General features: G+C 42.0%; 1 protein-coding gene across 1 annotated transcript; it reads right to left on the bottom strand.

Moving 5' to 3' along the window:
• Window positions 1-28,897: 28,897 nt before the first annotated feature.
• CXIP1 (CAX interacting protein 1) lies at window positions 28,898-65,329 on the bottom strand. The gene is made up of 3 exons (XM_087694084.1): window positions 65,025-65,329; window positions 29,332-29,601; window positions 28,898-29,209 (listed from the first exon to the last, which is right to left on the bottom strand). The coding sequence occupies exons 1-3, from the start codon at window positions 65,242-65,244 to the stop codon at window positions 29,154-29,156; spliced, it is 546 nt and encodes a 181-aa protein (XP_087550210.1). The 5' UTR covers window positions 65,245-65,329; the 3' UTR covers window positions 28,898-29,153.
• Between the last annotated feature and the right edge of the window lie 6,760 nt (window positions 65,330-72,089).

Raw genomic sequence — 72,089 nt, 5'->3', positions numbered from 1 at the left:
CTTACCTATTGCTAATATATGCCATGTCTTTAACAAGCACCGGAATATGCATTGCAATCAGCATCATAGGATTTTGATAAAGTAATATCTTGACATAATTGCATATGTTCGTTGTACTTGATGCATGCGACTTGCATATACTCTCATGAAGTGACAAGTAGATGTAGGACGATGCAGGTCTTCGTGCGAACGTGCTCAATGTCCAAGTCACCGCAAGACCACCAACCTTACAAAGAACCGCGACAAAGCCATGCTGTCGAAAGCGAAAATCACCCTTGTGAGTGCCCATGTCGCATGGCCCAAAGCATGATCTTAACCACTTCCTCTTTCTGGGTTACACTCTAAGCCATGCACTCACGACAGCTGTTATCCCAATTGTACCAACATCGCACGTTCCAAAGAGGGTTGCAATATCTCAAGTGTATCTCCCCATCTCAACGACTGCTTCTCTAACAACGAGGCTAGGGCACAATCATCACTATAATATCCATTTCCTGAGCCTTTGAAGCTTGACATTTCCCAACCCATTGAAAGGCTGATAGCCTCAATATATTGCAATGGTTGTACTCAGGCAAGTCCAAAAAAAAAAAGAAAAAGAACAAGAAAAAGAAACGAAAAAGAAAACAAAAAAGGAAAAAATAAAATAAAAGAACAAAAAGATACGAAGCACCCACGATCACAGCACAGTACTTAGGGGTCCTCAAATTAGGTACATCCAGTGACCTTGGTCGGCTGGCTCCGTCCCTAGTCCCCTAGCCCTTTAGCATCACCCACAATTGTTTAGGGCATATCAAGGGCAGGACATACCTAGGGAGCTTGTCTCACCTATGGTTAGACCTGTCACCCTGACCCATTCGCACGATTCCCTCTTGTACTCTGCGTTAATATCATTGCAATCAATTATGGTAAGCACTGTACAAATGGCTATGAAAAGTACACTGTCCTCATCAAACAAGTCCAATAGCTCCCAGCTATCGAAAGTGCAATGTCACTGTTTTCAATTATGCTACATCGTGCAGTCACAATGCAAAGGATGTCTCATACACCTTCACGTGTACTTCTTCTCAACATGGACAACTTTGCTTCATCTACACATTGTTACGAGAAACCAGCCTGAAGTCTTCTAACTACGTAATATCTAAGTTTGCACAAGCAGTCACATAATATCTGCACCAAAATATATACACAGTTTGGGTCCTCAAGTGCAGGACAATACTCTCAGCTTGCTTAGAGTTCAACCTATCTCCCAAACTAATTGAACTATGTCTTGTGCACGATAGAGAAGACTAGCACTACCCATAGGGAGAGACCACCTATGAGAGGTTTTCAATTGTAGGTATTGAAGACTCCAACGAAAGTGTCGTTCGCTCTTCATCGACACCCAACTCTGAATTCTTATCATTTATCATCTTGCAAGCCCGCCAAGAATCGTCATGTGCAAAATCCCCAACAAACCAACACTTGTGCTGGCCATCAGTGCAATCCCCAACAAAGAATAGCCCTACCACCAACTCCAACAACCCTACCACCAGCCACCTAGGCCACCAACGTGCCACCACCAACACTCCTCCACGGCAACCACCGATGTCCCTTCCACCCACGTCTTCAATGCATGCCAAGGCCTGCTACCTACGATGGTGAGTGCCATGGGACTGGCACTCGTCTAGGAGGGGGGTAATGTTAACCATCAGATGAACAAGGTGGAAAATCTGGAAAAGCTAAAGCAAAAGACAAAGGCCAAGGCAAAGTGATACGAAAGACGAAGGTGTGACATAAAAAATGTGAAAACACAAAAAGTGCAAAAAAGTTCTAAATAAAGGAAAAATGCACACAAGAAAAAGCGCAAGTCAATACTTTTGTAAAAGAGCGCAAGTGCATCATGATTTAATTTAAAGAGCACCGGGCTCTCACCCGTGCAATTTGTAAAGGTAGATGGGTGATAGGAAAGAAGCTAGAAAGATAGGAGGACAATGGGAAAAAGGGCCTAGGCCATGGTCAGCCATGTAAAAAAGGCTCTCACCCGTGCAATTTGTAAAGAAAAGGGCCTAGGCCATGGTCAGCCATGTAAAAAAGGGGATAAGGGGATGACCACCCAAAAGGGATTTAGGGTTTTGTATATAAAGTTAAAAAGTGAATGAGAAGTTCATTCTTGTGTGTGGCCAAAAGTGGCTCTCTTCTTCTTCTTCTTCTTCTTGCTTGCTTGAGCTTGTGCTTGAGAGAGGGAGTGTGAGAGTGTGAGGGAGTGAGTGTGTGGTGAGGGACCGGGGAGGAGAAGCTCTCCATCTTCCCCTCTCCTCTTCTCTTCTCTTCTCTTCTCTTCTCTTCTCTTCTCTTCTCTTCTCTTCTCTTGCTCACGGCTATGGAGCTTGGAGCGTGGAGCTTGAGGATGGAGCTTGCTTGAAGCTTACACTTGGATCGTGGAGCTACCGAAGTGCGTGAGAGAGGAGGCAATTCATTTTGGCATCAAGGTAAGCTCACTACACCTGTAGATATGGATGGTGCGTCGGCTATGTGAGAGGTAGCCATTAGTGCTCGGCTTGAAACGCTTGAAAAAATAAGCAGTCAGTGGGTCTTGGCGGTTGAGCGAAAGCTCCTACACTTTGGATGTGAAGCCTTTTACCATGTACCCAAGGAAAAATGCAATAAGTTGAATCCTAAAAGGTGAAATGCATTTTCCTTGGCTATGGAGATGGAGGTGAGATGGGATATCGTCTTTGGAATTTGCAGGTGCGCGGAAAGTGATCCATATCCATGATGTTGTGTTCCATGATGACAAACTGCATATGTAGCCTAAGAAAGTTGTTGAGATACACAAGGTTATGTTTCAGGAGGAGCCCCCTACTCGTGCATAGCTAGCTAGATAGTCTACACTACAACAATCAATCTTCATGGCTAGGATGTTAGATAGGATGTTGAACAAGCAGCACAGCCTATATTGAGGCATTCTACTAGGGATGGATGGCCTCTTGACATTATGAGTCCTCCATAAATTATGTCTTGGTTACAGATGCAGGAGAGTCTCTTACCTATGATGAGGCTATGCGCAAGGATGAAAGTCACTCTTGGGAGAGGGCTATGCAATCTGAGATTGACTTGTTGCATAAGAATCGTATGTGGGATTGGGTTTCCTTTGCTTAGTGGCAAGAGGGCTTTGCCTTGCAAGTGGGTATACAAGTTTAAAAGTGACAACCCACGCCGGCATACAAGGCGTTAGATTGGTAGCAAAGGGTTTTAAGTCGGAGCATAGTGTTGACTTTGATGAGGTCTTCTCTCCTATGGTTAAGATGGCCACCCTACACTTAGTCTTGGTTTTGATTGCACATCTTGACTTAGACTTGTATCAACTGGATGTCAAGACAGCTTTCTTACATGGGGACTTGCATGATGAGATATACATAGAGCAGCCTAAGGGCTTTGTAGAGCTTGGCAGGAAACACCTAGTGTGCAGATTGAGGAAGAGTCTTTATGGCTTGAAGCAGGCACCTAGGAAATGGTATCACCAATTTTATGTATTCATGCAGTCACAAGGCTACAACCGTACTATGGATCTGTGCTTGTACATGAAGAAAGCCTATAATGGTTCATTATTGATTTTGGTACTCTATGTGGATAACATGATTTTAGTAGGGAAAGCTCACGATGAGCTATATGCTCTTAAGGCTCAGCTCAAGAAGAGCTTTGAGATGAAAGATTTGGGACATGCCTCTCATTACTTGGTATGCGCATTATGCATGACAGGTCTCAAGGACTACTCTATTTTTCAATCACAGAAAGAGTATATCAATGAAGTCCTTGAGTGCTTCAATATGCAAGATGTGAAGCCTATTGGTTGTCCATTGCCTTCTCATGTGAAGGTATCACAAGCCGATTATCCATAGATAGATGAGCAGATGACCAAGATTCCCTATGCATCCGTAGTGGGCAGTCTTATGTATGCCATGATAGCCACCCATTTAGACATTGCATTTGCAGTTTTGGAGTTGCGGCATGTTATGCGGCTACACTTGGCAAGAGGAATCGGGATGCCATGAAGAGTATCATGAGGTACCTAAAGGGCACCAATGATATGTGCATATGTAATGGTAGCTAGGATACAAGAGTCATGGGATACACTAACTCTCTGACTATGTAGGACATATAGATAGTAGGAAATCCATGGTGTTATTTCATGGATATCTTTAGGGTGCAAAAATGCATGGCCCTTTCTAATACAAAGGCCAAGTATGTTGGAGCCCCATTTAGGCTTGCAACGAGGCCATTTGGTTGGGTCTTTTGATTGTTGAATTTGGTATTGTAGATGTTATCCCTACATGCATTCAGATTCTATGAGTGCTATCTAGTTAGCCAAGAATCCGGTCTTCCATGCAAAGACAAAACATTGAGGTGAGGTATCACTTCATGCGTGAGGTCATGTTGACCTTGTCAAGATCTCAACTAACCAGAATCCTGCAAACTTGTTCATGAAAATCTCCTCTATAGAACAATTTGCCTTCCTTAGGAGGTTGATGGGCGTTGGATGAGATGACATCTTTCCTCATCCTATTGTAACTATGTACATTTTGTACTATCTTTTCTTTTTTCTTTTCACCCTTCTCACTGAAGAAAATTCACCTTTAAATGGGAGGTTGTTGGGAGTAAAGGTGCCTCTGCCTAGCTGTTGTATTATTACGCTGACAGTACCTGCACCTACACATTGTGTTGAGATTTGCAATCACATCCATACTACCTCTTTGTAAAAGTAGATGGACTAAGGACATGCAGGCTACAGGAATCCCATAGGCACAAAGGGAAAGAGTGTCATCTACCCAACTCTATTTAACATTGCACTTGCTTGTCATTTTCATATGAGATGAATATAATATCATTGTCATGTTACTCCTCAGTACAGTATACATGATGATTGTCATTTGCTCTTGAGTCAAGGTTCTTGGTCTCTATCATGTCAATAACTTCATGTTTATGATCCACTATAGCTGCCATGCTCTAGATCCCGTGTTTCTTACATGGTATCAGAGTGCAACTGAGCAAGGCTTAGCATGTCTCAGGTCCTCTCTCTGCTCTCTCAACTCTCCTCCATCATTTCCTAGCTCAAGGCTAACTCATGACTTCATATTCAGCTCCATTCCCTGTTCAAAGAGGAGAGAGAGATAGGAAAAACACCATATCCATGAGCCTTCAGGCTCCCAAGCTCATTTCTTCATATTCCGCTCACTTAACTGAAAAGCACACACACTACAAGATAAAGTGACCTAGTGTAAATGTAGACTAGACTGACTAACTCTAGTCAGGTCACTAACTGACTACTAACCCGACTTATTTAATGTAGTCACATGTAGACAGCTGTACACACTAGTTGTCATAGATGTCGGTCATAGATGAAGACACATTGACGGTGAGCTTGATTTCTAACACTCCCCCTCAAGCTCAAAAACAAAACTCAAATCATCTGCATCACTCCAAGTAGCTGTCTAAAGTGAATGAACTTATCTTTACCAAGTGATTTGGTAAAGATGTCTGCTACCTGGTCTTCAGTCTTCACATGCTCCAAGTCAATCTGATCTGCTAAAACCATTTCCCTGATGAAATGATAGTGAACCTCAATGTGTTTTGATCTTGCATGATAAACAGGATTTCTTGCTAACATAACACTGCTCAAATTGTCACAATACAGCTTGACTTTGCTGTCCAAGTGTACTCCCAAGTCATTCAGCAACTTCTGTAACCACTTAGCTTCATAGGCCGCTAAGGCCGCACCACGATACTCTGCTTTCGTACTAGACAATGCAACTGTAGGCTATTTCTTACTCTGCCAACTGATCATGCTACTACCCAATCCAAATGCATAGCCACTGGTTGACCTCCAGTCATATGTGCAACCAGCCTAGTTAGCATCAGTGTACCCCATCAAGTCAAGGGGTTTCCCATATGCATAAAATAGCCCATGATCCGTGGTACTCTTTACATATCTCAAAATTCTTCTGACTGCATCCAAGTGTGGTTTGCGAGGCTTCTACATGAACTAACTGATCAGCCCCATACCATAACTCAAGTCAGGTCTAGTGATTGTGAGATAGATCAAGTTGCCTACCATCTGTCTGTACATAGTAACATTCTCAATCTCTGTCCCAACATCAATCTGCAGCTTGACATTCTGCTCCAAAGGCGTATCCATAGGCTTGCAATCAGCCATACCATATTTTTGTAACATGTCATGAGCATACTGCTTCTGTAGTAGCCATATGCCTTGAGGTGTAGAGACAACCTCAATCCCCAAAAAGTGTTTCAACTCTCCAAGGTCCTTGACCTTAAATTCAGTCTGTAAACATGTCTTTATTTCAGCCATCCCATTTTCATCATCTCCTATAATGATTAAGTCATCAACATAGACAACTAGGAAAACATAGCCATTATCTGTCTTTTTCACAAACAGACTATGATCAGCATCTCCCAATCGGAAACCATGTTGCTGTAAATAACTGTTGATGCAAGCATTCCATGCTCTGGGTGCCTGTTTCAGCCCATATAATGCCTTTTTCAGCCGACATACATGTGCTAGAAATTCTGGATGTACATAGCCTTCAGGTTGTTCCATATAAACCTCTTCCTGTAATTCTCCATTGAGAAATGCATTCTTTACATCCATCTGCCATAGTTTCCAACCTCTATCTGCTGCCAAAGCAATCACAGTTCTAACTGTAGCCATCTTTGCTACAGGGCTGAAAGTCTCCTCATAATCAAGACCATACTGCTGCGCATACCCTTTTGCAACCAGCCTGGCCTTATATCTTTCCAATGATCCATCTGATTTACATTTTACCTTATACACCCACTTGCATCCAATAGGTGTTTTGCCCTCAGGCAACTGTACCAAATCCCATGTACCATTTTCAGCCAAAGCTGAATATTCCTCATCCATAGTAGCACGCCAATTCTCATCTGCAACTGCCTCATCAAACTTGGTTCTCTAAAACCTGTTACTTTCGTCATATAAGCATAATGACGGGGTGAATATCCAGTGTAAGTATACCTGTCAACAAGTCGTCTGACCCTCTCTGATCTCCTGAGCTGTGGCTCACTGTGAGCTTGCCTCTCATGAGGCGGCACATAACAGCTCTGCCTAGCACCTGGCGTCATAACAGACGGAATCCCCAATTCACTATCTAAGCTGTCACTACTAGATGAATCATAACCTGCAATGAGTGGACCTGTTACATCTTCAAAAACCTTTTCTTTTCCCTTATCTGTTCTCCCCCTCACTGACATATCCGTGTCAGTGGATGCAATAGTGCGACTCCGTAATCATCCTGTCCAAGGACTCACTGTAGATGATACATCACCTGTCTGACCAGTCATGGAAGTACTCTCTGTAGGATTATTTTCAGCATGACTCATACTGGGTGAGCCATCAGTAGGCATTGCAACAGGATTCCCATACCAAGATGCTAACTCATCAAATACTACATCTCTTCTTATGAGTGTCTCATGCATAGAAGGTACATAACACTTATAAGCTTTCCGTTCCTATGCATATCCAATAAACACACTTTTCACTGCCTTAGGATCCAATTTCTTCCTCTTCTCATCCGGTATATGCACATATGCAATGCTGCCAAATACCTTCAAGTGTGAAATATTAGGTTTATGACCATACAGCCGTTCATACGGAGTGACATCATGAATCCCTGCTGTAGGGGTTTGATTCAGCACATATACAGCAGTCACCACTGCTTCATCCCAATAACCATTTGGCAGACATTTTTCATTCAGCATAGCTCTAACTGACTCCATCAAAACCCTGTTTTTCCTCTCTGCAACACCATTTTGCTGTGGTGTATAACTGCATGTGAGCTGTCTTCTGATCCCATGTTTAGCAAGATACCTGTCAAAGTAGTTTGAGATATATTCACCTCCTCCATCTGATCTCAAACATGATATGTAATAGCCCAATTCATTTTCAACATGTTTCTTGAAGTCTTTGAAAGCATCAAACACATCATCCTTATGTTTCAAGATATAAAGCCAAGTGTACCTACTGAAATCATCAATAAATGAGACATAATATCGTGCACCGCCAAAAGAAGCATTATGTGAAGGACCCCAAACATCAGAGTGTACCGACTGTAAAGGCCTAGTGCTATTTTTTACATGTCTCATGAAAGGAAACTGTGCCTACTTCCCAAACTGACATGCAGGGCATACATGACCAAAATCATTATACTTGAATTTAGGTAATCCAAGTACTACTTCTTTCTGCTGCATAGATTTCAGCTTTTGTACATTGACATGTCCAATCCGCTTGTGCCAAATCTCTATATCCCGAATGGCACTCTCATCATGTGCAAACATGGCTGCCTCGAGTCCCGGATTGGTCGCATCCAATGTAAACATCCTGCCATCCCTTCTGCCCTTGGCAATCAACTTGCAGCCATTTTCATACTCCTCAATGAAACACCCATCTTTGTTGAACCTCACTTGCAAATTCTGTTCTGCCATTTGACCCACAGACAACAGATTCTTTGTTATGGTTGGTACATGTAATACATCATGGAGGCCTTTCTTCTTGCTATCAGGCAGCATCATAAGAGAAACAATCCCTTTATGCTTTATGTCATGTTGGGTGTCATCCCCAGTACATACATGACCATGTGTACCTGCAACCATCTCATCAAACCACTCTCCATGTGAGGTCATGTGGTTTGACGTGTTGAGATATCGAGCTCCACTCGTGATATGCTAGGGTGACCGTTGTGCATTTATGTCACTGACTTGTCAGTTTTGCAGATGCGGTTGGTACACCGCCCATGAATAATAGCTAGATGACAGCTATCCTTATCTACTCTAGTTCGTGGCTCAGTTAGTATGCCACCTTAGTTAGTTGTCTTTGGTTTGAGACCTATATATAGGGTTCTTCTATTTCTTTGTATGAGACTTCTTTTTGGCTTACACAACTAAGAAGAGGAAAATTGTTTTCAGCCTCCACCTTTGTGTGTATTCCCCCATTGTGCAAGCAAGAAAGCTACAAGTGAGACTCCTTCCTTCTCTCCCACAATCTTGACATGGTATCAGAGCCTTGTTCGTGGTAAGGATCTCAAGAAAGCAAGCCAAGCTCACAGTGTTCTGGTAAGAGGAGCAGTGCTGCTTTCATTTTCTGTTTTGGGAGCAAGTCTCTCCAGGCAGCACAGCCGGAAAGTGCAGGAGTGCATTGTCTCAGGTTGAGATGCCCTTCGCGGTGAAGCAAGAGGGCAGTATATGCTGCGGGATAGGGCTTTAGCCCTTGGCGACCCTGTTTTTTTTATTTGAGGCCATTTAGGGGCCTGTTTTGGAGGCGAAAGTTTTCTGCACGCACTCAGGAAAAGGCCCAGTTTTATGCTGTGCAGCCACTGTTCTACAGGTCGATGAAAAGTTACTGTAGAAATTGCATCGTATGCTTGTGCGCAGAGACATTGGGAGTTACAGAATCATCCTTGTTGCCTGTTGATGCAAAATCGTCACTAGAAAGTGACTGTGTGGTTAAATACCACTTTCGTCAGTTTTACAGATTTGCCCTTGTGAGGCTGAAGATGTGTTCTCTGCAGTGACAGAATTTTTTGCAGTATTCTGTAATGGCGTCTGATTCTCTTTCACAGATTGTAACTGAAAAGCTTGACAAGAACAACTTCCAAGCATGGAAGTTTAGAATGACAAATTTTCTTATGGAAAAAGGATATTGGAAATTTGTTGCAGGAAATGAAGAAGAACCAGTTCTTCCTGATGTTCCCAATCAATAGCAAATGCAGGCATTCAAAGCATGGCATGAGAGACCCAGGAAAGTTATGTACTGGCTGTCTATCAGTATTTCGGACTCTATGATTGTGCATATTCGGGATGCAAGTATGCCAAAGGAGACATGGGATACTTTGTCAAAAATGTATAGCACAAATACACAAGCCAGGAAAATGCAGCTCAAGCAAGAGTTGCATAATGTGCAAAGAGAAAGTATGAGCATCAATGACTACCACATGAAAGTGAAGAAGATTACAGATGCACTTGCTTCCATTGGGTCGCCAGTGGAAGATGATGATTTAGTTTCTATGACCTTGAATGGTCTAGGAAAGGATTATGCACAGTTTCGGACATCCATTTCAGTTCATGAAAGATTTTCTGATTTTGAGGAGTTGATTGCTCTTCTAATTTCTGAGGAGCAGAGAAATGGTGGTGCATCTTCTTTAGGAGGAACTTCAAAGGAAGCTGTCTTCTATTCAAATGCTGGAAGAGGTAGAGGCAGAGGTAGAGGAGGCCGATTTGGAGGCCGTTGTAGAAATCAGAATATACAGCAAACTCAAGAAAACCAATCCTATGGAGGAGGACTTGGTAACTCTAGAGGCAGGGGGAGCCAAAGAGGTCGTGGTGGATGGCAAAGAGGCCAAAATGCAAACAGTAATGTTGAATGCTCCTACTGTGGTAAAATGGGTCATATGGCTAAAGACTGCTATAAAAAGCAGAATGACATCATGAATGGAAAACTGCAACAAGGGAATTATGCATCTTCTAGTAGACAGGGTGATGACAGAAATGAGCATTTGTTTATGGTGTAGCACATGAATAATTCTGTGACAAGTGTAGAAGAAAGCAACGATGTATGGTATGTTGACTCAGGTGCATCAAACCACATGACAGGTCATGCAGAATGGATGGAGGATGCAAGGAAAATGAAAAAACCAGGATTTGTGGAGACTGGTAGTGATGATACTGCTCATTCTATTGTGCAGATTGGAAAATTTCCTTTGTCTATGCAAGATGGGAAAAAGAAATACCTGTCTGATGTATTTCATGTCCCGAATATCACCAAGAATCTGGTTTCTCCTGGTCAAATGGTTGAGCAGGGCTTGCAGGTCAGATTTAATCCTCATGGATGCTTTGTTGAGGATATGAAAAATAAAGGTCGCTTGATAGCAAAAGGAAAGAAGAAGGGCAGAATGTTTACGTTGGATGCAGACATGTCTGAATTGAGTACAGCAATGTTTGCACATGGGACCGGTGTAGTTGCAGATATTGATATCTGGCATAAACGCATTGGTCATGTTAATGTACAGCGACTTAAATCAATGCAGGTCCAAAATATTGTTGCAGGATTGCCTAAATTCAAGGTTGCAGAAATGCATAAGGTATGTGAAGCCTGCCAATTTGGAAAACAGGCAAGGAAACCATTTCCTAGACATGTTCAAGAGAGTGAGAAGCCATTGGAATTAATCCACTCTAATGTGTGGACTACTAAAGCTGCATCTCTTGGAGGCTGTCATAATTTTGTCACTTTTATTTATGACTATAGCAGAAAAGTTTGGGTGTATTTTATGAAAAAGAAAAGTGAAGTTTTTGGGCATTTCAAAACTCTTAAAGCTATGGTGGAAAAAGAAACAGGCCTGCAAATAAAATGCCTAAGGTCAGATGGAGGGGGAGAGTACCTCTCAAATGAGTTTGCAAGGTTCTTACAGGAGCATGGCATAAAGCAGCAATATTCATGTAGTCATACCCCACAACAAAATGGAATTGCAAAAAGGAAAAACGGGCATATTGGAGAGGTATCTCATGCCATGCTCAATGAAAAAGACCTGCCAGATTTTTATTGGGATGAGGCAGTTGCTACAGCAGTCTACATAATGAACAAGACTCCCACTGCAGCAATACATGGGGTGACTCCAGAGGAGAGGTATACTGGTAGGAAACCAGATATTTCTCATTTGAAAATTTTTTGTTGCATTGTCTATGTTCATGTGCCAGATGAGTTGAGATCCAAGTTGGATCCAAAAGCTAAGAAGTGCATCTTTATTGGTTACTCTTTGCAGCAGAAAGGATATAGATGCTATAACCCTTCTACTCGTAAGTTTACAGTGAGCAGAGATGTTTTTGATGAGATGAGTGGCTGGTATAAACCAGTAAATGTGATTGATAATGTAGATGCACAAAATGGTAATGCTGCACATAATTCACAGCAGCAATCACAAGATATCAGTGGACCTGGAGCGTCCTCTAGCAGTGGTTCATATTCTTCGCCATGGACAGGCAGATTGAGATCAGGAGAATCTTCTCAAAGCAATGCAGATAGTGGTATGCAGGTATCACGAAAAGGAAAAGAGAAGATAGATCATCCCATATTTGATGTGAATGCAGGTCACTCGTATGTGGATGGTGAATCCAGTGGCTCAGAACAGAGCATTGATGATGAGTTGGGTATTCCTTCTATTGTTACACCTGGAGTAAAGAAGACCAGGAATGTTTTGAGAGCACCTAGGAGTAAACCTACTTTGCGCAGGTCTACCAGAGCTAGGTATCCTGTGGATAGGTTGAAATACGATGGATTTACAGCCATTCACTATGCATATATGGTCAAAGTGATACAGGAACCAGAACCCACTTCTTTTGAGCAAGCCATGGGAAAAGAAAAATGGGAGAAAGCCATGGATGAAGAAATGGATGCCTTGGAAGCAAATGCTACATGGGAGTTGGTATCTTTGCCTAAAGGTAAAAATGCAATTGGTTGTAAGTGGGTTTATAAGGTGAAGCACAATGCAGATGGTTATGTGAACAGATACAAGGCAAGATTAGTAGTCAAGGGGTATGCACAAACATATGGCATTGACTATGAAGAAACATTCAATCCGGTTGCAAGGATGGCAACCGTAAGAGCAATCATTGCTGTGGCTGCATCAAAGGAATGGTCTTTACATCAGATGGATGTAAAGAATACCTTCTTGCATGGTGATTTACAAGAAGAGGTCTATATGGAGCAGCCACCAGGCTATGTGCATGCTGTTCATCCTGAGTTTGTTTGCAGGTTGAAGAAAGCCTTGTATGGCTTGAAGCAAGCACCTAGAGCATGGTCTGACAAGATAGCACAGTATCTTGTCACTATTGGCTTTCAGATTTCCAAGGCAGATTTCTCACTTTATGTGAGAAAAACAGAGAAATGTATTATGCTACTTGTCATTTATGTTGATGATTTGATTATGACAGGTGACAGTGATGAAGATATCCTTCATGTGAAAATGCTATTGAAGCAGAAGTTTGAGATGAAGGATTTGGGAGAGCTACGTTATTTCTTGGGCATTGAGGTGATTAGATCACCAAGTGGGATACAGCTCTTGTAGAGGCAGTATGGATTGGACATGCTGTCCAAATATGGGATGGCATGCTATAAGCCTATTTCAGTTCCTTTGGAGCAGAATGTGAAGCTGAGCGCAGATGCAGGTGAGCTTCTAGAAGACCCTACTATGTACAGATGCATAGTAGGAAGTTTGATTTATATGACTATTACCAGGCCAGATTTGAGCTATGATGTTGGATTGGTAAGTTAGTTTATGCAGGCTCCAAGGAAATCGCATTTGGATGCGGCTAGACGCATACTCAGATATGTGAAGTCCACATTGCAGTATGGACTATTTTATGAGACTGGGGTTCGGATACAGTTGCATGGATACACTGATGCTGATTGGGCTGGTAGTATTTCTGATAGACGATCTACCAGTGGGTATGTGTTCTCTTTTGGGAGTGCTGCAGTCACTTGAAGCAGCAAGAAACAGCCTACAGTTGCCTTGTCGAGCACAGAGGCTGAGTACAGGGGTGCAGCAATGGCTGCATGTGAGGTAGCTTGGTTGCATAAGCTACTTTATGATATGCATCAGCCTACAGATGGGCCAGTTGTCATTTATTGTGACAACATGAGTAGTATACACTTGCAAATAACCCAGTCTACCATGCTAGAACAAAGCACATTGAGGTGCATTATCATTATGTGCGGGAGAGGGTTTTACTAGGTCTTATTGATCTAGTTTATGTCAGTACAGAGGATCAGGTAGCTGACATATTCACGAAGGCATTGGGCGTAGAGAAGCTGCGCAAGTTCAAAGACCTGCTTGGTGTGCAGGAATTGGGATTGAGCTCGAGGGGGAGTTTTGAGATATCGAGCTCCACTCATGATATGCCAGGGTGACTGTTGTGCATTTATGTCACCGACTTATCAGTTGCAGATGCGGTTGGTACACCGCCCATGAATAATAGCTAGATGACAGTTATCCTTATCTACTCTAGTTCATGGCTCAGTTAGTATGCCACCTTAGTTAGTTGTCTTTGGTTTGAGACTCATATATAGGGTTCTTCTATTTCTTTGTATGAGACTTCTTTTTGGCTTACACAACTAAGAAGAGGAAAATTGTTTTCAACCTCCACCTTTGTGTGTATTCCCCCATTGTGCAAGCAAGAAAGCTACAAGTGAGACTCCTTCCTTCTCTCCCACAATCTTGACATGACGCTCTAGAGTCAATGTACTATCTGCATCTCTATCATGTCTCGATGCATTTTTAGATACATGCTGCATGGCAAAGAGTCTAGCAACTAGCTCATCATGAGCACCACTAGAAGATGCATAGTGCCCATGTTGTCTGCCCTTTGCCTTCATATCTCCCTGCTTCTTGTAACAATCCTTTGCAATATGCCCATACCGGCCACAATAATGGCAGTCCTTGTCCCTGTTGGACTGATCAGACGACTGCCATGAACCAGAACCACCACCTCTACCTCGGGGTGATCTCCCCCTGCCTCTAAACCCACCAGATCCAAGCTGGCCTTGTGTATTTGCACCATGCCAATTACTCTGCTGCTGCTGCTGTCCATAAGTATTACGAGTGTCACCACGACCTCGAAATAAACCACGACCTCTAGATCCTCTGCCACGCTGGCTAGAGTACAACATAGTGTCTCTACTCTGAGATGCACTAGAACATGTATTCAAACCAAGTTTGACTTCCTCATGCAGCAACAAAGCAACGAGCTCTTCCCAGCTAGGGAGCTCTTCTTTGACAGAAATGGAAGTGTCAAAAGCTTTGTACTCTTTGCCTAAGCCATTCAAAGCAACAGCAATCATATCATCTTCTGATACACTTGAGCCAATAGTAGCAAGTTGATTAGCTATGGTCTTAATCTCCGTGGTATACGTCTGGATGCTCTTGCCATTCCTAGACATGTTGTTGAACAGCTGTTTCAACTGGATCTTTCTTGCATGTGTCATGGTTCCATAATTTTTCATCAGTATGTCCCAAGCATCCTTCGGAGTCTCACATCCAGTGATTTGAATTACCATAGCATCAGATATACATAAGGAAAACCAATGCATCACCTTGCATGCTCTTTCATTCCATAGCCTGTAGGCTCTTTTCTGTTCATTTGTTGGATTGTGTGCAGGCAACTCAGGAGCAACTTCATCTCCTGTACATAAATCCCAATAACCTCTGCCAACCAAGAAGTTTTTCATTCTGAATTTCCATAATGTAAAGTTCTTATTATCCAACTTCTCTCCAACTATCTGAGTGATATTGTCAGTCCCATGTGCATTAGCCATGATGCAATAGACTGTCTATCAAGTGCCTGACTCCCTGCAATCCAATAAGTATGACTGACTAAGTTCAGTCCATAACATTTTATGACAGTTTTCTACACTAAATTGCAGAAAAAACCAGGGTATTTCAGCCCATTGACACCCCAAGAAAACCCACAAACAAGTGGTCTCAACTGTAGATATAACTGTCAATACATAAGCTATGTGTTTGCTTCAGCTTAAGCTTCTGTAACCTCACTGCCAGGATACATACATACAATCTGAAAACTGTAAACTGTGAGTAACCAATAGCAATTTCAAGTCCACAACTGAGTGGTAATCATGTCATACATGTTCCAAAATCTCCCAGGTAGCTGCTAGTACATTTGGCAGTCAAGACATGAGCATAAGGGCACAGAACAGTGCATAACCAGCACATACAAGTGTCAACAAATTCAATTGCAGGTTGCAGTCAACCAGAATTCAGCATACCAAGCTCCAAGCAGCTCCAAAAGTCTTTCGACCATGTCATACATTTACTTTGTAGTGGCAAGTTCAATACATGAGCATTTGAGTAGGCATAGACAACCTGTCTTCATTGACCAATGACATAACCTTCATGAGCTGTTTGTAATTAACCAGGACAGTATAACTGCATTTACTTCAACTTCAGAATTCAGTTTTCAATGATGCTCATTGCTTGCTTCAATCCTCCATACATTCAGCATGTATAGGTCAGTTCATATAGATGATGGAACCCCCAAGATGACCTGTATTGCTTCAGTAATGCACAGTACTTGTCATTGACTGTGTATGACAGTTTTCAGCCTGTCAATGATTTTCAGATCTAAGTATTCTGAGCAAAAGATCTCAGCTCCAAGACATTTGATTCAATGTATACATGCTTTGACACATTCTTGTGCTCCAAAGATGCCTTCTGAGTGTAGTACAAGGTTCATGTGTGTCAGTAATGACTGAATGCATGCTGTCCATTCATGTTTACAGTAGTTCAGAACTGATTACAGGTCTGTGTCTGTTACTCCAGCTCATAACAAAGCTCCCACACAAGCATTTACTTCTTGCACACTGCAAATACCTTCAATAGTGAGCATGCATGCTCTATGAACCTTGTCCAGGTGCCCCACTGAAGACTGGCAGGTTGCTGTCCACCCAGATCAGCAAGCGCAGATCACGCAGAATTCCAGGCCTTGTTTTCAACTGGTCCTCCTCATCATGAGGCTCAATGACCACTTGCAGATGCTCAAAGATGCCCACCAAGGCTCCCAGGAAGGCCTCAACCACAATGATAAAGCATGGAGTCCAAGATGAGCAAATGCATACCTTGATAGAGTAATGGCAGCCTGTTCTTGTTTTCAAAAAACCTTGTTCTTCAGCTTCTTCAAGTCTTCTTGACTCCCTCCTGCTCCAGAGAGCTCAACCTGGCAATGCTCTGATACCATGTTCAAAGAGGAGAGAGAGATAGGGAAAACACCATATCCATGAGCCTTCAGGCTCCCAAGCTCATTTCTTCATATTCCACTCACTTAACTGAAAAGCACACACACTACAAGATAAAGTGACCTAGTGTAAATGTAGACTAGACTGACTAACTCTAGTCAGGTCATTGACTGACTACTAACCCAACTTATTTAATGTAGTCACATGTAGACAGATGTACACACTAGCTGTCATAGATGTCGGTCATAGATGAAGACACACTGACGGTGAGCTTGATTTCTAACATTCCCACCTTCAGCTCCACTCGAACTTCTTATTTTCCATAGCCAAACAGCACATAGCTCTAATTGAGCTCTTAGATCATGCAATAGAGGCATTATCTCTACGTACTTCCTTCTAAGGAATTGTCCCTGACTTCAAGGCGCTTCACCCTGTCATAGAAATTATCCACATTAGACAACCCATAGCCTGGCATTGCCATTTTCTCAGCTCGCTGCCTCATTCTGTGCCTGTCAACGTCCGGACACTAGCATGCTCTCTGTACACTGTGCAATCTGAAAGGCATCATGGGGCTTTAGTAGCCTATCTACCAAGCTTCATTTCTATTTTTTTAAAAATTGAAAATGATCAACTATCCAACTCACATAGAGTGAAAACCTAGGCTGCTCTCAGAAAGCCTAATCCTTCCTCCATATCCAAATATTCCTCAAGCTCAAAATCACCTCATTTTCTCTCTCCTGCCATTCAAGCCAAGGCATTATCATTTGAATCCAATTACTCTCTGAAGATTCAAGAAAGTACACTCATCAAATCATTGAGGAGGGGAGATCATGGTGACTTCTTGCAATATTGAAGCATAGTATCATAGTGTCTCTTGACACTTGTTTAGTGGCTCTTGTCACTTATATTAGCTTTGTCTCACATCAAGTCTGAGATTTTTGGGATACTCCAACATCAACTCAAGGAGGGGAATACAACCTTGAAGATCAATTCTTGAAGACTCATTAAAGATTGGAAGATCTCTCAAGCATTTGGCTCCACAAGTATCTCTTAATACTAGTCACTTAGTGCTTTTTGGGCCCTTGTGCTTGTTAGCACATTCAAGATCAATTCTTTTGCTGCTAAAATTTGAGAAATTTGGAGCTGATTTGCTACTATTCCTGCAAATCCAACATGGGCAAGGACTCTCCGACACTTTGCTTTAAGGAGGTTGGGTTTCACACTTGGCACACTCGCATTAAGCTTATCTTAATGAAGAAGGGTCTCTGGGCCATCACAAGTGGCAAAGAAAAAAAGCCTCGTGATGCGGACCTAGCAGTCACTTGGCAAAAGAATGATGATAGGGCTCAGGCCATTATCAAACTAGAGCTAGATGACAACTATATCCACCATGTGGATAACTGTGATACTTCACATGATACATGGAAGAGACTTGATACTTTGTTTGGTGCACAGTCTAAGTCATCAAAGTATGGTCTCTTGATTGAATTTTTCAAGCTTGACATGAAGTCCAATGCATCACTTGCCACACATCTAAATTACATGGAAGGATTTCTAACCTAGCTTACAGGAATCAACATTAAAATGGAAGAAGATGTTTGCATTGGTGTTCTACTTAAAAGTTTGCCTCCTGAATATAATAATGTATCAACAACCTTAATCAATATGCCAAACCCTAAGCTTGTTGATATCCAAATATCACTGTTAGAGGAGGAAAAGAAGCTAAAAACTAAGGAAGAACCAAGCACCTCTAGAGATGAACAAGCATTATATGTTGGCAACAGGTACAAAGGCAAGAAGGACCAGTTTTTCTATTATTTTTGCAAAAGAAACGGACACACCGAGAAGTTTTGGCATGCCAGAAAGAGGTCCCAGAAGGCCTATCTTGCTACAGTGAAAGAAAAAGACGACCATGGAGCAAAAAAAGAAGAAGAAGAAGACCACCAGGAGAAGGAAACCTCATCAGTCTTTCTATTCTGATAGACTTTTTTAGCCTTGTATTGCCTAGCCCTAATGCTTCTAACATAAGCTTGTAAACTCCTCATGTAGCCTTGTACTACGACCTTTGTACACTTTGTGAGGCCCCTATTACAGCCTCTAGATGTCCACCATGTTTGTGGTACTCACACTTAACCTTTTTTGCGACAACCTCTGGTGCTTTGCCATGTTTATGGTGTGCCTACACTTTAGAGGTGTTGCTTTTACTAAAGCATCTACACACTTTGTACTTCTGGTTGTGATTGAGGAGGGGTGTTGAGATTTGCAATCATATCCATACTATCTCTTTATAAAAGCAAATGGGCTGAGGACATGCAAGCTACAGGAATCCCATAGGCATAAAGGGAAAGAATGTCATCTACCCAACTCTATTTAACATTGTACTTGCTTGTCATTTTCATATGAGATGAATACAATGTCATTGACATATTGCTCCTCAATATAGTATACATGATGATTGTCATTTTCTCTTGAGTCAAGGTTCTTGGTCTCTATCATGTGCCAATATCTTCATGTGTCTAGTCAAGGTCTATGAGCCACCATACCTGCCATGCTCTAGATCCCGTGTTTCTTACACACTATAGGTGCGGCAGGCACCCATCACACTGTCACTTCATTCTTTATTCTTTCAGTGACATTTGAATAAAGGGAAGGCTAGCCACACATTGTGACTGTTGGAGTTCCCACATTGTGTGTGTCTCTCTCTCTCTTACTCTTGCTCCTTCCACCATATCTCTTGCTTCCGCTTGTGCTTCCGCTTCAAGGCTCACCTCCCTTGAGTAGAATCAAAAGGACCATTGAGACCTTAGGAGCTAATAGGCATACCCCATTCAAACAAGGAGCAACCTCTAACTCTTAATCTCCCAAAGACATAAACCCTAATTTATTTGGCATAAATACAATCCTAATCATTGTAATAAAGCATAGATTGCATAGATTAACCCAAATAAGAAATTGAATAGTAAATTGAAGCATACATAATCCAAACTTACATTACCAATAGTATTATTCAATAATAGAGATAGTAACAACAGATAACCATATCCAAACTACAAGAATTATTGCAACACTCCTTATTCATTATTGTCTTCATGAAAAACTATCATCTAGGAGACATAATGGTTGTTTCATGGCTCATGACACTTTAAGAAATTTCACACGTTTTTACATTGACCTACTAAGGTAATCCAAGCCCTAACACCTAGCATAGTCCATTGCCTAGCAATGCAACCTAAGTTGACTAATCCCTAGATTCTAAATGCTACTTCATCTTAATTGTTTGGCCTCTAATAGCTCTCTCTCTCTCTCTCTCTCTCTCTCTCTCTCTCTCTCTCTCTCTCTCTCTCTCTCTCTCTCTCTCTCTCTCTCTCTCTCTCTCTCTCTCTCTCTCTCTCTCTCTCTCTCTCTCTCTCTCTCTCTCTCTCTCTCTCTCTCTCTCTCTCTCTCTCTCTCTCTCTCTCTCTCTCTCTCTCTCTCTCTCTCTCTCTCTCTCTCTCTCTCTCTCTCTCATATGGTTAGTAGCTCTTCCTTTTGTGACTCTCAAAAGTTCTTAGGCCTTCTTCCACAACCATAATCTATGCAAGGGATTGTTTACGAGATCAAATCATGCCAATTCTAGCTCTTTTAGACAAATAATATTTGGAAAATCATTATGATCTTTCAACCAACCTCTTACAATTTTAAGCCTTACCAGGTTTGTAAGACCTTTCACGTTATGAGTAACTGACTAAGGTTGACATAATCATTTCTTAATACTTTCATTGGGCTTTCTTTGCTACCTTTAGGTTTACTGGACCCAATGGGGGTCTTCAATATTGTCCCCAACATTGGAATATATCCCCTTTTGACGTTGATTAATGCATTTGATGGTAGAGGAGTCTTTTAGAAGAGACTCGTCCTCAACAAATGATTCTTTAAAATCCTCAAGATTAACATCCAAACTTGGTTTGTAAGCAACTTGCTCAACCCACTTCTTGCTCTAAGGGAGTTCTCTCTACCATATCATACTCCTCATTCCAGGATAGGTCATTTGTGGTCACTAGTGACTTAGTATTTGAAGATGATTATTGATCAATAGGTTCTTTCATCAAATTTAAGAGGGGTAAACATAGTTTGATTTTTCCCTTTATTATTACCAAATTCCTTGTTATTCTTGTTCTTGTACTTCTTCCTATTGTTTTTGATAATCAAAGATTCTTCAATCTTTCGATTAGGATGATCTTTGATGTAGTGCCCACACTAAAAGCGTTTAAAATACACATTGAGATGTTTTCATAGACAATATTGTGGTTTAAATGGTGCCCTTATGCGCATGATGAGAATGGAGACTTGCAAGTCCTTGCTAGCATCAATCGCAAACCAAAATTTGAGGTTGCCATTGGGTTGAGATAGGGCCTTTGACCTAAGACTCTTCTAAGTAGGATAGCACTAATCTTAAAAAAAGAGTACAAATTTGAAAGGAGATTGGGAAAACTTATCCGTGCTAGCACTTTAGTGGGCTTTGAGCCATGACAATTAAATGACTCCATCCATTTGAAGAGGGTGAGAGACAATTACATGTCATCAAGTGGCCATGACTTGATACATTAACAACCATATACTTATATGCATATAGGAAAAATATATACTTTTTTAGTAAAGATTAAATATGGTTTTTACACAACAACACATGATATATTATGTAGTCCCGATTACATTTTGTCTAATTTTCAACCTAATTAACTAGGGACCTTGATACATTGCATAATCCAATTAATGCCCTAGTTTTGTGGGTTTATGTCTAGAGATTGTAGCTATCAAAAGAAATTATTGTGATAGGTGTACCATGGATTTGACAAATGGCCTAGGAGGGGTAGCCTTGCCAAAATTTACATTTTCCTCCAAGGAGGGATCCTTCTCCGTGCTAATATAGAATCTTTCATACATATTTGCTTAGGAGGCAAAGATCTATTTATTTGTGGAATTAGTAGGGTTGGCTATGAGAGAATATGGCCATTCGGTGAAAGATAAGTTGCTAAAAGAAAGGCCAAACTAACATGGATGTTTCCATCCCTGAGTATAACACTAATCCAACCATTGTTATAGTCATGCTTGTAGCTCCTCCCAAAGAGGAAGACTTGACATATAGAGGGCTCAACACAAGTGTACCTCCAAAGTCTCTAGAAGGAAAGAAATCAATGTAGTTGGCACACTAACCTTATGTGGGAGGAAGAGTAAAAGGGAATGGTGCACAACTAGTGTAACTCTCTTTTTCTCTTATTACAATATTCAAATAGCACTATCAAAACATATATTCAAGTAGAACCTTTGTGGGAACATATTTGAGTGCTCTTTGAAGCCTTGGGATATACTCAAAATTACGGCCCTAACTATCAGAAGTTGTTGTATCTTGCACCAAATGTAAACACAAATAAAGGAGGTTATAGGCACAAAAGAACACGAATAAGTTTTGCAACATTTTTCTCCATTGCAATGAGTATGTTTTCAGTGCTACTCAATCTCAAATCATGTGTGTCCTTCCCCCATCAAGCTTGCATCTAGGTTCTCTTTATCATGCTTTTAGCAATTTAGATATAGATCCTACTCTTGCATCTTCTTCTCTAGGTTCTATTCCCTCTCTCTATAGCAATTTACATCTAGGATAGTTTCAAGTCTACGATCCTTTTCTTTATATCAAGCTAGCTTACATACTTTCTTTGTAGGTGTTAGGCATTCATTAGGTTTCCCTACCTATGCGAAGGTGAGTACCACTTTGCCCCATGATGCTCCCTATCTTATGCAATGCTAGCTAATTTATAAGTAGTTGCCAATATGTTGTCAATTTAGAAACCAAATTTATTAAACCTTAAATGTTGTGATAAAGACTCCGAATGAATCTAAATAAATATGCTAACAAAAGTAACATGTGTAAGAGTATGAGAACATATCAAGAAAAATGACATTTCCAAATCCTAGCTGCTACACTCAATATGCAAAAATATATGTGCAAATCAGTGTGTGTGTGTGTGTGTGTGTGTGTGTGTGTGTGTGTGTGTGTGTGTGTGTGTGTGTGTGTGTGTGTGTGTGTGTGTGTGTGTGTGTGTGTGTGTGTGTGTGTGTGTGTGTGTGTGTGTGTGTGTGTGTGTGTGTGTGTGTGTGTGTGTGTGTGTGTGTGTGTGTGTGTGTGTGTGTGTGTGTGTGTGTGTGTGTGTGTGTGTGTGTGTGTGTGTGTGTGTGTGTGTGTGTGTGTGTGTGTGTGTGTGTGTGTGTGTGTGTGTGTGTGTGTGTGTGTGTGTGTGTGTGTGTGTGTGTGTGTGTGTGTGTGTGTGTGTGTGTGTGTGTGTGTAGAAATCACATAACTATAAGACTCTTTCAAAACTATTGAAACATTGAAGTACATTAGGTCAAGGGTTGAAACTAATGATTACACAAATAAGAGTTATATGCTTGAATAATCATGACAATATATTATTAAAGTATAAAGAATTTGAAACAAAACTAGAGTATGACATAAGAGAATATGAACAAGAGAAATTTGCGAGAGGTAAAAGGTTAAACTTGTTACCCTGCTCGATGTGTGTGCGCACGCACGTGCACAGGCATGTGCATGTATGTCCTCTCACCTCTCATTGACACACCAAATTTTATCCCAAAGATTCTACACAAATTCAACATGACATGAGGTTGGCTACAATAAATGTTTCTTATAGAGACTTCAAGATCATCTATTATACCCCAAGAATAACCTGTCCATATGAATGTATGCACTAGCCATGCTTAGAATAAGTAGCATGCATTATGGTATATGATCAATGTAGACAATTTATAATATTTCAAAATTCTAGATAAACACCACAAAATGTTAGGAGTGTGATTCTTAGATAATATTAATTGAAAAGGATACATTAAGGGTTCAGTCATGACCCTTTGAGTTCTAGAAATGTTTTTAAATATTCCTAATGTGATTTGAAGTCATATATGCATTGGCATAGAAAAAGTTTAGACCAAGGTTAATTTGAGTTTAATTTAATGATCAAAACTCCTCAAACAATCAAGAAGCACCATGAAATCAAGATGAATTTTGGCATAGCCCTTAAAACATAAAATATTCACTGAACTCAAATATCTACACACACTCCAGGTCCCCCCCCCCCCCCCCCCCCACAACACACACACATAGAGTTTTATTAACATGCTTTAAGATTCCTATAAGGGGGTATAGGACCAACACTACACATAACCAAATATCCAAACACAATGCACTTTAGGACCCAAAAAAAGTACATTACAATCAACAAAACCAAGCTCTAGCAAAAGAGACGCTTTTCTTAGGGAGTCCTTGATACTCCCCTATGAGAATCTTTTCTATACAATATATCACCCATTTATCTCCTTCTTGTTGCCTTCATATTGGCAATCTCTTTTCGTATGCCCTTAACCTCACGTGGTGTGAACTCATCATAACCCACAATTTGGTGCCCTTGAGTTTGTTGTCTTGTCTCAAAAAAATTAGTTGTACTATTAAGCCCACCAAATAAATGGTGGCTTGATGTATCCCTCATTTACGGATCTAGAGCACCACAAGCCATACTTCTTAAAGACATCCCTAATCTTGGCGTTGAGGCAAGAAGTTTTGAAGTTATTCCTCTCATGGCAAACGGTATTTGCAAGCTCCTCTTTAGTTTCTTTGTGTTATTCTAGGAAGGCCTTTAACTTGTCAATTTGTTTTTGGAGCTCATGTTTCGTTGTGAATTATCCCATCTAGGGTGAGCAATGAGTATTTCCCAATTCTCTCTTTGACCACCTTAGATACATTCTTGACAACATCTACTTCTTTTACAGCTCCTACAAGTGCATTTGTTCAAGTTGTGCCATTATCGACGTGGCGGTTGAGAGAGAGAGAGAGAGAGAGAGAGAGAGAGAGAGAGAGAGAGAGAGAGAGAGAGAGAGAGAGAGAGAGAGAGAGAGAGAGAGAGAGAGAGAGAGTGTGTGTGTGTGTGTGTGTGTGTGTGTGTGTGTGTGTGTGTGTGTGCGTGTGTGCGTGCGTGTGTGCGTGTGTGCGTGCGTGTGCGTGTGCATGTGCGTGTGTGTGTGTGTGTGTGTGTGTTATACAAGAAAGTAGAAGCAATACCATACAAGAACCATACATAAGCAAGTTATGAAAGGCACAACATTTGAACACGAATCTATCATACAATATATTGCTTAAAAGCTATTGAAAATTACACGATATGCAAGTTTTCCATAATGGGAGATCAAGATAATATGAGGACTTATCTTGGAAACAATTTAAAGAAATTGATACATGTGAAGATATGAAGAGGTTGTTCCTGGTACCTGCAAAACCAACCCAATAGATTATTAGTGAGCACTATTTAAAACAAACCAGTTATGTAGGTGTCACTAGAGTAGAATAGTTTCCATCCCTGTCACCATAGCTAAACAAATACCATATACTTTTGTTCATGTTGTGCCTGAGAGAGATCCATGGAAAGCTCAACTTTTTTTTCCAAATTTGCAACAAGTGAGAGTGAGGTGTTTAATGGGAATACATAGTGCATGTGCCAAACAAAGGGTGTGAATAACATCCACCAAGAACTGGTTAGTCCAACATCATGAATCAAGGAAAGATAAGAGCTCTACTATTTAGCTTAATAGGACAATTATGAGGAGGAGCATTCACAAAATAGAGTTGGAGAGGTTGGATGGCCACTATAGGCGGTTATTCTAGCATGGTAAGTGAGCTTAATCGTAGCAATTCTACTATTTTATCTTGGGAAGGAAATTATCAAGGAGGTGTTGGGATTATACATCACCCTATGGCATGAGTTATGGGTTACATGTCCCTCAATAAGACCACAAATTCTAACACATTAAATTAGGCATTAGTACACCTAACTTTTGATCATATGCAAGGTTTGGATTAGTAAAAAGATAGTCTGGTAAATGCCGTAAGGCATGGTGTGCAAGCACAATAATATGCCCTAGAGTACTTAATAATTGCATACGTGTAGAAGGGAGCTCAAGACCACATGTCATAGAAGAAGGCCATTAATTGACAAGGATGTTGTGCATAAAGCAAGCCATGCTAATATATAAGGGAGAAGGCCTTCATTTGACTGCAATAGCCACCTTGGCAAAGATAAAGGATTGAGAAAATTAGTTCCAAGAAGGCTCCTAATTTTGGAGGTACACTTATATTATGAAAAGGTACAATCATGGGCATCTAATTTGGAGGTGTAGTCATAATATGCATAGGTTCAAATTGTAGGAAGTATCCTCACTTGAAGGTCCTATTTATATCCTCGACTAGTTGAGCATGCTCTTTTAGGGGGAATCTGTAGTGTTATTGGATGACCATAAGGGTCATGCAACTGACCATTGTACAATGGTACTACTATAACATGAGAAATTTAGTTTAGATGCTTCACATTAGTCACTGGCAGTGTCATTGGCGGCATACCTTGTGCATTTTTAACCGGATGCAAGTAGACTCATTTGTAGACAAAGTTGTCTAAATCTAAGATTGAATCCTTATCCTAGATGCAAGTAGACATGTTTGCAAATGCATAGTAGAACCCCTTTCATGGGATAAGCCCACCAAACCTACCCATACCATTAATGTGTGTGCACGTGGTGTGATTTGAGTGTGTACACATGCATCATTTGGCATAAACTCTAGGTAGCATCAATTCCACAACCCAATCCTTCAATTATGGAGCATTTTAATGCTCTCTCCGATCTTCCAAAACACATATGAGTGAAGGAGGTGTCACCTTAATTGTATCTAAATATATGGTTTATTTTGGAGACTAATTGTCCTACTTACGAAAGTGTTGTTTATTAGCACAACATTAGAAATTCAAACAACCCCTAAATTTTGGATTATATTCTACATTTTCAACAAGAGTTCTAACATGGTGCGACAATGTTCCACGTTGTTTCCTTTTGGAAATAAATTTGGGATTACATTTACATGTTAGTTTTGGCTTTTTGGTTCACTACTCATTCTATTCATACTTTACACATATTTCTCCATCATTTCAATCCCAACCCAATATGCTTCACAAAATAGGAGGTACCCTTGCCTCACAAAATAGGAGGAAGGTTACTACATATTGGGGACTTGTTATTCTATAATTCTATAATGGGTAAAAGATCATTGAGAACGTAGTAATAAATGGTCCCAATGGTCTTTAAACCCTATTATAGAATAACATGTGGGCAAGTGGGCATGCATGTACACATGCATGTTTTTAAAATATACACAAAAAAAGTCAAATTTTGAAAAATCAAATTCAACAACCAAAGTAATAAATGAAAATAGTAAATTAAAGGATATTTATAGACATCATAATTAAGGTTACCTTTTGCAAGACTAACTTGGTTACTTAATGTTGCAACTTGCATTTTGAACATCATTATATTGGATTGTCATGAATAGTGTTTTGCTAAGCCACTGAACTAACTAGTTCAATACTTTCAAGAAATGAGAAAAAATCCAATAGCCTAACAAAGCTTTCTTCTAGAAAATTAACCATTTCCAAAATTTTGTCAAAGTCATTAAACAATAAAAAGGTGTAATGATTTGTCCAAGTTTAGCCCTAGTAAAACTTAATTCTCATAATCATTCAAAACTTAAAAGTGAAATTAATATGAATAATTGCCCCTTAATGTTACAAGAGCCATGAATTTGATAACCATTGCATGAGCTATACCACACCACATGTAATTTCACCAATCTCAATTTATTTAGCTACAAAACCTAAAAGTATCAACATTTATTTTAAAAATGTTCAAAGGATAAACAAGGTGTATTCTCGAAGGCCAATGTGAAAGACATCGCTACAAATTCTCAAAAACATTCAATACTAATAATTTATGGGATCCATTGCTATAAATAAGGGTTGTTTCTATTGTGAAACATGACTAGTACTTATAATTGTTCAATCACAAAAAATTTGCCATGACATAGTTTGTTGGATGAAATATCATCATTCATTTTAAAGTGGTGGTACTCACCTTATGCAAGTACAAGAATACTATGACCATGTTATAAACTAATTTCTTGCACATCCTAATCCCATATAAGGTGAATTTCACCAACCATAAGCCACATAATAGGAAGTCTATGGCTCTTCCAAGCTCACTTCAAATTTTTCCATTAGAGCCTTCTTGGTCTAGCTCCTGTGGGTTTTGTCAACTAGGCATATTGTATCCCAAATGTCACTCCTAGATTATTAGACATATTTTGGAAATGTTATCTATTTAATGCCCCCTTCTCTATTTTCTTTGTTAAATCACCTACCCACACACATGCACAACGCACGGTGCCCCTTAGAGAGAGAGAGAGAGAGAGAGAGAGAGAGAGAGAGAGTGTGTGTGTGTGTGTGTGTGTGTGTGTGTGTGTGTGTGTGCTGGTGCCGGTGTGCATTGCTGTGTGGTGGTGGCGTGGGTGGTTTCACCTCCCGGCCAGATATTAGGCATGAAACAAGGAGGTGATCCAATTTTCGTACAATTCTTTAATACAATTAGCCATTTAAATTGTCACTAGTTCTTACCATCAATTCATGAATTAAGCTTGGTACTCAACAGCAGCTTGAAACGGCAAGGAGTCTTAATGGCAGCTTGACTTTGGTGTTAGCATGTCCTTTTGAAGCCATCACTCCAAATTATATCTTGATTCAATCAATGGGATTCTTACCATGTTATACATCAGTCATTCAATTAGCAAGATACTTTGAAGTTAGTGTGTGCAATATTCACAGCAAGAACTTACAGGCAAAATAATTTGCAGTCTGAGTATGGATTACATACGGGTGAAGAAAGGGGATTTACTTAATGGGCCAAAGCCTGCCTTTTAAGACTCATGGACCATTTAGCCATCACGAGAGGGTGTGCATGCCATGCCCATGAGCTCAACTCAATGCTAAGCATCCAATAGAGTGCAGTACCCTTGAGCTTGTCAAAAGGAATGAGAATTTTATTTCCCACTTTTGACAGAGCCTCATTGGCATCTTAACTCAGAGTAGTAAAATCAAACCTTAGCATATGTTACAAACGTATGATAGTTCAGAAATATATCAGCAACAAATTAGATTAGTAGCGCCTTTAATATGAGAGGTAGACTCTGAAATGTTGTATTAACAGCCAAAAAATATGATGCTTCTCATTTAACATACATCACATGAATGCCACAAAAGATTGACATTTTCTACTAAATCCCTTAACCTTTATTAAACAAAGCTGAAATTGTAGACTGGAAAGCGAGATGGCACATAAATAGTTTGTGAGCTGTTACACTCAAATATATCTTAATTTACAATTTCTTCATCACTGCTGCTAAGAAGAATCACAAACAGCTGCTTTTTGCCTACGAGCACATGGCCTTCTCAATGGTTTCTTGCAATTCACCACTCTTGTATGCCTCTGCCAACAAAAGCATATGACAGATGACGAGACGGCCATGACATAATCAAAATAAGAACTGATGTAAAACCACAATTTAAAAGGTCAAGAATTCCTGGCAAACAAAGAACTCACATACACACCTAGGGTGATATCACAACCTCCAAAGAACTCGCCATCAATATACAGCTGGGGAAAGGTAGGCCAATTAGAGTATATTTTCATTCCAGACCGCAGCCCTTCATTCTCCAGGATATTGACCGTTTCATATGTTACGTTCAAAGAGTTCAATATTTGTACTACTGTATTCGAAAAACCACACTGAGGAAACAACTTGGTACCCTTCATGAAAAGCACCACTTTGTTGGATTTCACATAGGAGTCCAATGCTTCTTTGAGCTCAGGCGTCAGTTCTGAATTAAAACATAATAACAAGAGTTACTAAACTTGCCAGCACAAGGACACAATGCAACAACGAAAGAAGTAATTGTTACCAGAAGCTCAGAAATGAGACCCTTCTCAAGTACATTCTGTCTCACCCCAAAGGAAAGAGGGAAAACAAAGGGCAGCCTGAACTGACTTGTGACTCTTACTTTCCCCCTTCAACCTTAATTCAGACCTTTGAGAGCTATAAACAACCTATACACCTGTAAAAGTCAAAAGAGACGAATTCCATCTCGATATTTCAGCAGACATTATAATCTTCCATCCATACATGATCTCTAGACTACTGCGTGTATTGTAAATTCTAAGGTCCAAAGCTTTGACTCACAAAAGTAGCTTAGAGGCCTTGGGAGGCTTACAGCCAAGGCAAGCAATTGAAAGTCAGACTAGTAACCACATCCATGTCACCGTACCTAGCCTCCTATATCCCATATGTTGGTTTGCATAATAAAACAGGGTGCATTCATGCCAGATTGTGGAACTCTGACCATCAAGCCCTCACTAACTCGTAATTCTACCATTTTGCACAACTGACCATGCACCTATTTCGTCTAAAGAAGGTCCCTAGGCATCACATTATTGACTATCAAGCAAGAGCATGTGTGGGCTGCAAGTTGTTCGCTCATGTGAGCAAGAGCCCATGTGGGCTGGCACCTATGTCCACATTTAGCAAACACTTAATAGCTTAACAATAGATTCAATAAGAAATATCCACATACAACTAGGGCTAGAGTGCTCCTACACCCACATGACCCCAATTGGCCCCAAAGCTTGGCACCCCTTTCTGTATTTCTTTAGATTACTCATGTATGCTCAAAATTGATCACAAATGGATGTATTTCAGCGATTTCTCATGAGACAACTAATCCATGGGTGCACAATGACCTTGTCACCTTGAAGGTTGGCCTCCAACCAATTGTAGAGTATTCAAAAATATGAATGATCACTTTAACCTACCAAACCCTAAAAATTACAACTAGCATTTGAATCCGATTTCGCAGAGCATTTGCCTAGACAACTGTCCTACATAGTTCCCGTGCAATCCCATGTTGCTTCTCTCACAAACAAAGAGATTACTCGCAATGATACTGTGAAAACGTCGCTTTCTTCACAACCGAGTTTCCTAGAAAGTGCCCTAGACTCGAGATGTAATAACCTATTTTTCTAATATTCGGTTCAAAAACAACGGCATACCTTGATTTATATGGAGTTGCAAGACTGCCCAATGAAATCCCCATGCCAAGAGGAGAAGATTGGCTACTGTCCATGCGCTATCCATGCTATCAACTCATATTCCATGGTTGAAACCTGCAATTTCTATAGCAAAGAATAGAAGAATGGTGGTCTCCAAATTTGGATTGCTCAAAGTAAAAGAGGAGTCGTCCAAAATAGCCAAGATAAGATTTCCAAATGAGTAACCAATTGCTCCTTAATTAGATCTCGTTTTTTATTAAGAGCAAATTATATAAGCCAGCTACTCACTGGATGAAACTTTAGCTCAAGGCTTGCTTAATAACTTGCATAACCTAAGTAAGTTGCTTGCTGGGTGAAACTTTCAATGTAACTCAATACTAAAGTGCAAACTCTCAATTTAATAGAAATTTCACATTGCACCATGTTACTTTTGCCTTGCTCTCGTATATCATAGCATGTGCACTTATCCACTATATGCCCAATGTCAAATGTTTCACTAGCTATATATTGATCACCATGCCAAGAGCTAGGGATACTTGAATTAAAGTTCATTTTAAGTAAAAATCTTTGTGAAATTTAATTAGATTATTAAGTTCATTTTTCATTCTGGTGACAGTTGGAAGATGAGTCAAGACTGAATTATACAACATAGCATATACACTTGTCCACTGCACGGCCAGTGTCAAATCATTCACAGCCTATGCAATAGTCACCATGCCAAGAGCTAAGGATACCAAAATTAAAATTTATTCTAATTAAAAATCTTTGTAATGTTTAATTAAACCATTAAGTTCATTCATTCTAATGACAATTGAAAGTGACTCGGAACTTGGTCTTTCACCCCCTGTGTTTCTATTGCTTTGTTAGAAGACACAAGCTGGGAACAAAGCTCTTGGTTGCTACTCAAGCCATGGCAACTCCTAACACGAACCATAATGAGGCAACCACTATGGATCTTGAACGAGACCAAAACTACAACATCTCCAACCTAGGCCACTAAACTCTACTCATCCTCATCACATATGATTGTCTTTGCAAAGAAGACACGAACGAGACCAAAACTACAACATCTCCAACCTAGGTCACTAAACTCTACTCATCCTCATCACATATGATTGTCTTTGCAAAGAAGACACGTACCATACCAAAGCTCTCCATTGCAACTCTTGAGTTATGGCGACTTCTAACATGAACCATGACGAGGCCATAACCATGGATCTTAAACCCGAAGCTTTTTGAGACATTACTACTGTAACAGGCATGTTCACTGAAAAGGGCGGTAGTGTACAACCAAAATATATAAATGCTTTCACCCAATTAACAGTTGTCCGCTTTACCTGAACTTAAAGACATAGAATCAAAAAGAAATACAGGAAGCTAGAATGCTCTTGTTGCCACACAGACACCCTGTTGGCCCCTAAGTTAGGCGCCCTTTGCGATATTTCTTTATTTTTAAAAAGAGGGAAAATACAATGGGCTGTCTTTCACCAATTCTGGGTGAAATTTGGCAGCATAACAGTACAATTACTGGCCCAAAACAAGCCGACCAGGAGGGGAAACTCTGCCCAAGTCTGAAACTTCTGGTTGGAGTGCAGAATTGACCATTTCAGCCTGCTGAAATTACTAGTTCAGACCTGCAACTCTGCTGTAATCACTGGTTCAGACCTGCAATTCCGCTGTAATTACTGGTTCAGACCTGCAATTCTGCTGTAATTACTGGTTCAGACCTGTTCTGAAACCTGGTTACAACTCTTACTGTTCCCTGTACTATTCAGCCCTCTGTAATTACTGGTTCAGACCTGTTCTGAAACCTGTTTTCAGTTCATACTGCTCCCTGCACTGTCCTGCATCATCTGGGCCAAGTGCCCCTTGACTTTGACATCAATTGGGCTCTGAATTAACCTCTAAACAGTCCAAAAACAGTACTGATTCAGTGCTGTTTCAGACACTTACTTGGTGGGGTTACCACCCTCACCTGTCCCTGCTGGGACAGCATACAACTGCTCCTGTTCCTGGAGAAAGGAGGCTCTTGCCTCATGCAAAAACAGCATATTCCACACAACTGTACCTGAATCAGAAGAAAAGCCCTTGATTCTGCAGCATAACCATACTGTCAGGGAGAGAGAAAGAGAGTAGAGAGCAGGCTCAAGCCTCTGTGCATCATTGACAAGGAAGACCAGCTCTCAAGAGCTCTCCATCTGCTGCAATCCATCTCAAATGAGCCCCTTTCTGCCCCTCATGCATTGAAACTCGTTTTTGTGCTGCTCTCTCTCTCTCTTTTGGGAATTTATCCCCAAATTGTGACACATGGCATACATGTAGCAATTTCCCTGTTTAAACCTTTCGGTCTAAAATTCTCTATGATCGGTGAAAATTTTGACCTCAGCACAAACCAAAGGATTAATCCTCGTGCAAAAACGAAGATAATGACGCGAACAGATTCTGAGGTCCAAAAATAGTAACTCCCTAAATTTTAGGAGTTGCTTCCATTGCATCCCACTAGTCTTTTGACCATCTTTGCAGACTATAGCTACATCCAAATTTGTAATGTAGCTCAACTGAAAGTGAATTTCCACTGATGACCCCACATGGACTAATAAGATTTGTCCATCTTCACTTTGAACTAGTCTCTTCCAGGCTAGTTCTTCAACACACTTGTCCATATACACTTTCACAAGTCTCTTCCAGGCTTGTCAATCTACAATGCCATCAGTCTCTTCCAGACTTGTACTGGACCTTAACTGTCCAATCTTGACTCACTAGACATTCCTGTCCGTTTCACATACTAGCCATGCAACTCAAGCGTTTAGATTTCAAGAGGGATCCTTCCAAAAAGAAAAACCAAATAAAATATGTAATAAAGAAATCAACAAAAAGATAATAGTTGTCACAGTCTTGTGACAATTACCACCTTTGATTAACATCTCTATCAAACTCTACTCCCGATGCTTATGGCCTTACTTATGTTAGTTTAGAAATATTATGGGCCTTGGGCACCGTATTTAGCCTTTAGTTAGGCTACCTTTGTCACTTATGTTAGTTTAGAAATATTGTGGGCCTTAGACAATGTATTTATCCTTTAGTTGGAAACCTAACAAATATAGCTAGGCACCTAGTTTAGGGTTTCTTCAATTGTCTTATGTCTTGCTCTGAGGCTTCTATATATACTCCATTCTTGTTGTATCGCATCATCTACACCCTAAGAGAGAGAGAGAGAGAGAGAGAGAGAGAGAGATGTCAAAAGATGACCTACCAACAAGACAGTAGCGTTTGTGGGGAGAAACACGAAGTGATCTCGGCAAACATGAAGAAGAGAATAGAAGAGAGAAGAAACTCTAATGAATGGAATGATAAAGTTTTGACTCATGGAGTGAATGTGATACAAGGGAACAAGGGTGCCGTAACACAAGGAAGATGATGAAGACAGCCACGAACCACAAACCGCAATGTCCTCCTGAAGGGGTGTGAGGGTAGTGGAGAGGCTGGAGAGAAGAGGTGATGGACTGAATGAATCAATCGTGAGGAATGAATGAGAGAGTGGCCTATACATAGACACAGTCAGTCTAGGATGACGCCCCTTTTTGGGGCTGCAAACCCTAAATGCAAACCCTAAACGCAAAAACACAAACTACGAGTGAAGGGTGAAGGGTTTCTCAACAACCCCTCTCAAGCCCAAAATTGCAAAGGAGAACTCAAAGATATGCTTGGAAAATGGAATCCGCATATCAAACATGAGACACTCGCATACAATAGTGAGTCACTAGCTACATGAGCACTAGCACCAACTCCCTCTCTCCAATAGAACCCACACTGCAAGTGGTGAATGATTGACAATGGAGAAGAGAGCCTAAATATAAAGGCAAAAAATATGCCAATAATGTGATCAGGTTGGCAAGCAATAAATACCGAAACCACCATCAAGATGACAAATTTAAAAATACCTAAATAACACTAAAATGCAAGTCCCACTCATACATGTGCCCAAACTCACTCATGAGCTGCCTAGACAGACTACTAACACCCTCTCTTAGATCACGGGTGATCTAATATAATACAATGATATAACGAGAATGACTCATCATAATACATACAACAAAGACCACCAAAACAGAACCATGGATACCAAGCAATGGGTGATCAAGCCACCACCAAGGTGCCTCAGAGAGAACCTGATGTCAATGTTGATCGTATATGAACCTGAAAATACAGAAGAATCATAGCAACTCTGTGTGTCTGTCAATAATGCCTCGTAGTAGCATATATAAAACATCCTATCAAAAATACCTAGAGGCATACGTAAACATGGATTCCCACCATCGACCAAGATAGCCAAAGTGTCCTCTCGTGGAAGCTTGGACTATAAGTCAATCTCGATCTCTATCAAGAGACAACCCATCATGAACCTAGAAGTGAATCCCAACTCCAAAACTTCACAATCTACTAGACTTTGGTCAATGTGTCGAGGAAGTCCCTCTCTAGAGCCTATGCACACGTATACTTATATAGATGAGGCTCGCATACCCCACCTCTCTGCCCTCTCGTACTCTCTCTCTAGCACTGGAGAGTTATGAGAGAGAACCACATTACTTGCATTAGAAAGCAGCTAAAGGAGGGGCTGCCAAGCCCTTCCTACAATCCGAAGAAGATAACCCCATTAGTGCCTTGGCCTTGGCCTTGGACGAAGAATCTAAGTCGAAGTCAAAGCAAGTGGATAACTCGACGAAGGAGCTTGTATTCGACGACTCCTACTTCCTTCTCAAAGCCGCTAACTATTTAGAATCCTTGCACAAATGTCCCTTCTTACCACGGTGATAACATTAGGCCTTTGACTTCTTCTTCCTATCATTCCCTCTCTAACCATGTAAATGCCTTGTTGGAGCCATTATACTGGGTTGGAAGCCTCCCCTATAACTATAAAGACACCTCATGCTCAAGCAACATCGAGACATATGGGCAAAGCTCACTGGCATTGATGACGTCTAGGCCCCACAAAGCATTGAAAACTCCAAACTCTGAAGGGAGCTTATAGAGCACAATCCCCATGAGATGAGCCTCTAGAAGGGCAGATTGCATTCAACGAAGCGGATCCTATACTTGTATAACACAAAGCAAGAATGACCGAATAGTATCCTTTGACTCAAAGTTCATCTGTTGGAGCTGACCATAAAGAGTAATTGCAAGTATAGTCAAGGGAGCCTCGTACAGCATCTGAAACTTCACCCATATTACAGATGCAATCCTACAAGAGGTGACTGCCAGAAGAACTTCGTTAGGGATATAGAGAAAAGAGCAGAATATGCATGCACATCATCAGAATCCCATGTGAGCTCAATGAAACCAATCTTTCTTCTGTGGATGGGCGGTAAATCCCTCATTACAACTTAATTACAGCAACAAACAATAAATGCAAATCTAAAAATACAAATTTACCTACTAATCTTGGACAATACACACCTAATTGGCCCCAAAATTGGAGCTCCTTTTGGTATTTCTTTAGCTTTATTCAAAAAAAAGTTGATTTACAATGGGATTCTCCCGATCCCCTTCACAACCCAAACTCCCCTTACTGTCCAAAGTGACCAGTAAGTCTTCAATTTGTTTTGCCCCTTGATTTGAGCCCCTAATTAGCCTTCACCCACATAGACGATGAAAATGCCCCAAATTCAATGGTTGGCTAGTCCTCCATCTTAATTTAGCTGAAATTCACCTTCAGCCCTAGAAAATCCAAGTCTTGGAGCTTCCAATTTCTGGCACGTTTCCCGAGGCTACTAGTAAATCCTAATTTCTGTTGTAAATTAGGATTTACAGTAGAGAAATTTGCAATTTCTCAACCTCCAAGGGTCCAAATACTGAGATCTTTGGAGCAAGGCTGTGAAATGGCTAGGAGATGAGAGAGAAAATTGGAGAGAGAGAGAGAAAATTCAGAGTGTTGTCACGACACTTAGGAATGGAAGTTGCCTAGCCAATTTAATTATTGGCTAGTCATATTATTTTTTAGGACACCGAAATAATTATTAGATTAATTTTCAGTATTTAAAGACTGAAAATTAATATTTAATTATGAATAATGCTGGAAAAACCATTTGGGAAGGTTGCCACTTCTCAAAAATGCCCATTCAAGACTAAAAAACGTATTTAGAGGCTGGAGAGCAACATTTTTAGTGTATTCAGCCTACAAGAGAGAGAGAGAGGAGATGTTGGTTTGATTTGCAGCCATTGGAGGATACAGCCAGGGGCAGGAGAAGACCAATTAACAACAGGTGACAGCATCTACAGGCTGTTGAGACAGGTCAGCAGCAGTAAATGTCTGATTTTCTTCACTTCTTTGCATCTACGAGCTCTTGAGACAGGGCAGGGCAATAAATGAAAGATTTCTTTCAGTTCTTCGCGAAGAAAGTCTAAATTTTCTCTCTCCTCAGCATTCTCTCTCTTATCTCCTAGCCTTTCTATAGCCTTGCTCCAGAGATTACAGCATTGAAATCACCAGAGGCTGAGAAATTTCAGATTTCTCTACTGTAAACCCTAATTTGCAGCAGAAATTAGAATTTAGCAACAGCCTCGAGAAGCGTGCCAAAAATTGGAAGCTCCAAGACTGGGATTTTTCAAGGCTGAAGGTGAATTTCAGCTAAATTCACGTGGAGGACTAGCCAGCCATTGAATTTGGGGCATTTCCATCCTCTATGAAGTGGGTGAAGACCAATTAAGTGCCCGAATCAAGGGGCAAATCAGATTGAAGACTTGCAGGTCACTTTGGACAACAAGGGGAGTTTGGATTGTGAAGGGGATTGGGAGAATCCCATTGTAAATCAACTTTTTCTTCAATAAAGCTAAAGAAATACCAAAAGAGGGGGCAATTTTGGGGCCAATCAGGTGTGCATTGTCCAAGATCAATAGGTAAATTTGTATTTTTCAGATTTGCATTTATTGTTTGCTATTGTAATTAAATTATAATCAGGGATTTACCACCCATCCACCGAAGGAAGGCCGGTTTCATGGTTCCATTGTCGGGATACCATCAAATCCTTTGAATCGGTGGGCCCGTGGTACTTGATTGCAACTTGGGACTAAAGCATTATTGCTGAAATTGTTCTCAGTGTTGGAAATAAAGGCCCTTGTGCCTTTTAAATGTGCTCAGGTGTAAACACACCCTTAGCACTTGTACTTTCATATATATATCTATCTAAAAACCTAAAGCGATATACACTCGATTATATCCATAAGTCGTACTCACTCTCTCTATCTCAACTTTGCTCTCTCTCACTCTATGTCTTTCTGCTGCTAACAATCACTGCGTGTCTCGATCCCCGTGCCCTCTGAGCTCAAGAAACTGGTATCAGAGCGTTGGTTACAACGTTCGCGTTTCCAAGGAGTGTCAGGTCGCAACACTTGACAAGTGAGGCAAAACAGGTCATGTGCAAACAACATGTGTAGCAAAGGTCGTGGAGAAGACCAACGAGCAGTCCAGCGGAAGACCAAGCGCCTGCTAGCGTACGACCAGATCTAACGGATCAACATCAATCAAACGGACCAACGCGGTGGTCAGGCAACTGTCGACATGTCTCAGCCCAAGCAAGATGTTCAACAGATAGTCCGGCAACGATTCACAAGCTTGACGGGCTGCAGACGACCAGTCGCTGCAAGCGACCACACGACTGCACAGTGGTCAACGGCACGTCAAGTCACACACAAAAAAAATATTCAAACCAAAAAAAAAAAATCAGCTTCTACCCCTCTTACTTGACGGGGTTTCGCGCGTGCAAGCACAAAAGGTCAAATTTGTGCAATCCTAGCCTAGAAATTTGAGGCTTTTCTAGATTGAGTACCATTCATGCAAAATTAATGGCATCTGTATCAGAAATTGCAAACATTATGCACGTTTGAATTGGGGATTTCGCCAAATTTATTGAAATTTTGCTCATTTCAATAAAATTTATCAACATTGGACCCATAAAATTTGGGGCTTTTACTGTGTTGGTGAAATTTTGTTTAGTTGAGTCAGATTGGCTGACATTGGTGCACATTTGGACTCCAGAAATTTAGGGCTTTTGCAAAATTTTGTGAAATTTTGCTAATTTTGCCAATTTTATGCTTTCGAGAACATGTATTAATGCAATTGGGACAAATCGGTCAATGAAATTTGGGGGTTCTGCTGAAATTACTCTATTTTGGCAAAATTGGCCTATTCTATGCATGCCAGAGACAGTGCACATGTATGATTGATGCTTTGAGCACAAAATTTTGGGGCTTTTGACCGCCCGTGTCAAATTTTATGCCCATGGGTACATGTACAACAGAAATTGCAGCTAAATTTTGGGACTTCTCATGTAATGTGATGTATTTGCCCTTGGAAAAGCTGTAATCAGTTGTGGAGTGCTATAGCACATGGTTTGGTGCTTCTGAAAATTTACTTACAGATCTGAAATTTCTGCTTCTACGTGGTCATTTATTGTTGGTTGGTATTTATTTGTACCTTGGTCACTTGTGTGACAGTTTGGGCCTGCATTTGCTGAATTTCTGGTCACCTTTGGGCTGAAAGTCATGGCTGGCAGCAGTGACAGCAGTAATCTCATGCACATTAAGAAGCTTGATACGCAAGGCAGCCACATTTTTCAAGGGAAATGCATTGCAAAGGTTCAAGTTCAAGCACATGTTTGCTTCAAATTGGTTGACACGTACCTTTGAAATAGACATTATGATGGCATCACTTGAATTCCAAAGACTACAAGTACTTGGATCAGTATAATAAGAAGTTTTGGAATGCATTGCTGCCAGTTACTTCTTATCGCACAGTACCCCTCCATGAGTAGGTGGAGAAGTATATTTGTGGTTTGCCAAAGGGTATTCGGGATTTTTGCATTAAGGCCACTGTTTCTAGCATGTCTCAGCTTATAGAAACTGCTACTACAGCCGACACATTGCTGTGTGGAAAGGATGCACAATTCCACGATGATGATGCCAAGTCACATGTCAAAGAGGTAAAGGCTAAGAAAAAGGGTAAATCTGAAAATAAAGCTGAACACCAAGGCAGATCTGAAAATAGGGCTGAAAAAAGGAACGGATCGCAGAGAAAGAGTGGGAAAAGTGATGCACGACGTAGGAAGCATATGGCTGCAATTAATGCTATATTTGTGAACAGGAAGGGCATATGGCATGCAGCTGTCCTCATAAACAAAAAGCTGAAAAGGATGATAATAAGGGAAAGAAAGGCAAAACCACTACTGGTTTAGTGCTTGATGTAGTGGCAAATCAGCCTAATCAAGATAGTACTGAACTTTGTAGGACATGGGGCAAAATCAGAGATCAGCATGCATTGATTTTTCTTGATCTAGGGGCACGGTCAAATTTCCTCTCTCTTGATATGGCAGCCTGTTTAGGCATCAGAGAGGATGAGATGGGGCCCATGGGTGAGATTGGTACGGCATGCAAGGGATGTGCAAAGCTGGTCACTCCTATCATTGGAAAGCTTCATTTGCACATTCGAAGTTATGTGGACAGCAAAGAGTTCTTTATTGCTCCATTGGAAGGATGTGATATCTTGCTTGGTATGACTTGGTGTCATCGTGTGCATGCAGTGATTGATACTCATGATATGATTGTTACCCTCTTCCATAGAGGCAAAGTTCATACTTTAGATGTAAAATTGAAAGGGGAATCTGTCCCTATTGTATCTACTTCTGCTATTTCCAAAGTAATTAAAAAACATCTTTCAACTTACTAAGAGAGTAGCTGATCGTCATAGGCATGCTTTGCACTTTGCAAAGAGTGATTATGTATTGCTGCAATTTGAAAAGGCATGGCTGAAAAAGGTAAAGGGCAAAGAGCAATTGTATCCAAACCTGCCTATGAGATGCTATGGGCCATTCCAAGTGTTGGAGAGGATCAATGATGCATGCTATAGGCTGAAATTGCCTCCACACTGGCAGATACACAATGTCTTTCATGTGAGCTTGCTTAGACCTTTTCATGGAGATGTGCCAGAGAATGTCTCTAAAGAAATTCAGCCAGAAATGCAAGAGAATACTCTTCCCCAAATTGCAAGCTGCAGACAGGAAAATTGACAAACTGGTTTAGAAGGGGACTCCGCATTATACTAATGCTCAGACTGTAGCTATCCTTTGGATTTGAGCCTAAGCAAGCGGCGGATGATATCTGCGAGGCAGGGAGGGCTTATTACCGTTTTCGTCAGATTATATCAAGCCTTTGTCTACGTATGACTATGTTTGTTTATCTCTCGATTTACAGCACCTTCCAGTGCAAAGGACTCCTACATTAAGCTGTTCATTTTTGCTTTAGCTTCTACAATTTAAAGATATGCAGAGTTCAATTCCCTCGTTTTCACCCTTGGAGTATTTTGATGGAGCTAGAGGAGATTCTTTTGGGCAATCATGGAAGCTTCAATCTAGAGGCTCACAAAGATGTGTTAGCAAGGTCAAGAAGAGACATCGCTAAGCAATCATGCTCTGTATCAAGGCACGAACAATGTAAACAAGCATGAGGAAGAACACATAGCTTTTAAATATCAATGGTTTATTGGAGGGAAAACTCCAACAAATTTTACCCCCATTGAAGGTGCCACAAAAGCAGTCTACTCACCAAAGCATGATGATGTTGGCCACTCCCTGAAGGTTGAGTGCACTCCCACTCTTGGATTAACGAAATATCCTCCTATTTCAACTGTTTCATTTCCTATATTGCCAGGTACCAAATGGTGTGGTTGGACTCCTAGCAAGGGTATTGTAAGTTGGCTAAGAAGATACAAGAATTGTAGCTCAACTGTAGTCCCCAGTGCAGAAGATTTGGAGTAATTGTTGTCAATTGACGATGTTGGAGCCAATTTATTGTTAATGTACACACCTGTTGTTGAGCTAAAATATGCATTACTTGCTGATTAGCCTCTTAAACAGCCCCAAAGCACATTAAAAATGCTCTTTTAGAGTAAAACCCTAAAACGGGGAGCGGTTCGAGAGAGTTCAGTGGAAACCCTAAAACGGGGAGCGGTTCGAGAAAGTTTAGTGGAAACCCTAATTTTTGGGGCGCCCTTCTACATCTATAACTAGACAAGCTGTCCCCATCAGCAATTATCCTTGTTTTGCAAGTTACACCAGCCCACACACCCTCTACTTGTTGGCACCCAGTTTCCAACCTGCAGCCCGTCTCCTTCTGTTGTCCAGCCATCATCAACAGCAGCCACATCATCTTCAGCCTGTCCATTGCTATAGGCGACAACTCTCAGCTACTGGCGACTGCTCCAAACTGTCCTAGACTGCTGTTCAATCTGCTTTCCATCATCTCCAGGGTCAGCCAGCTTGCGTTTTCAGCATTGCAGGCCCTGACACTCTCAGACACTGTTTTAGCCTGCTGTTTACAGCAGACTGTGCACAATTTCCAACCCCTGATCGGTGGTACACTGCTGCGTTTACCAGTTTCCAGCCTCCAGACTGCTGCATTTTGGTGACCAGCCTGCTGCCATTCACTAGTCAGCACTCCTACACTCCGACTGGTGGTCACAGACTTGGGATCCGTCTTTGGTGGACGTCACACTCCGACATTGCTCTACCCTTGAGCACATTGTACACTCTTACATTCATTTACAGCATTCATTCACTTCAGAGTTGTGTTCTCTCTCTCCCTTCTTCTGTTTGTGTTTGAGTTTTTGTGTTTGAGTTTTGAGTTTTGCGTTTAGGGTTTGAGTTTTGCCCTCTGTGTCTGTGTCTGTGTCTTTGTGTTTCTGTCGTGGTCGTATACTCTGTGTGTCCTCAGTGCAAACTCTAGCAGTCTTCTTAACACCTGTAACTCAAGAAGGTGTAAAACAAGAACCTCATTTTGCAACTACGGGTATAATATATGCAGCTTATCCATGTGTTAGAACTATTCATGTACTTGGCAATCTTGTGAAGGGAAACACTCTACAAGGTGTTGGAACTTACTTTGGAGGCAGAGAGGGTGCTAGCAAATTTGAGTGGCCATCCTAATTCTGGGGATCCAAGCTTGTTTACAAGGGAGCATCTAAGTACACCCTATCAGAGGAAGACATTGGGTTATGGATGATGTTCATTTATACACCTGTAAAATCTAAAGGGCTTCAAGGGGATCCTGTCTCTTCCATTACAACAAAAGTAATGCTTGCTCCTCCAAACGCCACTCAACTAAAGATTGTTGGAGACATACGTGAAGGTAACAAAGTTGCAATTAGTGCAACTATCCCTAGGGGCATTGAAGGAGCTAGTCGTGTGCAGTGGTTCAAAACAAGTATTCCTAATGAGTCTCTAGGAGATGCAAACCTTGAAGCAATCAGTATCTCCAAAATTTTTAAGGCTTTTCTTCCTCTTGGTGTTGTTGGATTTTATCTAGCAACAAAATAAATTCTTGTCCATTCAGATGGTGAAAGTGAAGATCCTGCCTTGGTCTTTTCCGACATTCCTATTGAAATGTTGCCTCCAAGTCTCAATTTTCTTTCCATAACTGGCGAGTATATAGAAGGGAAACTTTAACAACTTCATATGGATATGTTGGAGGTCATGAAGGAAGAAGTCAATACAGCTAGTACCTCCATGAGAATGAAATTGAGCCTAGCACATCAATATTGGAATCGACAAGGCTTCTACAATATCACATCACAAAGGAGGCTGTGAACAAATTTGTATCATTCAAGTGCATCCTTGTTTGTGATGATGGAATGGTTGGAGAAGCACGATTGTAATGGGACATGAATGAATTCAACCAACTCCACCAAAGGTTTTGTCTCTAGAAATCCGAGGGGATCCTATTGAGGGAGCTCAGCTGCTATTAGAGAAGACATATTGGGGTGGAAATGAAGGTTCTTCTATGCTTCAATGGTTTCAAAGACTACCCAATGGAACACAATGAGAAAGGGGCTACAAGTAACACATATAATGTCTATATGGAAGATATAGACAGCTGTCTTTTTATTTCATGCGATCCTATTCGATCAGATGGCACCAAGGGACCAATTGCTGTTTCTCGGCCCATTGGACCCATAATATCTGCTCCACCTACTTGTGAATCCTTAGAGTTGCTAGGTGAGCCTATTGAAGGTGGAGTATTCAGATATCTTGCAGTTTACAGAGGAGGGGTGCAAGGAGCTTGCAAAGCTGTATGGAGTCATGTGGCACCTGATGGGCTAGAAAAGCAGCTGGAGACTGATGATACGATGGTCTTGACAATTAAAGATCTGGAATTGGTAGCTTGGAAGTGTGTTGAGACTATTACAGATGACAAAAAGGTTGTGAAGAAAATCCTCAAGGCAAGAGAAGGGTACGAGAAACCCAATTATGGGTCTAAAGTTCAAATTAAGTATATTGCAATGCTCTCTAATGGAATAGTCTTTGAGAAAGAGGGCTTAGGTAAAAGGGGACCTTTTGAGTTTGTTATGGATGAAGAACAAGTCATACCCGGATTGGACAAGGCCGTATCCTCAATGCAAAGGGGAGAACTTGCACTTGTTACCATTTTCCCAGAGTATGGGTTTGGTGATGTTGAGACTAAGCGGGGACTAGCAATTGTGCCTCCTAACTCCACTCTAACGTATAAACTTGAGTTGGTAGACTTTAAAAAGGAAAAAGAATCTTGGGATATGGAGACTCCAGAAAGATTGAGGCAGCTGGCAAGAAGAAAGAGGATGAAAATGCATTGTATAAACTTGGGAAGTACACCAAGGCTTCCAAATAGAGAAGGCAGTGAAGTATATTGAATATGATACTTCTTTCTCAGATGAACAAAAGAAGCATGCCAAATTTGTTAAAGTGAGTTGCTATCTTAACAATGCTGCCTGTAAGCTAAAGCTGAAAGACTACAAGGAAGCTGCAAAAGCATGTACTAAAGTGCTTGAGATGGACTCGCAGAATGTTAAAGTTTTATACAAAAGAGTACAAGCATACATTGAAACTGCTGATCTGGATCTTGCAGAACTGGACATCAAGAAGCATATTGTTCTTCTAAATTTTGCAAGCTATGACTGGACACACCAGGAATACAATGGGGGCTTAGATTGGAAACATCAGATGTCTCAACAAGAGTATTACTCACATGGTTTTGATCCTTATCATGTGCCACAAGGCAATATTGACTCTAAATTGTCTTATAGGAGGCAAGTGGTATCCAGTAGCAATATTATGAGTATCATTTGAGAAATGGACCTCAGCAAGTCACTTGTTCACATGCTTGACAAGCTTGACATGCTTGATGTACCAGTAGACAGAGTGAACTAGAGAACCCGAACACAACCTCGGAAGAGAAGCCACTAGCTCTCTGCATCCATGCTGGAAGGAAAACGAAGGCCTCGTCACCAAGTCGCGGCTGAATCTCCGAGGTCCCGATCTAGGTGGAACCCGAAGATCCTGGGTATCAGTCGCTGGTCGAAGATAGCCACCCCAAGAAAGTAGAGGATGGGTGAAGAACTTCATGTGGAGTAGGTTCCCCCTCTGAGGTGGGAGGTGGAGGGGCCCCCGCTGAAGTCGAAGAAGTAGATGCCCCCTTTGAGAGCAAAGAAATAGCATCCTCCTCTGAAGTAGATAGGAAATCCAAAAACTCATGGATCACGGACTCCGAAATGTCTGATGACGAAGGAAGTGCTGCCGATCGTGCCAAAGAAGGTATCTGGGGTGCCGAAGAGCTCCCAAAGGTAGCCTCTTGAACTTGAGTAGTCGAGGGTGGGGAAGGGTGGGGCTCAGAATGAGCAAGAGGTGGGCAACAGTCACTGTCTCTTAGTGGAGCGAACTGTGTAGCCGAAGAAGAGGAAGGAGTCTAGCAGCCATTGTATCTCGAAGGAGCAGACTAACGAGGAGACAATATCAAACAATCACTGTCTCTCGATGGAGCGGACTGCAGATCCGTAGGTCATGGAAGCCACTGTACCTGAAATTAAGTGGGAGAAGACTGCCACTGGCATTGCGACGATCTCCAGGAGGTCGTAGCGCCAATCGATCCTCCATGTGCTGGAAAGGACTTAGCGCGCATCGGATGCGTCTTATTGCCTTGAGCATAGTACTCTGATAGCCAATGTAGAACATCTCTTTGGCCCAGAAAGGAGAGGTGGCACAATGAATGTCTGGTAAAAGACGCATACACTCCGGGGGGGTGGGGAGCAAAAATCGAAGTCGGCAAGCATCAGTGGTGTGTTTGGTGATGACACGGTAGGAGCACCCAGTAGTCTGGTCATCTGTTAGTAAAGAAGCCATGGATACCAGTGTGCCTTGCCGAAGAAGGAAGAGGTCAGCCACCATGAACCACGAGCTGCAATGTCCTGTTGGAGATCATAGCCAGGCAGGCAGACTGCCTGCACAGCAGTCGGACTGTGCAGTCGGACTGCCACGTGGCAGTCCGACTGTCTGCAGCCCAGTCGGCTGCATTTAATGCAGCCGACCTGTTCTGGTTGCGCCCTATTTCTGGCGCCCTATTTTCTGGCAGATCTCGGCTATTTACACCCGACGTTCCCAGCAGTCTACACACACTTCTCTGACGCAGATTACAGACCGGTGACGCGCAGATTCTGTCTCTATTCACAGATTTCAGACAGCAGACAGTGCAGACTGCAGCAGACTTCGAGGTGGACAGCAGGTTGCATCGTCGAGGTGGAGACACGCAGTCCAGCGCACTGCGCCCGTGTATATCTTTGTATTCAGCATTCTTTATACAGCAGATCTTCATCGTCCACTATCTCTTTCTCTCCCTTCTCTCTCTGCGTTCTCTCTCTCTCAGTCCTACGCTTCCGCACCGCTGCACTCTGACATGGTATCAGAGCAGTTTTTAAGGGCTGACTGAGCGCAGAATCGACCTGAAGAGGAGTTTCCATCGCGACACAAATTTGCGTTTTTTGCGTTTAAGGGCAGACAAGAGGGCTGCGCCTTGGAACAAGGCTGAAACGAGTGTGGGCGCACAGGAAAGGAGTACAGGTGGTGGATTTGTTGCTGTTTACTGCTGTTTGACGCAGAGGAAGTTTGAGTTTTCAGCCAACAAGTGCAGGTTTTGCTTTTTCATCGCCTCCGGCGGGTGAAGAAGCTTCAGGACGCGGACGAGCCTTAGCAAGCTGAGTTTTCCCAGTCAGAGGGGGCTGCTTTTGCGTTTGTGAAGGCATTCCAGGTTAAGATGTCTACAGAGATGGACTTGGAGTTCCAGTCGATTATGGACCGGAAGGTGCCTGTCTTACCGGCTCTTCCTACAGATCAGAAGCTCAACGGCAACAACTACCGCATTTGGCGCGTCATGATGTTGGCCATCCTTGAGTCCTATGATTTGGCGGAGTTGGTACAGGAGGAGATTGACCGGCCCTCGGTAAGAGATGAGTCCAAACTCTCTTCCGATGCTCCTGCGGAGTTGGCCAAGGCCCAGTCTCATTGGGACAAACTGAATGCCAAGATTCGATCCTTTCTCTTTCTATCATGCACTACAGCCGTGATCGCTCACATCGAGCAATTGACGGTGGCTCGGGAGATATGGCTGGAGCTTGATCAAATGTACAATCAGATGACCCTGATGAAGAGGGTTTCTTTGGAGGTACAGATGCGGACCTTGTCCGTCAATAAGTCTTCTTCGCTACGGAAACACATTAACAAGCTAAGGCAGCTACAGATGCAGGTTCAGAATGCAGGGAAGCCGATTTCCTTCGAAGACATGGCGATCACACTATTGTCCCAGTTGCCGCCACGATTCGGTACATTTTACTCTGCCCTTATTGCTTCGGGGCGAGAGTCTACTCTTCGGTGGGAAGAGTTGGTTCCTATACTCTTGGACCAAGAGGAACAGTTAAAGGGACAGAATGCTTCCAAGTCGGAGGCGCTGACAGGTCACGCCTCTCAGAAGAAAGGGAAGGACCAAAAGAAGAAGAAGGGGGATAACAAGTCCAAGAAGGACAAGGAGAAGGACAAGGACAAAGACTCCACATGCCATATTTGTGGAAAGACTGGCCATTGGAAGAAGGATTGCCCTGACAAAGACACGAAGGACACCAAGAAGAAGAACACTAAGGATTCTGGAGCGGTGGCTGCACCCTCATCAGCTGCATTTCTTCATCTAGCTATCATTGAGGACGCTTCACCGAATGCTTCTGATGCTGCAATGACGGCTCCCCAGGCTCCAAAGTGGATTGTTGATAGTGGTGCCTCACGGCACATGACTCCTTCATCAGATGGTGTTGCCCAGCTGCGGCCCTCGCGTGGGCAGATTCTCATTGGAGACAGCTCTTCAGTTTCTATTGCAGGTCGGGGTAAGATGCAGCTTATTCCGGATGGACGAGGTGGTACCCATACCTCAGAGGTTTTGCATGTACCAGGATTAGGGTACCATCTCCTTTCAGTTCATAAGATTTGCTCCCTTGGTCTTTTGGTGGAGTTTGACAGTTCTACGGTGCGAGTCCTTGATCGTGGATCGAGGAAGGTTCTCTCATCCGGATATGAGGAGAACGGCATTTATAAACTGAAGTCTTCCACTGCCCTCTCTACTCTTCTTCTTACCTCACAGTCACAGTCAGAATTATGGCATGCTCGGTTTGGTCACCTGAACTATGACTATCTTCGGAGGGCGTCACGTGGACAGCTTGTTGGAGGGTTGCCGGATATAGTGGTGAGCCAACAGCCATGTGTCTCCTGCATTCGGGGGAAGCAGCATAGGGATGCCATTCCCCACACAGCTTCGCGGCGGTCTACTTCCCCGATGGAGCTAGTATCTACGGATCTATGTGGCCCTATGAGGAATGAGTCCCTGCGTGGGAGCTCGTACTTCATGCTGATCGTGGATGACTATAGCAGGATGACATGGGCCTACTTTTTGGCATTAAAGTCAGAAGCTTTCTCGCACTTCAAGGATTGGCTTCTCTTTGAGGAGAACCGATCAGGCCGAAAGTTCAAGACCTTGCGATCCGACAAGGGAGGTGAATTTGTGTCTAATGAGTTTGCTCGGTTTTGTGCAGATAGAGGAATTCACCAGGAGTTTGCCAATACTAATACTCTTCAAGAAAATGGTATTCTTGAACGGAAGAACCGCAGTGTGATCGAGATGGCGCGCACCATGATGGAGCACCAACAGACCCCTCAGGTTCTGTGGGCCGAGGCTGTGGCTATTGCAATCCACATCCTCAATCGATCCCCTACTTCGGCCGTGGAAGGGATGACCCCATTTGAGGCTTATTTTGGGACGAAGCCAGATGTTTCTTACTTTCGGGTCTTTGGGTGTGATGCCTATGTTCACATTCCCAAGGCTCACCGTGATAAATTTGAAGCGGCTTTCCGAAAACAAGTATTTGTTGGCTACAGCTCCCAGTCCCAAGGCTACCGACTGTATGATCCCGTCAAGCGGGATGTATATACTAGCCGTGATGTGCGGTTTGTGGAGGTTCCGGCTACTTCAACGGGTGAGGAGCATCCCGTTCTTGGAGATCCAGGGGAGAGTTGGGCTCCTTCTACAGTTCCACTGGAGCCCGTGCCTTTTGATTATGATTCTGTTTCTGACACAGAGTCTACTGTTCCACCGGACACCTCTGAGGAGTTACCACCGGTGGATATACCAGAGTCTTCTGCTGATGGAGAACGTCGAGGGGAGGTTCGGCCTCCTCCTCACTGGGCCCGTGACACACTCCGTGATTCTGGGATCGAGGGGGTTCCTGAGGAGTGGGGACCGCAGGATGGTCCGCGGCGGTCACGGAGGCACCAGGCACATTCTACGGAGCTTGTTTGCTCCAACTATTGTTTGCTGACCCGTGTTATGCAGGATCGAGAGCCCACCTCCGTGAAGGAGGCTTTACAGTCCGCCCCATGGAAGAAAGCTATGGAAGCTGAGTTGGAGGCTATTGAGAGGAATGGCACTTGGTCACTCGTGCCCCACCCCCCGAAGAAGAAGGTGATTGGAGTCAAGTGGGTCTTCAAGACCAAATACCTCAGTGATGGTACTTTGGATAAGCACAAGGCTCGCCTTGTTGCTAAAGGTTTTGCACAGCGCCCAGGTATTGACTGTCATGACACTTTTGCCCCCACAGCTCGTATGGCGACCATTAGAGCTGTTCTTGCTTTGGCTGGCCATAGGAGATGGCCTGTTTATCAGTTGGATGTGAAGTCGGCCTTCCTGAATGGTGATTTGAAGGAGGAGATCTATGTTAAGCAGCCTCCTGGCTTTGGTTCTTCAGATGGGAAAGTCTGCAGGTTGAAGAAGGCCTTGTATGGCCTCAAGCAGGCTCCGCGTGCATGGAACGAGAAGATTGATTCGTTCCTCCAGTCTCAGTTGGGATATCGGCGGTCCAAGGCCGATCCGCAGCTGTATGTTCACACTTCCGCGGATGGTTGTGTGTTGTTTGTATTATATGTTGATGATTTTATTGTCACAGGTGATGATGCACAGCAGGTACAGGAGACAAAGTCAGCTTTACATCGGACGTTCAAGATGACGGATTTGGGTCTACTCCATTTCTTTTTGGGCCATGAGATTTATCAGTCTCAAAGGGGGATCTTTATCTCTCAACAGAGATATGTACAGGAGCTTTTGGTGTCTTTTGAGATGGAGGATTGTCGGGCCCTCTCTACTCCCATGGATCCGAACTGGAAGGCCACTTCCCCTTCAGCTTCTCCTTTGGCGGATGCGTCCCGCTATCGACAGTTGATTGGGTCCTTGATTTGGCTTCTCAACACCAGGGTTGATCTATGTTTTGCTGTTGGGCTCTTGGCAAGGTTCATGAGTGAACCTAAGACGGTGCATTGGCAGGCTGCTCAGAGGATACTTCGGTATCTGAGGGGGACGTCTGATTTAGGGATTCATTACCCCGCAGGGACAGATGGGTCAGATCTTGTACTTGCAGGTTGGAGCGACTCGGATTGGGCCGGTGACGTAGACCACAGGCGGTCCACTACAGGTTACTGTTTTACTTTGAGTGCAGGTGTTATTTTATGGAGTAGCAAGAAGCAGCCCACGGTAGCCCTTTCGTCTACTGAGGCGGAGTATCGGGCCGCGTCTTTCACCACATGCGAGGTTGTGTGGCTTCGAAGATTATTAGAGGAGCTTGGATGCCCCCAGACTCGTCCTACATTGCTGCGATGTGACAATGAGAGTTGCATTGCCTTGGCAAGAAACCCTGTTTTTCATGCCCGGACAAAGCACATTGAGATCCAGTACCACTTCATCCGAGAAAAGCTTCTGGATGAGACCATCACTATGGAGTATTGCAAGACGGAGGACAATCTTGCGGATTTGTTTACGAAGGCACTTCCTCAGGCTCTACTTCGGAGACATTCCAGATCCCTCAAGCTTCTGCCCTGCCCAGGCTCTGAGAGGGGGTGTTGGAGATCATAGCCAGGCAGGCAAACTGCCTGCACAGCAGTAGGACTGCCACGTGGCAGTCCGACTGTCTGCAGCCCAGTCGGCTGCATTTAATGCAGCCGACCTGTTCTGGTTGCGCCCTATTTCTGGCGCCCTATTTTCTGGCAGATCTTGGCTATTTATACCTGACGTTCCCAGCAGTCTACACACACTTCTCAGACGCAGATTACAGACCGGTGACGCGCAGATTCTGTCTCTGTTCACAGATTTCAGACAGCAGACAATACAGACTGTAGCAGACTTTGAGGTGGACAGCAGGTTGCATCGTCGAGGTGGAGACACGCAGTCCAGCGCACTGCGCCCGTGTATATCTTTGTATTCAGCATTCTTTATACAGCAGATCTTCATCGTCCACTGTCTCTTTCTCTCCCTTCTCTCTCTGCGTTCTCTCTCTCTCAGTCCTACGCTTCCGCACCGCTACACTCTGACATGTTCGCCTCAAGGGGTGTAAGGATAGTGTGAAGCACGAACCGCAATGTCTGTCTCAAAGGGTGGGAGGACAGTGGAAGGGCTGGAAGTGAGCTGCTAGTGGGAGAAGGATGCAACCAGCAATAAGAGGTTGCAACCAGTAGAAAAAAGCAGGTGAGGAGGGAGAAAGACTAAAAATGCAGGCAGCAGGACTGTGATGATGTGGCAGGCTGTACGGCAGCAGGTCTGCACAGGAACAGCCGTCACCTAGTTGGAATCAACTCCAAATTGCATGAAGAGGGCTGGAAATCAGGCCCCAACTGATAGAGACAGCAATGGACAGCTTCGGCTGAGATGTCCTCCGCGAACGAGGTGTGGACAGCAAACTGAAACACCTGAAATCTGCAAAAACGAGATGCTGATGCAGCAGAAGAATAAGAGAAGTGGATACCGAACTTGCCACCAGTCTTTGCCTTCACTGGAATGGAGGATCTTCGTTGCTAGGTGAGCAGATCCAGCTCTGATACCAAGTCAAAAGATGACGTACGAGCGAGACGATAGGGTTTGCAGGAGGAACACGGAGTGAACTCGCAAACATGGAGAAGAGAAGAGGAGAGAAGAAACTCTGATGAATGGAATGATGAAGTTCTGAATCATGGAGTGAATGTGATACAAGGGAACAAGGGTGCTGTAGCACAAGGAAGATGGTGAAGACAGCCACGAACCACGAACCACAATGTCCTTCTGAAGGGGTATGAGGGTAGTGGAGAGGCTGGAGAGAAGAGGTGACGCACTGAATGATTCAACCGTGAGGAATGAATGAGAGAGTGGCCTATAAATAGGCGCAGTCAGTCTAGGATGGCACCCCTTTTTGGGGCTGCAAACCCTAAACGCAAAACGCAGAAACACAAAAACGCAAACTGCGGGTGAAGGGTTTCTCAACATCTGATACAAGGATGCTATAGCACAAAGGATGCCCAAGAGTAATGAGAGAAGAAGCCTCCAAGTCTACAAACGCAAGGATGATGAGGCATCGCCTAGAGCAAGGAGATTGCCGAAGAAAAGAAGCCTCTGAATCTGCAACACAAAAATGAAGACCGGTGCCTAGAGCAAGAAGACAACCGAAGAAGCCTCCGAGTCTGCAAACACAAGTCTAATGAGCTAACACCAGCAACTAGATGTGATGCCGATGATGAGGCATCGCACAGAGCAAGGAGATTGCCGAAGAAAAGGAACCTCTGAATCTGCAAACAAGGATGAAGACTGGTGCCTGGAGCAAGGAGACAACCAAAGAAGCCTCTAAGTCTGCAAACACAAGTCTAATGAGCTAACACCAGCAACTAGATCAGATGCCAAGTGGTGAGGATGAGCCAAAAGCTGAAAACACAAATGAAGATAGCCTTTGATGATGATGACACTAGCTGGAGATGTAACATTTGATGGAAGGGGAGTAGCAAGGATGCAAAACGCAATAGTAGAACGCCACAGTAGAACACAGCAATAGAACATCACAATAAAACACAGCAAAAGAACACGCAATAGAACACCACAGCAAAAAGCCAAGTGGAGATGGTACATGATAACCACAAACACCAATGTCCTCCAATAGGGGTATAAGCAACAATGCCAAGAAGAGGGAAAAGGTTTCAAAATGATGGAAGAAAAGTGGCGAAGAGCATGAGAGGTGGTGTCATAGGGATGTGAAATTTTAAGATGTTTTAATCTTGCCAATAACATTTGATTAAGTTATTAATCAAATATGCAAGGTTGTTTAGCACATGTGATGCACATTGCAATTATTTTATGGTAGCAAGCCAAGGACCTTGAAAATACAATGGGTGCCAAAGACAAAAGTTGTAATAAGTTATGTCTGATAGGTAGAAGGTGGTACTCAGTGTCAAATTTGGGCCTAGACCAATTTATTGGCCACTAATGGAGATTAGAAGGCTACCACTGGCAAAACTTGCCCACACAAGGGGAAAAAGCGTTTTTAGGGGTTGGTGAAAATCTATTTCAATCATTGTGAGAGAGAATGAGGCTATTAGAGAGCAAGGAGAGGCTGCTAATGTGATTTGCAGCCACCATGATTCAGTCCTATAGCATGTGACAGCAATTTGGAGCCCTCTAGGAGCAGATGACAGCAGCCCAAGGGCCTTCTGGTGCAGATGACAGCATATAGAATGGAATAGTAGATAGACTTTTTGGTGGTCCTAAGTTGTAGGTGGCAGCTTCCATAGCTGTTTGAGCAGGATAGCAATTGTTTTTCACCATTTCTCACGATGATACTCTAAAATTCTCTCTCATCCCCCAACTATCTCTCAAGTTATCTCAGCATTTTCTAACAATTTGAGCCATCAAAGGAAGAGATTTCAATCAATATCTTTTGTAAACCCTAATTTACAACAGAAATTAGGGTTTGGCAACCACCTTGAGATGCGTGCTCAAAATTGAGGGCTTAGGGCTTGAATCTCAATACCTAAAATTGAGGAATTTCACGGAGATTTAAGAGATTAGCCAACTAATATCAGATTTGGGGCTGAATTTGTCTTTCAAGGAGCAACGTGAAGGCCAATCCCTAAGCAAACCAAGGGACAAATTGGTTTGGAAGTTTACTGGTCAGTTTTGACAACAAGAAGCACTTGGATTAGCAGAGAAGATCAAAGAATCTCAATTGTACTCCTTCCATTTGCAATATAAGATAAAGAAATATTGCAAGGGGTGCCAATGTTGGAGCCAATAAGGTGTCCAATATCCAAGATTAAAGTGGTAATATTTGCATTTTCAGTTTATGTGAATTTTATCATTTTTGTAATTAGTGTAAAATCAAGTTATTTACCACCCTATCCGAGAAGAAAGGTTGGTTGCATGGTTTCATTGCAAGGATATACCACCAATTCCTCGAATTGGTGGGCGCAAGGCACATGATTGAGGGTCAAAAGCTTTGTTGTAGTGCTGAAATTATATTCAGTTGAGCACTACGACAAGAATGTCTTTTAGATAGTGAGATGGATGGAATCAAGCAAGGATGATACCTCTCAATTTGAAAATTCACAAAGTGTTGGGAAAAATACAATGCTTGATCTTGGACAAGGCACGAAGCATGGGCAGCAAGCTGAGAATGAGGGAATTGAACAACAAGTGGATCCTTCTAGGTCTCTTGAAGCTAATGAGCAGCAAAAGAAAAAGAAATTTGATGATTAATGTAAAGATCAGCTGAGAACAACATCTGAAATGTTAACACAATTGGTAAATGATCCTTAGTTCATATGCTTTTTAAACCCCTTAGAGCAGGGCAGCAAAGGCAAGAAGAGGAAATCGTCTTCGAGCGCTTCGGGACAGCAAGGTGCACCGAAGGAAGAGCCAATACAACAGCATGATGTTCTAAATGTAAGTAGTGAGCAAAAGCAAATGATGCCAATGGGGCAATTGATGCATACACAAGGCCAACTTGGAAGTGCCAATCCAATGTGTTTACAACCGGGCATACATGCAATGATGGGGCAGCCATGATAATTGGTGCTAGTTTCCATGCTATGGTAGGTCAGGGACTACATATGGCGATGTATGACACAACTCCTTATCATATGCAACAACCAATGCCTGGTGTGCAAGGCCTAATGTATTCAACTATGGCTAGTAACATGAATAAGCCCATGTATAACAATGTTGGCATGATGTCAGGGCACAAAGTGGCAAGTTTGGCAATGCATATAGGCAGCCCACTGTGTTCGAACACATGGTGTGAATGATGGTCATGCAAATGTTCCATACAGTGTTGCTCATGAGAAAAAATGCGGCTAATATTATATGCAATGTATGGAAAAATGTATCTTGGTATGACTGGTAGTATGCAAATTCTCATGCATAGTCACATCGCAATGGTCTAAAGTACGTAAACAAGAATGTTTTCTTATGCATTTGGTGCTCCTAGCATGTCAGGTGTACATGAGGGGCTAGTCAACTGGATGCAATGTTGCATATTACTTTAGTTGGAATTTCAGCAATGTGAAAGTGTAAAGCATCGCAATGCTTAAAAAGAAGAAAGCCCTATAACCTAGTGGAGGTTTTGAGACAAGTAAAGTTAGAGGTAAATTTTCCATATGCTTCTTGGTGAAGCTTTAGCATTGTTTCATCAATAGATGCAAAGCAGATGGAAGAGGATGACTTGGAAGACCATCCTCAGTTGTTGCAACTTTATGGAAATGACTTTTAGTCAGAGCTGACTCCTATTCAACCTCAGTCAAGTTCAGCAAAATAGAGGTCCGAAGCATGGCTTGATGCTCAAGGGGGGGGGTAGCACTTTCACTCCTCCACTTGTGGACAACTCTTGTATGTAGTGAATCTTGGATGTATTCAACATACATCCAAGGTATTGTGCTGATAGTATGTTTTTCATGGGGTCACTACTAGTGTACTAGTATTGTGATATGTATGGAAATGAGTATGATTGTTACCATGGCTTTGAAACTATACTTTTGCATCAATTTGGAATCAATTCATGGTCAGTTAGGCACGAGCTTTTGCCTTAGTTTGAGATGAATTTCTGATCCATGTCAGCTCAATTTTTTATTAGTTTGAGAACCGTTAATGGTCACTTTTGGGATCAGTTTTGCATCGGATTTTGCATTAGTTATTAATCAATTTTTCCAATCAATTTGTGATCAGTTCTCATATTAGAAAGTAATCAGTTAACAATCAAATTATGCTTAGATGCTTAGTTTTCAATGGTTTACTAATGGTTACATGGACAGCAACATGTTAGTAAATGTCATTTGTGAATAAGATTGTGGAGTCAGTGCTAGGGTTTGCACTGAGGAAACACAAAGTGTACGACCACGATAGAAGCACAAGGAGACAAACACTGATACAAAAAGTAAAACTCAAACCCTAAACGCGAGGGGCAGTCAGCCAATTTTTTTGGCAGGCCACCAGCTGGTCGGTCAGATTTAGGAGGAGAGAGCTATTTATAGCAGCACTCTTGGTCACTCTCACTCACACTCTTTCCTGAGATTCAGCACACACTGCTCCCATTCCTCTCCGACATTGGTGCTGCTTAACATTTCAGCCTGATCCGGTGCCCTCACTAACGCTCCGAGCTCCGTGCAAGGATCGATCGGTCCACACCTTTGTATTCAGCATTCATTTCAGTCAGTGCAGTATTTCTTCCTTCTCTCTCTCTCTCTCTCTCTCTCTCTCTCTCTCTCTCTCTCTCTCTCTCTCTCTCTCTCTCTCTCTCTCCATGTTCCTTCTTCCATTGCACACTCTCGCATGTGTGAGAGTGCACAACGGAAGAAACTCGAACACAAACGAAGAGAGAGACAATCTGCAGGAGAAGAAGAAAAGAAACCTACACTGAACAAGGAACAAATGCTGAATACAGGAGGACTGATCAGTCCCTGCACGCAACCCACAACGTCAGTGAGGGCACCAGATCAGGCTGATGATGACGGCAGTATTGAAGATGGAGGAAGATGACGAAGTCGGAGTGTACACTTGCCAAGGAAGGAAGATGATAATCTAACTGATACCAAGTGGGAAATGGCTACAAATAGCCAAAAATCCCAAAAACTGGCCGACCTGAAATTTGGAGCCAAAAATACAGCCGACTAGCATTTAATGCTGGTAAAAATGCCAAAAAATGCTCAAAATTTTCTTGAAAAGGGTGGACAATGTCCGACAAGTGAGGCAGGCTAAAGAATGCAGAAATTGCCCCACGAAATGAGCATAAAATCCCGGTTGAAGGAGAAAATGCACTGGAATGCAATAAACTGAGTCATCTAGAATGAGCTACCTCCTCTATCAAAACAAGTGATAGACAAGTCAGAGCTCCTAAAGTCCTCATCTGACTCAAACTGAGGCTCGCAAGCAAGAGATGACAGGGCATGACAAACATGACTGCTAACAACACTGACACAAAAAGTAAAACTCAAACCCTAAACACAAAACTCAAAACTCTAAACACAAACAAAAGAAGGGATAGAAAGAACACAACTCATAAGTGAATGAATGCTATAAATGAATCTAAGAGTGTACAATGTGCCCAAGGGTAGAGCAGTGTATCAAAGAGTAACATCCACCGAAGACGGATCCCAAGTTTGTGACTAGTCTCTTACCAATCAGAGTATAGAAAGAAAAGTATGCTCTAGCATGATGATGCCGAAAGAGCCTGGAGCACCAAACGCAAGCAAGAGAAGCTGTGGAGATGAAAGGCGGACCCCAGATGAGTGTAAACGCAAGTTGTGGACGTCGCCTAGATGAGGAGCACCAACACCTATCGCCTAGAGGAAGAAACACCAAACGCAAGCAACTGGAGTATGTAGGAGTTATCGCCTGGCTAGTCTAGAACCAAACACAAGCTACAAAAGATGCAAAAGGTGATGAAGATGCTAGAGATGGCTAGAGGATGCCAAATGCAGCCTGGAAGGGTGTCTCTTAGTGAGCAACAACTGTAGAAGAAGACGCCAAGCACTGGAGCAGCACTGGAGCAGTAGCTGGAGGAGTGGCAGCAATCGATGGGGTTGGACAACCACTTGCGTGCATGGGCTCATGGCTAAAATCTGCACACAAGGGTGAGACACTTGCACAAAAAGGGATTGAGGCTAAATGTGAACAGCCTGTCTGTTTATAAATGAGGATGGACTCTCCCCAGTTAGGGTTTCACTAAACTCTCTCAAACTGTGCCTCGTTTTAGGGTTTTCATTAAATTAAGCTTGTTTTGGGGCTGTTTAAGTGGCAAATTAGGGTTTCACTAAACTCTCTCAAATTGTGCCTCATTTCAGGGTTTTCATTAAATTAAGCTTGTTTTAGGGTTGTTTAAGTGGCTAATCAATATGGAATGCATTTATTAGCTCAACACCCCCTCTCACACCCAAAACTTAGCCTAAAAGGGAAGGCCGGTAATATTTACCCCAAGACACCCCACCCCAAAGCAGTTAGGGCATTAAACAAAGGGAGCACAATGGCTACCCGATGGCCTACCAAGACTACAAAGGCAATGGTTACCTTACCAAGGGAGTCCAAGTAGACTACAATGAACTTTGATTTTTTCTAAATTATTATTTTATTTTTTTTAGTGGGAGATGATTTATTGTAGATTGAGTAACAAGAGAAAATGGGAGAATGAGAAGTGACGGTTAGGTCCAACCCATCACAAAACAAACAAGCTACCCATCCACTCGCGGATGACAAGGAAATGGTGATGAAGTAATGGTTAGGTGATGTACAAACCGCCGGTGGAAACAACTTAGGATCCATGTGACATTAAAAGTGACATTTAATGTCATGTTAAGGTCACAAATATGGAATGTGACATTAAAGTGACATTTAATGTGACATTAAGGTAAATCTAGGGGAACATGCACAAGAATGACCGTCCGAGCTCTTGGGCGCCCGAACGGGGTTAAGGGGAGCCTAGAGAGTAAGAGAGTCCAAGAATAGTAGGACTCAAGAAAAGTGGACGGCTGGCAGAGGAAACGAGAGAGGGGTGCCAACACTTATCTAGGCGTGGTTGGAAGGAGAAGAATCACTCGTGCTCAGAGGTTTCATCATTTTTTCCTGTCTTTTCCGAAGCCATCTTTCATTGGTATCAGAATGTGACATTAATGTGACATTAAAAGTGACATTAAATGTCACTTTAATGTCACATTCCATCTAGTGATGTTCTGCACAATGAATAAGCTACATGCTGTGAAATGCTCGTGCAGCAGGTGCCACTTGAACAATGTCCCTCGTGGGGAAATTGTTCACCTACCCAAGCACCCTAGTACAAAGATAATAAAACCATACAATGCATAGGGGAAGGTACAACAAGGGGGGAAAGCCAATGTCGAAGACAAGTGCCGAAACCTGTAGAATACCAAAAAGATAAAAACCCCCTCTCAACCTTCAATGTCAATGCCGAAGGAGGAAGAGGAGCCAAATGTTGGTCTTCATATGGTGCCAAGAACCATGATGAGAAGAAGCATCCCAACTGAAAGAGCTAGGTAGAAGTCGCTACCACAATTGCATCAAGAGAGATGTTGTATAGTCCGCCTCGGGAGGGGAAGCCTCCATACTGGTAGAAGAGTAAAACTCCTAGGACGATGAAACCATGAATAAAACGGTGTGCATCCCATATCTCCAACCCAAGTAGCACTAGACAAACCTGCATATCAGCCCTCCACTAAAAACAAAGTCTACAAAAGACAATAAGATCTACAATCATAGAGGCCAGAAGTGAGATTCTCTAAAAAAGAAAACAAAGCTAAAATAGAAAATGAATGGAATGAACAAGTGCAATAATAAAAATATATATGTGTATATAAATGCAACAAAAGACTTAAAAATGAAAGGAAAAAAGACAACACTCCTATGGACCGGACTCTAGAGCCTAAAGTACAAAGAGTACAATAATGAAAAAAGACTAGGAGGATGGTCACCATCGCGTACGCCCACTAGCAAGTAGCTGCCAGTGAAACGCCTAATGAGGTGGTGAGGTGGTCCTAGATGAAGGCAAATGTAATGTGGATGCATAAAGTGCAATGGGATCGGTGCTAGTAGACCAATCAGCCAACCCCTCAGAAGTAGAGGAGGATGGCCACCAAGACTTTGTGTGCCACATGTCCAGCAGCTGTGGGGGCTAAAGGAGCAGATGGAGCAGCGGCGGGAGGTATAGCCCTACGAAAGTGGTGTCACCCTTGTTTTGGCTTGCCTTCGCATCTAGTGAGTTCTTGCCACTGTTGGTTTTTGCTCCCAAAGAAGAGGCAACCAATACTCGGCCCTCTGAATGGGTGGGTGTGGAGAACTTCTTATGGACTTGATCATGCAATCTTGCATAATACAAGAACTAACACTCAAACTCGTAGAAGGTTGGCAATCTAGATAGTGAAATAATGTACTGGATAAAATGGAAGTATTTGTTAGGCAACTTGTTCAAGAAAAACGTGACCTAATCATCATCTGACTTCGGGGAGCTAGTAGTGGCAAACTCAGCAAGTAACCACCGATATTCGGCCAACTTGACTTTCAAGTCATCCCTTTCCTTAATAGAAAACTCTTGAAGCTCAAAATCAATGTTTATATGCCAAGTACGATCTCTGGCTACATAGCGGTCTGTGAGATGAGTCCCATGTTCCAATGCGAGAGGGAAGTGCTATTACTGAGAGTGAAACTCAAGAAGCAAACCCTACATCAACTCAACATTGGATGTAGCATTGCCAGCTCTCCATTTAGTCAGGATGGGCTAAGGTGAGGGCCAAGCATAGGCTCAAGACCAACAACAAGGTCCCAAAGACCCTGAGACTCAAGCAGTTGTTGTATATAGTTTAACCAAGTGGTGAAATTCAACCCGTTGAAACAAGTCTTATCCGTGAAGGCATTCTTGGCCGATGCAGCAATAGTGGTAGTGCTCAGATAAGGTGGATAGGGTAGGTAATGTGAGGGAAAGGAGTACACTTGGGAACAGGTCTCAAAGTGCCCACTAGGCATACGAGAAGTATACACAATGGATCCAAATGCTTGCATGGGATGACTAGGCATGGGCATTGTCGCTACATGAGTACCGCATGGTGGAGGGATAGGGGTTGTGGAGCAGAGAATTTCCAAATGTTTGCGTGGGATGACTAGGCATAGGCATTGTTGCCGCATGAGTAACCCATGGTGGAAAAATAGGGGCACGTGGAGCAAAGAATGGAAATCCCTACGTCTAAGAAGTTATGGTATATGGGTAGCTAGGGATAGTGAGGGGGGTGCCCATCACAATCGTCCCAATGGAAAAAGAGGTGCTTACACGAGGAAAGGTAAAGAAAACTATGTTAAGAGAGCGACATTCCCTATAATGAAGCCCCATAGTGAGGAGTGGCTTGTGCAAAAGGGTAGGTGATAGTGTTAAGAGCTAGGATACCCCCGAACGATGCAGCATGGTATGAAGTGGTAAGAAAGTGTAAATACGAAATAGAGAATGAGAATGTGCTAGATGCAAAGACAGAGGACCTAACTCTCTATGTGGTAGAGGTGGATGTGGAATGTAAACCAAGGTTTTAAAATGAGTGTGATATGGCTTCAAAAGAAGAGAGTGGGATGGGAGGGAGAGGAAAGTAATTGACTTACTCAAATGAGACAGAAGATGCAGGTATACCTAATGATGAATGTCTGCTTCTTGAGCCCTCTCTATTAAGATTTACATGCATTTGACCATCCGAATCCTCCACACCAAAAGGCAAAACACGAGAGGGTTTTGATTTCAACGACTCAAAAGGATTGTACAAACTTGACACAAGGCCTAGCCAAGATTATAAAGATGTATCGCCAGTCGTCCCAAATGTCATATTGCCTTCATGATTAGAAAGGTGGCCAGCCTCACCAACCGGTTTGGAAGGAGTCGCAAAACTAGAAGAAGAGATATCTTCTGGTCCATACTTGTTGCGTAGATACTCCTTAAACTCCTCCTTCGTGAGATTAATGAAATCTAGAATATCTAGTATGGGTGTAAATATAAAGAGTGATGGTGAGGGTAAATGTGGAGTGTCATCTTTCTCGTGGAGTCCATAATGCCTCCTCAAGGCCTCCAGTGATGGAGAAGATTGATAAGATATCATGGGGTCATGAGAAGAAGATGTCTATGACATTGTGATTCCATTATGAGTCGTATTGTGTACCTCGTGCAAGGACTAGCACTCCACAATATCCCCACGATACTCTTTATAAGAGCCCCAACTCTAATACCATGTGAAGAAGACTGTGGAGCTACCACTAGGATTTGCACTGAGGAAACACAAAGCGTATGACCACAACAAAAGCACAAGGGAACAAACACTAATACAAAAAGCAAAACTCAAACCCTAAGCGCAAAACTCAAAACTCAAACATAGAAAATCAAGCATAAACAAAAGAAGAAATAGAAAGAATGCAACTCTGAGGTGAATGAATATTGGAAATGACTGTAAGAGTATACAATGTGCCCAAGGGCAGAGCAATGTGTTGGAGAGTAACATCCACCAAAGACGAATCCCAAGTCTGTGAGTGCTTGTCCCCTGGCACGGATGACACATAAAGGCACACCAGTCGGACTGTAGGAAAAAGAGTATACTGTAATACGATGACGCCAGAAGAGCCTGGAGCATCAAACACCGTTGAGAGGCATGAATAATGGATGCATCCAATGGGTTTCTAGCAACAGTTCTAGACTAATTTTCCATTTTATGTTATGTATATGCTGACTAAAATTTATCGACAAGTTTTGAAACATGTGACTATGATACCTTATGGAAATTCCAATACTGTATACTTTTTTTTTGGTACAATGGAGTGCAATCAAGGACGATTGCAAGGATTTCAAGGGGGGAGCTTTGTCACAAAGACGTGGTTTTACGATGCTTTAATCTTGCCAATAACATTTGATTAAGTTATTAATCAAATGTGCAAGATTGTTTAGCACATGTGATACACATGGCAGTTATTTCATGGTAACAAGCCAAGGATCTCAAAGATACAATAGATGCCAAAGGACCTCGAGGATACAGTGGATGCCAAAGGCAAAAGTTGTAATAAGTTATGTCTGACAAGTAGAAGATGGTACCAAGTGTCAGATTTGAGCCTAGACCAATTTATTAGCCACTAATGTCAGTGATAACATTACATACTAAGCATTAACTAATTAATTAATGCCGGTCTAAGGGCTAATAACTACTCAAGGATACTTGGAAGACAAATTTACCTAGTCAATTAAATTATTGACTGGTGAAATTGATTATTTGAGCACTAGAATGATTATTAAATTAATTTTTAGAACTTTAAAAATTAATTTAATAAATATTGAAAATTGGGATTAGAAGGCTACTCCTTGGCAAAACTTACCCATACCAATGGTAAAAACGTTTTTAGGGGTTGATGAAAGTCTATTCCAACCATTATGAGAGAGAACGAGGTTATTAGATAGCAGGGAAAGACTGCTGATGTGATTTGCAACCACCACGGTTCAATCCTACAACATATAATAGCAATTTGGAGCCCTCTAGGAGCAGGTGACAGCAACCCAAGAGCCTTCTGGTACAAATGATAGCATATATGATGGGGCACTAGACTTTTTGGTGGTCCTAAGCTGTAAGTGACAACTTTCATGGCTGTTTGAGAAGAACAATATCAATTTTTCAACATTTGTCACGATGATACTTTGAAATTCTCTCTCTACAACATTCTCTCTCATCCCTCAACTATTTCTCAAGTTATCTCAACATTTTTCGACGGTTTGAGTAATAAGAGAAAGATATTCCAATCAATCTCTGCTGTAAACCCTAATTTACAACAAAAATTAGGATTTAACAGCCACCTTAAGATGCGTACTCAAAATTGAGGAACTAGGGCTTGAATTTCAATAGCTGAAATTAAAAAATTTTAGGGAGATTCGAGAGATTGGCCAGGTAATATCAAATTTGGGACTGAATTTGTCTTTCAAGGAGCAAGGTGAAGACCTATCCCTAAGCAAACTAAGGAGCAAATTGATTTGGAGATTTGCTAGTCAGTTTTAACAATAAGAAGCACTTGGATTAGCGGAGGAGATCAAATGCAATATAAGATAAAGAAATATCACAAGGGATGCCAATGTTAGGGCCAACAAAGTGTCCAAGAATAAAGTGGTAGTATTTACATTTTTAGTTTATGTGAATTTTATGGTGGTTGTACTTAGTGTAAAATCAGGTTATTTGCCACCCTATTTGAGAAGAAAGGCTCATTTCAGGTGGTGCCAAATAATAGGCACAAGCAATCTCGAGTCTCCCCCATTGAAGTCTCTCAAGTGGCACTCTGACTCTCTCAAGAGGCACTAGAAAGCCTTTTTGGGGCTGGAAATGGAAACCAAAAATGGGAATGAAGAAGGAAAACCATACGGAATGTTGTGGTTTCTCAAAACTTGAGAGTCATCTTCAATAAATTATCCAGCCTTGGAGAGCACTTACAAAGAATATCAATCTAGGGGAGTGGTCTGTCACACCTAACTATTAACAGTTCCCCAAGCTCTCTATCGGTGATTGACTGAAGCTCAAACTATTCTCACAGAAGCATAATTTAGTTTCACAACCTCCTGCAATGTGCAGACTATGCCATATCTCTGCACAATCATCAATAGAACCACATTCTCATCACGCTCCTTGCACTCACACTCGTAATAACCTGGATTATGTTATTCATTCGCCATTTGTACCTGTTATTCCCACTTATGGCGATACCACCCTCGATAAGCATCATCCCAAAACACGGCAAATGTCACAAAGGGTAGCAAGCAAGAGCTGAACTGAGCACAAATGCAACCAATCATGCTCGTTCACTTTAACATCATGCGTAAAAAATATACAAGCTGCAATCAATAGCATCTAATACACATTAAGCTCTCTCTCTCTCTCTCTCTCTCTCTCTCTCTCTCTCTCTCTCATATTCGTTCAACGGAGGAAGCTCTCTCATATTTATTCATCTACTCATAAGAACGAATAATCAGACAACTCACCCCCTGTGCCTCCTCCCGCGATGCTGGATTGGCAGATGACGACTTCACATGGTCGCCTCCTTCCGATGGAGAGGCTCTGCGAGGTAGAAGTGAAATCTATCCCTGGAAATGGTTTCCTGGCCACAGACGCTCTGATCGGGAGCGAGCTAGACGAGGAAAACCTACCCGTTGAAAGACTTGAAAGAACACTGCTCCCTTGATGGAACACAGAAGCAGCCATGGCTCGCGCCCTCACGTGAACAGAGAACCTTTCCTTTTCTCAAGAAGTTCTCTACAGGCATACGCAGTTTTATGTATGTAATCTCGCCACATCGTTATAAGTTCATAATTTTGACACGAAAAGATATTATTCGCATTTACAAATAGCGATAAATTTTTTATAATGGGGTATGTATTTGTGTACAGATCCGAAAGAGGAGACATTCCTAACTTCCTACTTGAGATGACTCAGGGTGCAGTTCTTTAGTGCCTTGAAGAAGGCCTAATAATTGGAGTTTTTCTTTCTTAAACCCTTCAAAACAGATAGTATCTCAGTCTTACAAAAGATGGTACTAGCACCCTTGTAGTTGCCAATTTTGCCTAATGACTTAGCCGTCCTATGGGACCAAATGTACCTAATGACATTCCAATGGGCAGCCTTTGCTTCTTGGAGTTGACCATAGTCCCCAAAGAGGACTACCTTGGCAATTACTTTAGATTGTAGACCACCAACCTTGTCAACCCACGTGATGAGGGCCTTCCATAATCCTTTCACCTCCACAAAGTCCCAAAACAAGTGCTTGGGAGACTCAAGGCATCTACCACAAAGACCACAAAGTGGAAAGACTTTGGCAAACTTAGAGAGTCACTCCCTTGTGGGCCACTAGTTCATAGTAGTTTTCCAAAGGGTGAGGTTGAGATGTTTGCAAGGGTTCTAGACCATATGATCTTAATCCTTTTCTTCCAGGTCTTAAAGCGGGTCATGGGCTAAGGCTTCTTCCAATAGTCTTATGCTTGCATGATGAATCTATAGTTGTGAACTACTAGATTCTCCCTCTTGGAGCATTCTAGTAGGATGTTACATTTCTCAGTTTTGAGATATCTCGTAATGGGGAGAGGGAAGTCTTTAAAGGACGTGGACAAGTCCTCTTTTTTGCGAGAGATTATTGGGGTCAACCACTGCATTTCCTCAATGTTCATGTCAAACTTTATCAAACACTCATCCGAGTCAACAACCTAAGGTTGTGGGGGTCCCAAATGTCCCTCCATCTCCAAATGCCCTTGTTATACACCTTCTTGGAAAGCTTTGGTCTCCTTCTAACATATAAGAAGTAATCCTGGTAGGCAAAATCCGAGAGCCAAACCAATTGCCCTAGGCTTGGGTCTCCTCTCCTTTCCTTGTGCCCACACCACTGGACCTCCTTGTTTGATGACAACGTTCGTCAAGGGAGTGAGCCCGGAGTGGAAGCATGCAAGCGGAAGTATAAGCTATGGTAGAGAGAGAGAGAGAAAGAGAGAGATACAAGATGTAGGAACTCCAGTCGTCATAACGTGTGACCGGCCTTCCCTTTATTCAAATGTCACTAAAATAATAAAGAATGAAGAAATAGTGATGAACATCCACCACCTACAGTATACAAGTGTGTGGATACTGTTAGTGTAGTAATACATGGGTAGCTAGGCACAAGTGCCTTTACCCCCAACAACCTCCCACTTAAAGCAAAATGTGCCTCTAGTGAGGAGAGAACAAGAAAAAAGTGACAAAGTATAAATGTACATAAATACAATAGAATGACAAAAGACATCATCTCATCCAACGCCCATCAACTTCATAAGAAAGGCAAAATGCTTCTCTAAGAGACTTTTTATGAGTAGATCTATAGGATTTTGCTCGGTTGAGATCTTTACAAGGTCAATAGATGTGTCCTCACAATCAATGACCTCTTCACTGAAGTGGTAGCACATCTCAATGTATTTCATCTTCGCATGGAAGATTGGGTTCTTAGGGTGAACTGGATAACACTCATAGAATATGAATGCAATATAGGGACTACATTGATAATACCAAGGTTTGACCTAACCAGAGAGCCTCCTTACAAGTCTCAATAGCTACAACATACTTGGCCTCAGTAATACAGAGGGCCATGCAGTTCTACACCCTAGATATCCAAGAAACAACATCACCAACAAAGATGAAGACATATCCAAAGGTGGACTTCCTATTATTTGCATGTCCTGCATAATTAGGGTTGCTGTACCCTATGACTCTTATATCCTAGCCACCATAACATATGCACATAGTTGATGTGCCCTTCAGGTACCTCATGATACCCTTGACAACATTCCAATGTCATCTGTCAAGTGTAGTTATATAGTATACCGCAACTCCCACTACAAATGCTATATCAGGGAGGACGAGTGCCTATCGTGGCATACATAAAAAATCCCACATCAGATGCATAAGGGATCTTGGCCATCTTGGCCTTCTACTCATTAGATTATGGACAATCAACTTGACTTCTAACCTTCACATTAGAAATTAAAGGATATCCTATAAGCTTATCCTCCTACATATGAAATGGCTCAAGAACTTTCTAGATATACTCCTTTTGTGAAGACTGATAAAGGAGCCCCTTAGAGAGATCGTGCGTGATGCACATCCCAAGAATATATGAGGCCTATCCCATGTTCTTCATCTCAACGCTCTTCTTGAGTTGAGTTTTCAAGGCATGAGCTCTCCTAACCATAAGCATATCGTCCACATAGAGTACCAAAATCATAGGCCTGCCATCATGAGCCTTCTTCGTGTATAAACACGGATCCATAGCACTATGGCTATATCCCTATGAATGCGTAAAACGTCAAACTTGTGGTACCTTTCCCTAGGTAGCTACTTAAGACCATAAAGGCTCTTTCTCAAGTTGCACACTAGATGTTCCCTACCTTTTTTTTCAAAGCCCTTAGGTTGCTACATATAGATCTCATCATACAAGTCCCCATGTAGAAAAGTCATCTTTACATGGATTCAATAAAGGTCCAAATATAATTGAGCAACCAATGTTAGTATCAAGTATAGGGTTGTCATTTTGACCACAAGAGAAAAGACTTTATCAAAGTGAATACCATATTCTTGCTTGAAACTCTTAGCCACCAATCCGACCTTATAAGCAAGTTTGGGGCATCTAGGGATACTTTTTAGCTTGTATATCCACTTACATGGCAATGCCTTCTTGCCATTAGGCAAAGAAATCAAATCCCACATATGGTTAGTTTACAAACTGCGACTACATAGCTCTGTCTCATGAGTGACTATCATCTCTATGCATGGCCTCATCATAAGAGAGAGACTCACTTGCATATGTCACCATAACATAATCCATGGAGGAGGGTGTAAAAAGTGCTCGTCTAGCTCTAGTAAAGTATCTCAAAGTAGGCTGATCTTGCACAAAAAGCGGGGCATGGGCCTGAGCAGCACTTGTTGTTGGCTATCTAACTGGTTGTACCGGAGCAGGAGGCTCCTTCTGAAAGATCACCTTGCATACCTCAACCACCTACTCAAGCTACTTATGCATCTTTTCCTCATGGAAAACAACATCATGATGGTTGCAGATAACCTTTCAAGCCTATAGATAGACGATAGCTCATCTCTCCTAAATTCCCATAACCAAGCAATAGGTATTAATGTCATGTACAAGAGGGTGGGTCTCAAGGGTAAATGAAGAGAATTGCTAGATGCATAACCCATTGAGTAAAAGCTCAATACATAATCTAGAAGCATATAAATACCACTAACAAATCCCTGATAGACATAAGTACTAGGTCCAAGTCAAGAGATCAAATCAACCCATGATAGGGTAATTGCATCCAATAAATATCAAGAGAGCATGTACATGTCACAATGAGTTCCATTGTCTCATTGTGATAAGCTCAAGCTCAACTGCATAAACCAAATGCTCTATAATACATCCATTGCAAAAGTTGAATGCCAAAGAAGCAAGCAAAGCTCAAAACATCATGTGTATGACACCCAGACATCCAAGATCCATAAAGCATACATCTGAAAGCATAAAACCCAATATATTCTTCAATCATGTAATTGCACAAGCCACTGAAGCAAGAAACGCATGTAACCACAACCAATATTAATGTAATGGAGCTCAAATCTCAACTCAAAAGCATGCCATAGCATATCAGGAAGTGTACATAGCAATCAAAGTAGTAGTAAATCCACTAGGTATCCCGTAAAGCATCAATGAGCATTAGGCATAAACTTTTCATTGATAAATGCTTGTGGCTCTATTATTATAGCACTGAAATGAAAGTGAAATATGAGCTATTTCAAGCTCAAATCACTCTCAAAAGCATAATCATAGCATCATCTGGGCATCAAAATAGCATGCCTGAAAGTATCAAACATGCATTATGGAATTTATTGTTTGTTGTCCAAACCAAAATGGTTCTATTCTATTTGAAATAGAGAATAAAAAATTGAACAGAATCAAATCTGTGAGTGCCAGATTTGTAGATCTCATTGTGCTCTTTGATTTTCTGGCTATATAATGCATAAATCCAATATTGTTTGTAAAACTTATGGCCAAAATACAACAATAATGCCAAGCTGCCATAACTATCCACAACTTCTACAACACCACTGTGAGAGAGAGAGAGAGAGAGAAAGAGAGAGAGAGAGAGAGAGAGGATGTGGAAACTCCAATCATCACAATGTGTGACTAGCCTTCCCTTTATTTAATTATCATTGAAAGAATAAAGAATGAAGTAACAGTAATGGGAGCCCGCTACCTATAGTGTATAGGTGTGTAGGTATTGTATGTGTAGTAATATACGAATGGCTAGGCACAGGCTCCCTTACCCCCAACATTTCCAACAACGCACCATTGCTTGCAAATATTCTAAATTCTTCACTCTAATAGGCAGGTCCCTTGAGAATATTAAGTAATCCCATATGATTGTAGCCCACTTTTCTATTGGGAGATTCGTATAAAAAATAAAGCTTCTAGCAACATGGTTGATTGTTGGAGAGTCTATTTAACATTTTGAGGAGGAGATGAGTAGCCTTATCTTTCAATGGGTCTATCCCCAAATTACCTTCCTTTTTCCTAGTTATTGTCAAGTCCTGAAAGACCAAGTGCCATTGTTGTTTCCCATAGTGAGACCAAAGAAAGATCTTAATAAGGATCTATTCCAATTTACCCTAACATGTAGCTAAGAAAGGCCAAGATGGATACCATGCATACTTGCTCCCAAGTACCTAAAGATTTCACCTTTCCTAATCACTTTGAAACCATATGGCTCCAGTCATCCTAGAGGGTCATCTAGACCCACATAGAGCATCTTTGTTTTCTATCTCTATTGATTATGGAGCTTGAGAAATCTGAGTACTCCTCATACACCTTGAGGAGGATATCTAACTGATCCCTATAGGCATGCACCATGTTGGAGTTGTCATTAGCAAAAAATTAGGAGACAGATAACTCTAACAAAAATCTTTAGGGGCTTTAGGGTCTCATGTTGGACCAGCCACGCGAGTTTGGTGCCATGGGTATTCTCAATGAAAGAGACATAATTCCTTTTCTCCATCTTCTTTAATTCATCAAAGAAGAGGGTAGTTGGGGCATCTCCATCCACTACCCACTTCATCTTCAATGGAACCTTGTAGCCCAAATTTGATACTTTTTTTGCACTCTTAGGTATAGCTTCACCTCCTACATCAAATGGTGCAACACATAGTCATTAAGAGCATGAGAACGAGCAAATATAAGATTAGTCTAGCTCTAGAAGTATTATCTAGAGAAACCCTTTGTTAATGAGTAGCATCTCGGCCATGGCTTTTGGCTTGCTCAACAATGGCTTTGTTGCTTTCTATCCACATTGTTGAGGGGTCTTTATAACCCCTTTTAGCTTCATCCCACACATGCATTAATTTCATGATGAAGGGTGGTGAATCAAAAAAATTTATATTTAATTTAAACCGGGGGGGGGGGGGCTTCCCTTGAGCCGATGTTGATAATAGGATGGTACGTAACTGTATAGGACAATGACCTAAAGTTGAGGTCTCCATTACCAAGATGAGGTATGAGTCAAGGGTCATCCACCATGCCCCATCATTTGGATAGGTAGTGTCTAAGTGAGCAACTCTCTACCACTCCCTTGACTATCCCTTGTGCCATGTGTATAATTTATCTATCCTTCCAAAGGTTTTTACTACAATGATCAAATCATGCATGCCATGTAGCCTCTCCCATTGTTTATTCTCCTCCAGCAACATAGTGTCATTTATGCTGCTGTCATTTTCCAATCTCCCATCAATAGGGTGGGGCTCACATAGATTTTTTTGGCAAGCCATGCCCATTGGGAGGCTCTTCTTGATGACATATTTGATGTATATATCAAGACCTCTTCATGCATGTCAGCCTCAATTGTCAAAATAGAACCTTCTTCATCTGCCCATGCCAATCTTGGCATTAGGCTATTATGCTGACTAGTATCATGGAACCTCCTCTGCCCCTAGCACAATTTTAAGAAAAGGAGACAAACCTAGAGTAGGAGAGACTAAAAGCCTCTTCTTCTTCCACTTTTATCTCATGCAGCATGAGTATGTCAAGTCTTTTGCACCTCAAAACACCATATATCAACTCTTTTCTCTTGGACCAGCACAGTCCTCATACGTTCCATGACAATAGGTAGCTTCTTCATGAAAGGTTAATACTTTAATAAACAGGGTCAGCAATAAGCTCCACGTTCTCTCATAGCAAAGATAGTAATTGTGGTCGGCCAAAGGGAGCTAGGAAAGTTACCGGAGGGAGAACTTATCTTGTTTAGGGTTTTGGTCTTCCATGGAGTATGACAGGGGTCCTCATTCTCCTTTTCTCTCCCTTTCCTATCTTTAGCTCTAGAAGTTGATAGTTGATTGGATGATTTCTAAGGAGTATTCACTGGTTGATACTCTTATTTTTTCTTCTCATCCTCCTTCTCTGCCCAAGGGGGGATCCCTTGGTATTGGAGAGGGAGGTTTAAGGGTCTTAGGGTTGGAGTCTTTTGGAGAAAACGAGCTTTCTTTTGTTGCTA

The sequence above is a fragment of the Lygodium microphyllum genome, chromosome 15 (assembly GCF_053477565.2).
Source record: "Lygodium microphyllum isolate KBCC chromosome 15, Lygodium_microphyllum_v1.1.10, whole genome shotgun sequence".
In the NCBI taxonomy this organism is placed as follows: domain Eukaryota; kingdom Viridiplantae; phylum Streptophyta; class Polypodiopsida; order Schizaeales; family Lygodiaceae; genus Lygodium; species Lygodium microphyllum.
Note: the sequence above shows the minus strand (reverse complement) of the source record. Positions and strands in the feature narration are given on the sequence as shown.

Coding starts and splice junctions, on each gene's coding strand:
- CXIP1 (XM_087694084.1), bottom strand. CDS start 65,244: ATGGCTGCTTCTGTGTTCCATCAAGGGAGCAGTGTTCTTTCAAGTCTT. Junction 29,602..65,024: donor CGCGGGAGGAGGCACAGGGG/GTGAGTTGTCTG, acceptor GTTTTAATTCAG/AACTGACGCCTGAGCTCAAA. Junction 29,210..29,331: donor AGGTTGTGATATCACCCTAG/GTGTGTATGTGA, acceptor TTTTGTTGGCAG/AGGCATACAAGAGTGGTGAA.